General features: G+C 32.3%; 4 protein-coding genes across 6 annotated transcripts in view; 1 reads left to right on the forward strand and 3 right to left on the reverse strand.

Moving 5' to 3' along the window:
• Positions 1 to 14,667: 14,667 nt before the first annotated feature.
• On the reverse strand, positions 14,668 to 15,732 carry LOC137827006 (blue copper protein). Its single transcript, XM_068633192.2, has 2 exons — positions 15,497 to 15,732; positions 14,668 to 15,288 (listed from the first exon to the last, which is right to left on the reverse strand). Exons 1-2 carry the CDS (start codon positions 15,660 to 15,662, stop codon positions 14,828 to 14,830), a joined length of 627 nt encoding a protein of 208 aa, XP_068489293.1. The 5' UTR covers positions 15,663 to 15,732; the 3' UTR covers positions 14,668 to 14,827.
• A 14,357-nt stretch (positions 15,733 to 30,089) lies between these two features.
• LOC137826716 (uncharacterized) lies at positions 30,090 to 33,319 on the reverse strand. 2 transcript variants are annotated; one of them, XM_068632803.1, is made up of 6 exons: positions 32,977 to 33,319; positions 32,615 to 32,881; positions 31,522 to 31,673; positions 31,278 to 31,383; positions 31,064 to 31,198; positions 30,090 to 30,463 (listed from the first exon to the last, which is right to left on the reverse strand). In XM_068632803.1, exons 1-6 carry the CDS (start codon positions 33,166 to 33,168, stop codon positions 30,356 to 30,358), a joined length of 960 nt encoding a protein of 319 aa, XP_068488904.1. In that variant the 5' UTR covers positions 33,169 to 33,319; the 3' UTR covers positions 30,090 to 30,355. The 2 variants fall into 2 exon arrangements, with proteins under 2 accessions (XP_068488904.1, XP_068488905.1); XM_068632804.1 differs by having other exon boundaries at positions 32,973 to 33,309.
• Positions 33,320 to 48,433: 15,114 nt separating this feature from the next.
• On the reverse strand, positions 48,434 to 49,929 carry LOC137825601 (uncharacterized). 2 transcript variants are annotated; one of them, XM_068631309.2, is made up of 5 exons: positions 49,662 to 49,929; positions 49,527 to 49,589; positions 49,321 to 49,406; positions 49,015 to 49,214; positions 48,434 to 48,648 (listed from the first exon to the last, which is right to left on the reverse strand). In XM_068631309.2, the coding sequence occupies exons 1-5, from the start codon at positions 49,841 to 49,843 to the stop codon at positions 48,547 to 48,549; spliced, it is 633 nt and encodes a 210-aa protein (XP_068487410.1). In that variant the 5' UTR covers positions 49,844 to 49,929; the 3' UTR covers positions 48,434 to 48,546. The 2 variants fall into 2 exon arrangements, with proteins under 2 accessions (XP_068487410.1, XP_068487411.1); XM_068631310.2 differs by having other exon boundaries at positions 48,435 to 48,648; positions 49,321 to 49,403.
• Positions 49,930 to 71,915: 21,986 nt separating this feature from the next.
• LOC137826868 (RING-H2 finger protein ATL54) overlaps positions 71,916 to 72,089 on the forward strand; it is a 1,818-nt gene continuing 1,644 nt past the window's right edge. The window contains exon 1 of the mRNA XM_068633019.2: positions 71,916 to 72,089. This exon is cut by the window's right edge and continues 1,644 nt beyond it. Within this exon, the coding sequence (XP_068489120.1) occupies positions 72,035 to 72,089 (55 nt within the window). The 5' untranslated portion in view covers positions 71,916 to 72,034.

Here is a 72,089-nt window from a genome sequence, read left to right on the forward strand (position 1 = left end):
TAACAAATTTAATATGATAAACTTATAAATTAAATATTTTTATTTTTATTTAAAAATTATTCATTAAATTATGTAATTATATTTCTTAAATGTTTTTATTTTGTATAATTTCCACCTTTTTATTAGTTTATATATATATATATATATATATATATTATATTTTACATATAAATTTGTATAGTTTGCAAATAAGTATAACTAAAAATACTTGAAGGAGTGTACTCTCAATTTGACCGAATAAGAGATCACTTTTAAGCTTTGCATAACATTCCTAGGCTATGTTGAGATTTTACCGTAATGATCGTATCATTCTCAACAGAGAATTTCATAGTCATATGTGACGTAGAAACAATGGCTCTAAGTTGATTGAGTGTTTGATGTCTAATGAGCATATTGTATTGTATGGTGTGTCAATCTCAACTAGAATATACCAAAGTATTAACATTCAATATGTTGTGCTTGTACCAAATGTCATCAACAAGTTAACGTAATCCCTTGTATGCACTAGTTCACTAGCGAACCCCAATAAAAGGTTCGAGTAGGATTTGATAAGCAAAGTGGGAATATCAAGCTTTTCGAACATTGATTAGTATAGTACGTCAATAGAACTTCCCTCGGTGAGGAGTTTTTTGACTCACTAGTTTAATATAGTAGCATTGATAACTACTGGGTCATCAATATAAAAGTTCACATTTGTAAAAATGATGAATTAGAGGATTAGGTGGCAACATGGTCATTGAGTTGATACTTCAGAGATGCCTCTTCTTTGTTGTTCTCGCTGGTTAACCTCGGCTGGACTGGATGGTGAGCTTCGCTTCTGATTTGTCTTCTCTAGCAAGTCTGACACTTGACTTCGTTGGACAGAGGGGACTCTACCTGTTGACAACCACTGAGTCATCTTGGCCAGGATCATTAATATAAAAGTTCACATTTGTAAAAATGATGAATTAGAGGGATCAGGTGGCAACATGCTCATTGAGTTGATACTTCAGAGATGCCTCTTCTTTGTTATTCTCGCTGGTTGACCTCGGCTGGACTAGATGGTGAGCTTCGCTTCTGATTTGTCTTCTCTAGCAAGTCTGACACTTGACTCCGTTGGACAGAGGGGGCTCTACCTGTTGATTACACTCCGACGATCAAGTCAATGAGAGCACTAGAGATATCAAATCAGTTTCAGTCTTAGTATTCAGAAACAACGTACCTTCACTAGGGGTCTCAAGCCCCTTTTATAGATATCCCGCCAACAACTTTTTCTATCAATAATGTAATCTCAACATAAGAGCATTTAATCATAACAAAATAATATGATAACAGATTTAAACAATAACAATTATATCTTTCATCTTCAGAATAATATCACAACAGATAAAATATCTCTTTATCTTTTATCTTAATTACCTTTCCTGGGCCGAACTCCCAACCCACCTCTAAAGCCCAAACGTCAAGCGGACCTCCCCCAAATACTTGGACCGAGGTCCCGAGTATTCCTGTCCAGTACATTTATCAAGTTGAAGCTACCTCTTTTGTCAACAAACCCCCATACAATAATGATGATGGTTTCTCAATCTTCATTGGGATTTTTCTAGGGTTTCTTTATTTATTCTTGTTCAGGATGAGGTGTTGGTGTTTGCTTTGAATGATTTTCTCTGTCCCAACCTTGGTGATCGCCTCAAAAGCCTCGACCCCTACAATGCCATCCTCTGCATCCTCAACCATGCCTAGCCTAACCATTTTTGGACAAAATTTCCTAAAGCTTCGGATCGTACAAGCTCTTCAATGTGGTCACAAACTTTGTAGCATTCTTTTTGTGGTGTGCATTGGTTTTGGTGATAATTACACCTTTTGGTTGAATTGAAAAATAGAGGAGAAGTTGTGGGTGTTGAACCAAGTGGTGTTCAAGCTTTGAAGAATCCAAACCCTTTGAAGGATGTTGAAGCCTTGGCTGTGCTTGGTGTTGCTGTGCTGGTTTAGCATAGTTCTGGGGTAGTTTGAGTGTTGTAATCCACTCTTTGATTAAATCTAAAGCATTGGCATTCTCAATCTTTGTGAAAGTAAAATATTTTCAAACTAAGTTAAAACAACCGATTGTTTTGTCGAAACAACCGATTGTTTATACTTAGGTGTTTTGAGAAAAAGATTGAAAACTGTTTTTAAAATGGTTGAAATGTTAAGAACCAAAACAACCGATTGATTCGAGGAAACAACCGATTGTTTGTTTTGGGACCATAATAGAAAAACTGTTTTATCTTTGACTGAGCTTTAAATGATTTAACTGCTTACGCTCCAGTCATTAAATGCTTTGACCAATCTTTTAATGCAATTTAAGAGTTTGTTAAGATTTGATAACAAACTACATCTTTGAATAAATTCAGAATAACATATTTGAGAATTAATCTTTGACAAGTTTTTGCTAAGAGTTTTTGAGTTTTTCAAAGAGCTGAGATTGCTAAGAGTTTGTGATTTATCAAAGTTTGTGGAATAGGATTCTGCTTGTATTGATTTCAAATTATCTTCTGTAACAAGTGTAATCCTTGTACTCTGTGAAACAAGTTTCGTTTTTGTGTTTGCTAAGATTGGCTGTGTGTTCTTGAGGGGATCAAGATCAACAATCTTGGTGTTGGTGTGTTGGCCAAGGAAAGTGTGTTTCTTAAGGTGTTGAAGGTCATTCTCTTGGTTGTTGTGTAAGTGATCAAGGTGTGATTGCTTAGTGGATTTCCTCAGGGTTTCTGAGAAGACTGGATGTAGCTCTAGATTTGGAGTGAACCAGTATAAATATCTGTGTACAATCTCTCTATCTCTAACTCTTTAAAATTCAGTTTTGTTATTTGATAACTGGTATAAACAACCGATTGTTTCGGTAAAACAACCGATTGTTTTTCCAGTATTGTGCCTTTGCTTTATGTTTTGAAAAACTGATTTCATAATCAAGGTTTTCTTGAAGTATTTTCATGCTTAAAAAGTTTACGAAAATCCCTCTTAAACAATTCACCCCCCTCTCGTTTAAGGCCATATATTCTAACAGTGGGTTGGGTAGTCAAACTAGTTCAAGATTAAATGCTTCTTGGATTATGACATCTCGACTAGCATTGAGAGGAGTGTAATTTTCCTATTTGTTGACATACCTCTTTTTAAAACTTTGGGCTTTAGGAGTTGGGGTTGTGGATTGAGCATTCTCTCTTTTTTTGGCTTTCAAGTTTTTTTCAATGTTGTATACCTAGCTATGCGGGCTTATAGTGCATCCATATTGACGGGTGGATTGATATACAAAGAGAAAAGTCCCTGGATGAAGTCCCACTAAGAGAAAATGCACGACCATAATCGATAATATTAGTGGATACCTTGGAGATTTGGGTCATATACTGTTGTAAAAGCTTGACATATCCTTCAGTGACATGTTGGAGCGAGGTTGAGCATGCGATCATCAACTTAAAATTAGCAAACCGAGTTGAGAACCTCACACCTAAAGTATCACCTGGGCTGATGGAATTCCAAGGTAAAGAGTAATACCATTCCAAGGTTGTCCCTTGAGAGTAGTGGGGAACAACCAATAATGTACTCCTAAGTATTTGGAAAAAATGTAGATTTAGGTGAGATAAGCCTTAACATGTGCATCTAGGTTTGAGAAATCATCGTACTTTTTAACACATGATTACTTCAATTTGTTTAGGAGTTAGACTTTCATGACATCGAACATGAAGGGGTGAAAGTCAGTTAAGTTGGATCACATTTATGCATTCAACGGGGAAGTTGACACAACTTTAAATAACATATGTTGATTGCACACTCATGATTCCCTATGTGTGGCAAACTCTTGGATTTGATCTACCGGTGGTGCTAAGTTAATAGTTTTGCTGGGAGCTTAGGATTGACTTTTGGTTTGAATCCGTTGTGTGTGTATTTCGTAGTAGCTTCTATGGTCAACCACCTTATGTTGGTCAACCTGTATCCTCAGTTGGTTTATTAGAGATATCAGGATGAAACTCAACAACCTGCTCTATATATTTTGGTTGCAAATTTTGTTTGGACCGGTGTGTGGTTCGATTTTGATGTAGTATGACAATTTTCTCTTGGAGAGCTTGCATTTCATCAGAGTGGGCTTACATCTCGTCACAATGTTAATTTCATAGAAGTTTCAGTCCTTTTTGAACTTGTCCTACATGATAACGATGACGCTCTAAATGTTTGCTTCATTCCTATGAAAAATAGTCTCCATATGAGCTTGTTAAGATCCTAGACGATTTGGATTATCTGTCTAGACGGTCTAAGCCTCTAAACGGTCTGTTGAACCATTTGTTAGTCTAATGACCAGAATATCATACATGGATTTTATGCTTTTATATTTTGATGATAACAAAACTTAACAAAAAGCTAAATCTATTTCATATAACACGCATTTCAATTGTTGAGACCTTATATACGATCTAACGAAACACTAGATGATCTATGACCCACTAGACGATCTAATGACTAAAAGATCACATGAGAAGTTTATGTTTTAATGATATAAAAAAAACAGCCTGAATGGTTTATTTGGATATAATTGTTAGAATTAGAGGCCTTAAACAAGAGGGGAGTGAATTGTTTTTGAAATATTTTCGCAAGTATTGAAGGTAGAGTGAAAGTCTATGAAGAATCAATTAATTAGAAAATTGTTCAGGCAAGAAGAAAACTGTTTTTAATTTTATTCCAGAAAATCAACCAGTTGTTTTTGTGAAACAATTGGTTGTTTATACCAATAGTATTGAAAATCAAATCTAAAACAGTTTAAAGAGTGTAAGTATAGAGAGATTCCCACAAGATGTTTATACTGATTCACTCTTAACCAAGAGCTACATCTAGACCTCAAATAACTACTGAGAATTCACTATGTAATCAAACCTAGATTACCCAATACACACCAAGAGTGATGATCTTGAATCCATCAAAAACACACACTACTCTTTGGCAAAACACACAGTTTGCACAACACCAAGTCACACAAAAATACAATGTTCAATAAAAGAAAGGAACATAATACACATGGGTAATCCAAAGATTAAAGTTCAAAATACAACACCCAATCCTATTCCACACTTGAGATCATCCAAAAACTCTTTAAAATCTTGAAAAGTGTTTTTGACTGATATTTCTTTCTTAGTTAATGACTAGGAGCGTAAAACAATCTTTTTATACTCTAATCAAATGGTCAAAGCATTTAATTCAAGAACCAAAAGCAGTTTGAATCATTTAAAACAAATTGACACAACTACACAATTTTGTTAAGGTTTTCAGAAAAACAATCGGTTGAATTCTCGAAACAACCAGTTGAATTGGTTTGACTGTAAAGTCAAACAAAGTTAAACTTTTCAAAATCCACTAAGTGTAAAACAATCGGTTGAATCGACATTTCAACAGGTAGAATTTTCACATTCTTTAGAAAACACATATTTTTTCAAAAGGATTAAGATTCAATTAACCTTGGATCATCATAAAGAGTAGATTAACAAATTCAAATAGTTCTAGACACACACACAACCAGCAACAAGGTCTTCAAGCATTCCTCCTGGATTTTGAGACATCAAAGCACCTTGTTCTACAATAATAATGATTTGTACAACTATAGTATAAAGTAGACCCTTTGAGCATCTACAATTTTGTTCATGCTAAACGATTTGATGAATGTGTTGAATGAGTAACACGTTTTCATTATTACTGTTAGGATATATGGCCTTAAACAAGAGGGGGAGGGGGGGGGGGGTAAATTGTTTATAAGAGATTTTCGAAAACTTTTGAAGGTTTAATGAAACTCTGTGAAGAAATCCAGAAGAGGAATCAAGTTAGCCAAGAACACAAACTGTTTTAAAGTAAATTACAAAAACAATCGGTTGTTTATACCAGTTAAAACTTAAACAGCTTAAAAACAGAATTTAAAGAAGTTCAGAGAAAGAGAAATGCACACAAGCAGTTTATATTGGTTCACTCTTACAACAAGAGCTACATCCAGTTCCCAGAAACCATTGGGTAATCCATTAAGCAATCAAACCAGATTATAAAAGACCACACACCAAAGTAGTGACCTTGAACCCCTCAAGAAACACATTACCTTTGGCAAACCACACCAAGAGTATTGATCTTGAACACCTCAAGAACACACAACACTCCTTGGCAATACAACAACAGAAATACAGAAGATTGAGAAAAGGATTACACCTGATCAAAGTTCAACTGAAAAGAATACAATTGCAATCCTATTCCACTCTCACTTAAAAATCCAAAGCTTGATGTGAATCTTGAAAACTTGAGATCAAATATGTCAAACTTAATTTCTCAAAACTATTTCTTACCATTCAGAAACATATAACATGCTATTTATATTTTCCAAAGATTGGTCAAAACATTTAATGAAGGAGCGTATTTAGTTAGAAATCATTTAAGACTGATTCACTATTCAAAACTGAATTCTGTTAGGATTTTCAAAGAAACAATCGATTGAAACCACAAAACAGCCGATTGAAACCACGAAACAACCAATTGATTTGGTTTGGTTGTAAAACAAAATCTCCTAAACTCATATATCTACTAAAAATGAATTCAATAAAAAAGGTTTTATGTCCAAACAAAGAAAAAGATTTGAATTTGCGTAATGACTCTATTTAACCCTGTTTTTCGTATATCTTTAAAATACATTCTTAAACATATTTGTTCAAATAAATCTTGCGAATGTAGTTTTTAGTATATTGAAAATATCTCCCAATCTTCTTTAAACAGAAACAATTTGAATAAATTGAAAATCTCAGTTGCCATATTTTAGTATCATGCGTTATCTAGAATGAAACATTTCTAATTATGTTTTGATTTTCTTTTACTAACCCATATTGCAAATACTTTCGTGTTTTCTTAACCATATTTGAAGCAAAAGCAATTTGCAAAATTGAAAATCCAAGCTTTATGTTTTTAGCTTCTAGCACCAAAAAGAGGAAGATATTGTAATATCCAAACTTATCTAATTCAAGTGCCCAAGGACATATATAAGGAGATTGAAGGTGAAAAACAAAGGTAAGGGAAGACAAGAAATAAAAAAGACATATTGGTGATCTTGTTGAAAATACTGAGAGTTGTAATGAGAGTCTAATCTAGGCATTAAAACATTTAGTCTTTTGGGTTGAGTTTTAAATCATTGTAATTCTTCACTTTGTGAAATTATACCCGTGTGAGCTTTCTTTGTGTTCTCTTTGACAGTGTTTCTTTGTGTTCTAGAGAGTTGTTAATCTCAGGGGGAAGTTAAAAGGGTGTAACCTGTATAAGTGATAATACTTGTTGTAACTTGAAGATGTGAGCATACTTGCTATAAATAGTTGGTTAGTGGTAACTCTTAAATAGTTTCTTAAGGGGAATAGATGTAACCCAAGTTTGGAGGAAATAGGATAAATTCTAGTGCTTATCTCTTGCTGCTATTTTTTTAAATTTTTTTATTAATATACCATATGTTAGACATTCCAACAAGAACGTTTATACTAGACGATCTACTAGATTATCTACTTATCTCATATGCTACGAAAAGAGTATAAGGCTCCATTTAACCCCCTTTCTAGAGCCAACTTCACCTACAGAGCTTTAAGAAAATCAATGGAAGATAAGTCATCTCACCATATACTGTTGCTGACACGATAGGTTGACTTTAGGTGAGTACAATAAGAGTTGTGGTCTGGGAATAATTTTACCTAGATCCCATGGTGGGTGCCAAATGTTCTTACCAAGACTAAGCTAGAACTTTTCAAGGTGGATTGGGAGAGGCTTTTAGAAAACTGACCTTTGGTCGAGTTAATTCTTCTTTAGAATGGTTATCAAGCTTTGTTGGTAAAATACTAAGTGGAGATCCACTTGCATAAAATTTCGAGCTTTGTTGATCAAACTCAACCTCCTTTACCTTGCTTTTGGCCTCCTTAACACCTTCTAGATTTTTCTTGAGTAGCCCCACCTCGGCTTCAAGAGCCAAGATTTTGCTTGACCTCAAGTGCTTTCCATCTGACTCGATGATAAGTGCCATAACTAAGTAATATTTCATAAAAAAAGATAAGCACTTATGGACTCTAATTGATAAAATAGTTATAATTTAACCTCTAATTTCATAATTTTAACCTTTTTACATATTTTTGGATTATAAGATGAATATGAATATGAATATGAATGATTTATTCCCAAATTTGTGTTAATTTTAGGAATCTAGGTGAAAATGGAGGTAAAAAGGCTAAAGGAGAATTGACAAGTGAAAGATAAGATGAAAAGACAAATTTGGAACATTGAAAAATCGCCCAAACTCGTTCAAGCAAGATCACTCTAGAGGATCTCGTCTAAGACTCACTTAAGCAGGTACACTTCAGTGAAGTTGATCTTTTTATCGTAAACTCTTGCTTAAGAAAGTAATATCTCGCTTAAGCGAGATGTCACTTATACCAAACCCAATTAGATTAAATAGAAGGCATGAGGCATAATATTAGAAATCATTGGGAGAATAGAGGGAGATAGAAAATCCTAGAGGAGGCAACCATGCTTGTAATGTCCAACATGAGTGGCTAATTCCTCCATTTGGAATTGGGAGCAATTTTTCAAACTCTTATCTATTGAGGTGATATTTATCTATAAATATTAAGTTCTTCATTGATGATTGATATTATCATTTTATTCTCAAAGCTTGAACAATTCATGATTTTGATCCTTAGATTTGACTGGAAACTACTTCTAAGCATCTAATCTAAATGATAATGCTTAATATATTTGAATGCTAGGAATAGATTTGAAATTTTAATTTCTTTATAACATTTATTCTTAATGATAAGAAGTTTTTATAAATATGCGAGAAATCGATATTTAGGAGACTCTCTTAATAATTTTGTATGCGAGGAATCAATATGAATGAATTTTATATATGCATCAATATCAATCAAGATGAAATACTATATGTCTTATGAAAATACAAAACGAGTGAGAAGGATGAACCCCAATCCCAATTTTCTCAATTGACTCATACTAATCATTTACTTTGCTTCATTTAATTTCTTGCAAATTCATGATACAAACGACCTTTCCAACACACTTTTACACATTTTTTTACATTTACTGAATATTATACTTAGGATTTTAGAACTAATCCTTCTGAAATCGATATCCGTCCTTAGGGAAAAATTATTACTTCTGACTCGGTACACTTGCCGTAAAATAGTCACACTCGACCTTCTTTATCAAAACCTTGACTTTTGTGCTCCAACTCTCGAATTTTGGCATTCATCTTGTCATCACACCTTTCCAGTATTGGATGATTTTCATGCTTATGACCAACATTATTTTTGAAAAACCAAGGCATCCTGCTGGTCCAGCCGATTTTAAAAGTTCGTCATCATATCGGACAAGGAAGCCTCCACTACCTTCGACCCTAACTTGATTGGCTTTCATGTTTATATTCCATAAGGAATTGAAGTTTGGAGGTGTTGTAGATATATGATATACTCAAGTCAAGGGGCCTTCCTTTTCTCGAATTGTCAACCAAGGCAAGGCAAGTCACCTATACTCGAGAAATAGTAGAGGTCAAGGTATATTAGGAGGAGTAACCTTAGTTTTTCCAGCTTGATTGCATATAGGACTTTTTTTTCCTTATGATGAGGTTAGTGGAGTTAGTTTTAGGGCAGAAACTAATGAAGTCTTGACTCCTCTTCCATATGACTATTCTTCCTTTTTGATGGATTTTGAAAGTTAACAAAAATGCTTTTTTCTAGTGAAGGAGCTCTAGCCTTGGCACACAATTTCTAGCAATCAAAATCATTGTCCATGATATTTGCACAAGAAAAAATGGAAATTAGAAACTAGTATAACGTGTCCTTCAACAAAATGCAAGAAAGCGAGCCTTACCAAAAAATACGGGTGGCAATGAGGGTTGGCCCGCCCAGTATAGACCTGTCCGGGTTGGCCCGCTCCACACAAGGAGTGTGGGCTCATTTACTGGTCCGCTCTGTGTAAGAGCTAGCATGCGGGCCAACCCGCATAAGAAAAATAGTTTTTTTTTAAATTAAAATTTAATTATAAAAAAAATCTCTACAGCTGAAAATTTAAAATTTCATCCTTTTTTTTAATTCATTCGATTGAGATAAAAAAAAATATAAATACATTCAAGTATTAGGGTTATTAGAAGGCTTGATTAAAAATAATTAAAGCTTTTTTTTTTTTTGCATATATTTTCCTCCTATATGTATATAAATGTATGAGAGTATCTTATCAAACTTTTGCTACAAAATATTTTATTGAAATCTCTTCATTATATTATTTATTATGAAAAAATTTTAAATGTAAAACTTTACTTAAAACTAAATCCACTCTTATTTTTAATATTAATTTCTGTAAATGATTAAAATAAAACATACTTTTTTTTGGTACATTAAATTTAATTTTTTAAATAAAATAAAGGTTACATTGCAATAATAATATGAGTGAGATATGATTTTTTTTGTAAAAAATAAAATAACTATTTTTTATTTTTTTATGCGAGCCAGCGGGCCAACCAGCTCGTCCCATTGTTGGCCCGCGCAAGTAGTGGGTTATGCAGGTGGGCCTCGCTAGATTAGTGAGCCCACCCCTTGTTTTTAAGTAGTGGGTCGTGGGCCGGCCCGCATGGCCTGTCCCACATTGCCACCCTTACCCAAAACTAAGAAAATAGAGTCCTCGAAAAATGGCATATTAAGGAGACCATTACTGTTAATAGGATGATAAATGTCAAATTTCAGTAATATTTCATATTAAAATATAGACACTTATGGGTATTAATTGCTAAAATAAGTATAAAATAACCCATAATTTATTAATTTATACCTTTTTACATATTTTGTGATTTTAATTTAAATAAGAATGATTTATTCCTGAATTTGTGTTAATTTTAGGATTCTAGGGAATAATGGAGATAACGGGGCAAAAGAAGAATATACAAAGCTAAAGGGGAAAGTTGGAATGCACTAACAGTGGATCTCGCTCAAGCAAGCTCATTTTCGCTTAAGCGAGATTGCTCCAGTAACGTTGGGTCTTTTTACGTTTTACTCGCCCAAGCGAGAAGTCACTTAAGCCCAAGCAAATTAGGTTAAATAGGAGGCTTAATGCACAACCCTAAGTGTGAAAGATTGAGAGGAAAACATCATTAAGTGAATTGTAATCCATTTGGGAGAATAAAAGGTGTTAGAAAATCCTGGAGGAGGTACCCGTCAAGGAGAAAAATTCAGAATCTTCATTTCTTGCTCTCCCTACTTGTAACAACTATCATGTATGGCTAATTCTACCCTTTAGGATTAAGAGTAATATGTTCAAACTCTTATGTATTAAGGTGATATATAAACATAATATTATGTTCTTGATTGATGATTGATATTATTGTTTTATTTGGTTTTCCATGATCTCGAAGCCTATTTTTCCAATTGAAGCAACAAACTCTTTGATTTGTTTTCTTATTAATCATTGTCATCATAAAAAAATCTCAACAAAATTTTATTATTCTATTTTATATTTAGTGAATCTTTTACTTGATTATTCAATTGTTCCTTGTGAATTCGATATCTGTCCTTAGGGACAAATTAATACTTCTAACAACGCGGTGCATTTGCCGTAGAAAAAGTCATCATAGGACGAAGGAAAAGTCATCCCGAATTTAAATTTATCTAGCCTTTGCCAATATAAAGGAAATTAAGTGTACAATTTGAATGAAAGAAAAAGGTTTTTGAGGGTTTTGAAGCGACCACTTAAACTTAAAAAAAAAAAATTTGGAAATTTTTGAATGAAGAAGTATATATGGTGAAAAAAGAACTATGTTGAACTCCGTTCAACAAAACCCAAATGACTCAAGATCATACTTTAGTTGATAAAAATACTTAAACTTGTTTGTAGTCAAACTTATATGAAGGTAAAGGTTGAGTACTTAAAAGGCTTTTAGAAGTTTACTAAGAGTTATGTTCATGGTAGTAAACCTTTTTGTTCTTGAAAGGGGATAACAAAAATATGTCGAATTTTGTCAAACTTAATTGAAGGAATTGGTTAGAAATGTTAATAAGATTTCTTTTGATGTTTTTAGAAAAGGCACATAAACCACCAAACCATCCTCCTCCCATAATTGATATTCTTTCTCACACCCTTCATCATTACTAGGGACTCTCTCAATACCTTTAACACTCCCCTCTCTCCTTTGAACACATATCTCTTCTTCTCGAGTTCACCAATGGATATTAAATTTTGTTTCAAGTTAGGTACATACCTAATTTCTTCATGCAGATGAAACTTAATTGTTTTAATGCTAGTTATCTTACAAGACTTGTTATCACTCAGGAAAACTAAGTCTCCTCCAAGTTTTAAAACTCCTAGAACTATATACACTTAGGTTTCATATGAAAGGAACATCTAGAGTCCAATATCCATTCAAATTCATCAATACTACTCTACACCATGTGAGTTTATGATGATTCATATTCGTCTTCTACTAGAGTTGCTCCACCAGATGTAAATGGTTCATCAAGCCTTTTACTAGATTTAGACGGTCTATCAAGGTTTTTAGCCTTCTTTTGTCTTTGAGGACAATACTTACTTGTGTGTCCTTCCTTCTTATAGTGATAACACTTGTTGACATTCACTACTCTTCCTTAATGGGTCTTTGACTTTGATCACCATCTAACTATTCCAGTATCCCTAGTAGATTATCTCCCATTGCTAGAAGGTCATCTCCAGTATTGGAAGCCTTGACATCAAACTTCTCGTTCAACTCTTTTGAGCTTAGAGCAACCTCAACCTCATCAAGAGAGAGAGTCTTTCTTCGTACAATAAAGCTTCCTTGAAATGCATGTGTCTTAAGTAAGAACACAACAACAACAATGCTTGATCCTCATTATCAATCTAAACGTCAATATTCTCAAAATCAATAATGAACTTGTTGAATTTATTCAGTTATTTGCCAACTTCCTTTTCACTACTCATCTTGTACCAATATAATGCTTGCTTCAAATGTAGATAGTTCACTAGAGACTTAGCCATGTACAAGCTTTTAAAAATTGTCCATAGCCTCTTTGTGGTATTCTCCTTCAATACCTACCTTAACAACTTGTCCCCAAGACTCAAAATAATCACACCTTATTAAGAAATGGACTCTAAGCCTAACTCAACCTTATAAAATTGTTTATAAGGTGAGGTTTGCACCCGCTTATATATTATGAAATTTCCTTATCTCTAGTTGATGTGAGATCTCCAATAGCCACATCATACCGAGATCTACTAACTCGTGCGTGGGACTATATATTTATGGGTGGTCCAATAACAACCCAATAATGGGTGACCTGATAAGTCCACAAACTATTGCTAGGATAGACTCTAAATGGCGTTGATACCATATTAGAAAGTAAACTTTAAGTCTGACTCAACCTTATAAAATCAGCTTATAAGGTGAGGTTTGCACCCATTTATATAGTATGAAATGCCCTTATTTCTAGTCGATGTGGGATCTCCAACATGTCATAAGTCTTCTCCATCAATGTTTTCCTATCCTTCTCAGCCATGATTGCATGAAGCTTGAATCCACCTTCCAAAGATTTAAGGAGACTCTCTTAAACTAGAAAAGGCATGCATATTCAACTGTCACAACCTAAAATTATTAAAGGTACTGAATTTCTCAACCTCATACTTTGTGAAAGTCATGATGATTGAGTTTTCACTATCCATGTTCATTGCACAAGTTTGTAAAGGAACAACTCTCAAACTTGCTAGACGTTTACCAACATAAACAAGTAAAAAATGATAAAGAAGAACTCGCAAGAACAACAAGACGGTTAAACATGAAAAAATAACGAAGAAAACACACAAATAAATTAACATGACTCAATTGAAGTATTAACAATAATCTACATCCACAATCATAAATTCATTGATAACAAACATTACAATTACATTTCAAGGTTTTTTTTTACATTGAAATCTCAACTCTAAGTTAGTTACAACAATTCATATATATATAAGTTCTATTTATATAGAAAATAACTTTCGTAAATTACGTTAAAACGGTTGAAAAAATACACGTGAACAATGATTCATCATCTGAGTTCGAAACGTCAAACCAATCAAACTATAATAACAAACAAAAAGGAAGTTAGAATAGATATAGAGTACATGGTCTCGTATCCTCTAATACTCTAAATGCAGACACAAGAAGAAGAAAAATGATTTGATTAAGACAAACAATCTTGTACCACATGTTCTTGACCTATTTTTGATAGTCTACTATATCATAGGTTATCTAGTATGCTCATATTAGAATTTTTTAAAAAAAAATTGGAAACTATATTCACCTAAATTAAAAAAAAAAATACTCATGGGATATCATGAAGAGAACTAAATACAATGGAGTGTAAAATTTAGAAATTATAATTTGCGGGACATATTAAGATATATAATCATTTAAAAAAATCTTTATTTTCGGAAGTTGAAGTACTTGTGAAGAAGGAACCACATCTTCTATGCAAATTATTAATCTTTTATGCATACGAATACACAGCAATAATGTTTGAACAAGAACTGTCATCCGAACCCCCCACCACTAGATTGACCTTGTAAAAATTTACAATGCAAATTATTTAGCAGTAGATACCCACTCACTCCTCACCATATTAATTAAACAATATATTGAACATACAGAAACATAAATTAGGATAAATGTCACTCAAAGTCACAGCCTGGTAGCAAAATCTGAATGGGTCAGTTGAATCAAAGAAGAAAACAAAGTGAGCAAAATGGAAAGCAAAGAAACCCCGGAAGCACTGCCTCTGTCCTGACTCAAAACAACTCAAATTCCCAGCAAACGCAACACCAAGTATGAGATCCAACAAACAATAAACATAGCACCACCAATTGGTGAGCCAGGAGTTGCTGAAGATGTATGAGAAGATGTGGCGGTGGTGGTGGAGGAGGTTGAAGTAGAAGGGGTGGTCGAGGTTGGAGTTGTAGAGGTGGTGGTGGAAGTAGTGGGTGTGTCTTTGGTGTTATCAGTGTCAGAGGGTGAGTCCTTAGTAGGTGAAGGTGCTGCAGCAGAATCAGAAACCTTTTTCGCCTTAACCTTAATAGTAAGCTTCATGCCACCCTGGCAATGACCAGGAGCAGCACATATGAAGTGATGAGTGCCGGCAGTCTTGAGGGTAATGGTGGTGGCGCCGCTACTGTCTGTGCTCAGAGAATTTCCAGTAGTGCAGCTCTTGTAATCGCTTTCAGTAACTTCATCCACAGTGTGACCAGGCCCGTAATTGAAAACTGTCACACATAAGGGATATACATTATTCTGCTTCTTTCCAATCATTTCTAACTCTTTATCATAAACTGTCACAGGTTGTATTGCTAGGTTTTAAGAAATGTATTCAATCTCGACTCAATAACCTTGTGTTAAATAACCTAATGTGTAAAAGAAATGAGATGGTGGTTTTGTAATTAGTATTGTGCATGAAACAAAAGGATATCTTACCAAGACTATCTCCAACTCTAAATTTCAATCCACTAGCCCATGTGCTGTAATCACCACCAATTGTCCAACCAGAGGTGTCTCCCACTGTGTGGGTAGCTGCAAGTGTTGGCATGGCCATGTTGAGTGCTAGAGAAACAATAAAAACTAATGAAACAGAAGAAGCCATCTAATGAGAGTGTGTGGAAAGAAGGTAATCAACTACAGAGGCTTCTCCGATGGTATGGTGTTGTAGAATGGTTTTGCTAGCTTTATATATAATTGTTTGTTAGGGTTGTTGGAGTTAAGGCAAGTTGGTCTAGGTTTGCATGAGGATGACTTGAGTTGCACTTCATACCCAATGACCAGAAAAGTGGGTCTGCTGTTCTTTCTCATGAAAAATGTGAGAGTTGTTGAACCATATTATTATGCAGAAATTCGATCACCTGACGCCAAAAGTTCACTTATAATTGTAATCGACAGATAATGATGGATTAACGATTATGAGGGATGGATTGAGAATGAAGAATAATCAACGGGAGATTGTACTGTAGGAAATAAAAAAAAGGAGTTAAAAGATCGATAGAAAATGATTAGATAAAAAATATTGTTAGAACCTAAAAATATGAACATCGTTGAATCATTACACAATATTCTAAGGATAATTCACTCATCTTATTGCTTAATGGAGGTGTAAAGTAAGGTTGTGTTAGCCCCTTCAAGATTTGTTGTCAACATCTCTGCATAGATCATAGACATCATGAACAAGAACATAGCTCGAAAATGGGTTTTTTGCTTAATGCCTACTCATTGTGGAGCAAAAACAGATAATCAAACTTCTAGAACATAATTTACCAGTTCTCTACGCCAAAAGGAATATTTTTCTTATTAATTTTTAGAAAGGAATAACCTCATTCCAACAAAGAATAAGACACTCATATATGAGTTGCTGTGTCTCATATCTCAACACATTTTCCCTTGTCTCTTACACTCCAAGTTTAAAGAGTTTGTATTTTGTAAAATCGAATTCCGCTACCAACCTACGTAACCATTTTTTAGGGTGAAAAGTGTATGTGACAGCATTCACAATGTATAATTATTAATTTTGATTTTAATTTTAATATCTAATATTATCAAAGTAAATGCTTATATTAAATTTGACAATTGACATACTAATTAATACTTAAAACGTTTTTTATTAAATATTTTTATATTTAAAATATAATTATTTTTTCAAAGACACTAGTGCGGAAAAGGTTAATAACGACGGTTTTATGACCACTGTTTTTCAGTGTGTAGTTTATTCTCTTTAAGTAAAGAATATTCAATCGTTATGTGCAACTATTCATCCTCAGTGTTACATTCAGTCTAAAACGATGGCTATGGTAAAAGATGTCGTTTTATTCCCTTCAATTAATAACCTTTAAAAAACTACATTTATTCATGTTTTGAATGAGAAAAAACATGGTGTCCTAATTTAGCATACATGATGCCCTAATCTCAGCAATAGTGGTGGTGAAAAGCAGCGGCAGTGAACAACAGCTAGCAACAGCGAAGAACAAATGGAGGCACATAAAACAACCAATGAAGACAGCAGTGGTGGAAGGCAATGAAAACCTTCACAAACAATGGAGGACAGAAATGAATAAGAGAAACAAAAAAAGAATCAAATAAGAAATGGTGAGTGAATGAAAGAAACTTACACAATGACAAAGAGCTCAAAGATGAAGAAGAATCAGGGAGAGAACAAAGCAAATAAGGAAGACAAAGCGTGAGAAGATAAAGAAAATACGAAAGCGTAAGTGGCACACTCTGAATTAGAGTAATAAATGAGTGTAAAACGACGACTTTGAGGTAAATGTGTCGTTGTAGACCCGAGCGTTTGGTCTACAAAGATAGCTATTAGTAATAGTCGTTATCTTAGAGCAAATTTCTCTAAGATAGCGGCTACCACTAATAGTTGTCTTTGTAGACCAAATGTTTTAGTCTAAAACAACGCTTTAACTCATAGTCGTCGTTTTAGACTTGTTTTAATTTAGAAAATGTCATCGTGTTTTGATGGACAATGTTTAACAATAAAAGCGTTGTGAATGTATTATCGTAAATGAACATTTTTGCATTCGTGACAATTACCATGCTTAAATAGGTAATAATACCTCATCAGAGATCATTAGACTAAGCGGAAAAGAGTGGCGTCGTTTCCTGTGATGGTGAGTTGGTGGTGATAAACCCCAAGACTTCTTTCTGCAACTCAAAAACAATCCAAAGAAGGCAAGAAACAAAACACAATAGCATAAACAATGAAGAATGAAAAGGGCGTGAAACCTAGCAGAGAAGAAAGGGGAAGAGAAGTTGGAACAGAGAGAGAGTGAACGAAGGCACAGATGCAGGAAAAAGAATTTTATTAAATCTAAATATTGTCAAGTAAAAGAAGTTATTTATATTACATGTGTAAAAAGAAAAAGGAAACTTAGACTAACTGTAGCCTAGCATGGGCCTTATACAACCAGCAGCCCAAAGAGATAAAAAAAAAGCTAAAATTCATCACATCATTTGTTTGACTATAAATTTTATTAATCAATCATGTTTAACTTAAAATAAGGTTTCTAAACAATTTCATATAAGACATGCAATTTAAATAGGGATAAATTTTAAATAAATAAAGAATGGAAATTTTATAAATAAATTATAGACGTACGTTAATCTTTATTTAATTAGAAACTTCATTCTTTCTACAATAGATGTATAGCCAGGATATTATTGTGGTGACAAAATACAATACAATTATGAGGAGGTAGAAATGTGATGATCAACTTGAATTGATGACATTCTTGATCCTAGTTAGTATTTATTTTTCTATTAAGAATTCAATCTCTTTCTTCTTCTATAGGGGGTGTTAATTGAGGGGAGATATTGTCGGAGAGTTTAATACCATAAGTCTCGTGGGGAAATTTTGGAAACTTATAGAGAAGAATTTACTTATAGTTGCGTTATATCCACATAAAAGAGTTAATAATAAAATCTATATATAGGATATTGTTTAAGTATGTGAATTATGCAAGTGTTAGGTTGTTGATGTGGGAATATACATAGTGGAAAGTGATTATATATATATATGCATTCCCATGTAAATTTGTGAGTAATTGATAGTAAGAAGATGGTATAGAGATATAATTGATAAATTGAGGGTGATTTGAATGTAGATTGTGTGTAGAAAATGACGTGTTGTTTATTTGTGGAGGAAAATATGTTCTATGAATTAATATCACTTAAGTGGTGGACTACTCCTTAATTGATGTCTAACAGGTGAGTCTTCATTGTATGCACCACTCAATATCGATTAAGTGTCAAACATAGTATATAGTTCAAATGATGTTTTTGAGATTGAGACAAGTCTTTCTCCTTAGAGTGAGTGACGCTTAAGTGACAAGAGATCATGAGATTTTGGAATATGTGAGACCATGTCATTACATGCCAACATTGAAGCGACAATATGGTTGCTCCAACATTAATAGAGGGTAAAAATGGTGTTTCTAGATTTTGTTGGGTGACAAAAAAGTAACAATGTTCAAGTGTTGAAGTGATGCTCTAGTGATGATTGCTTAAGCATTAAATGAGTGTTTCAGCAAGAAAAAACATAATCGATTCTTCCATCTCAATTTTAATCACTACAGCAGTCTAAGGTTTCTCAAGCAGTGAAGTCTTCCTCAATTTAGAGAAGCAAAGTCGTTCAAAGGAGAGGAAACTCATTCAAGTGAGAAGAAAGTTCGCTTAAGTGATACATGCGACATATGTGATGATATGTACCGGGTGTGGATGGGTGTGTTCTGGATTTTTTCATTGTGGTGATGATATATTGGATGGTATTATGACTTCAATGATAGTAGAATTAAGCACATAACTCATCTGGAAAAAGAAATGTCTTGTGCTTCAATAATGATCTAATAATAAAGTGAGGTAATAAGAAGTAGGACTTTTTTATGCATATATTTTATTTTATTTATTAAATAAAGCATAAATTACATAACAAAATATAAAATAAAACTTATTAATGTAAAAAATGGTCTCAAAGTGAAAATATTTTATTTTCGGAGGAACTAGCAAAGTGATCTTAAAATATCTTTAGTTGAACCTCTTATTTTGAAATCTTGCATTATTTTTTATGGTAAATCTTACTTTGAGATTATAAAGTATCTTTTTATAGGTTTCTTATAAGACTAAGACTTCAAAATTTAAATTTTATTTAAAATATTAATTAGTTAATTAAATTTTAATTATAAAAAAAAATATTTGTTAATAATTAATTAATAATCGATGTTTTAATTAATAAATCGAATGATCATGAAAATATAGACATTAATTTATAACATTGTTTAATATTTGACAACAAACATACAAAATTAACTTCCATCATTATTATTATTGGAATGTTCTGAAGTATGCTTCACACTTATAACTCTCAATTTTCTTGTATTTATTTAGTCTTGTATTTTTTTTTAATCTTTTTATCATTTTTAGACTAGATTTGTACTTTTTTATGAAATAAAAGAGTTTCTACAAAAATCTTCTTGTAAATTATATTTTGTTTGATTTGTGAAATGAAATATTTTAACCTTTTGAAAAGCTTATTTAGACTTGAAATTGACCTAAGAGTCATGGAAGAAGATGCTGAAGAAAGGAACTTGGAAACCAAGAGCTAAATTGATAAAAAAAAAAAAAAAAACTGTAGAAACGGGTTCTAGAAGGTAAACTCTTCGCTAGAAACATACAGTAAATGGTCAACATTGCGTGAAAAGATAAAGCTGCAGAAGTTAGTTAGGATATAATTATGAATTGAGGATTATTAACTGTCAAAGGTGAAACTCATTCCAAAGGTGAAACTCTAAAAATAGAATTGATTATAGAGAGAGATAGAGACTCAAATAATGAAGTAGAATAGTTTAATCTTTTGTTGTTAGTTTTCTGTTTTTGATGTTTATAGTTTTAATAAAAGTTCTTTGTTTTCTTCTACGTTTTCTCCATCTTTTCTTCTTTTCTTTATATTCTACATTTTGTTATCAATGTTTGAAGTTGAATTTGGTTTAAAAATTGGATAACAGTGAAACGGAAATCATGTCAGACGATGCTTGTGTTGGTGTTTCAAAATCTTTTCGAAAACTCTATTTTCAATTAAAAGTAGTTTTTCTAAGAACATACAAACCAATTGGTTGTGTTTACTTCAATAACAAGGATTCAAGATTTGAGTCTCTTGCAAATTGAAGATAAAGATTACTAATCATGATTGTTGTTCCCTATTTTTCACTCAAATTTTGAATTTTGCATTTCTCGTTCTCAATTCATTTTAATTTTTGTTCGTTTACATTTCTGCCCTTTACAATTTTAGTTTACAAATTTTTTTCGTTTGAATTACATTTTAATTCAATGACATTTACATTTTTCACAATGCTTGTTTTATGTTTCTACAATTTACATTTACTACAATTTACTTTTCTACAATAATGTCTTGCAGTTTACTTTTTTGCAATAAACAACACAAAGTGAACAAAATATTTTTGAAAAAGATCCTATATTTTTCTTACAAAAATTTTATAAAAATAAAGGACCTTATTTTTGTTTTCTTTTGTTTTAATTTTCTTTTAATAAAGAAAATTATCTTATATTTGTTTGATGTCTATTGTAGATTGACATTTGATCCAGAAGGAAAATAACAAATAAATAGAGACTGTTGTCATTGAACATCATTCAGCATCTGAGGACAGATCATTTTCAAGAGGGAGGGTTTGATGGAGGACCATCCGGAAGGACATATATTGGGCATTTAACTAGGGTCATTGTTAGAAGATTAAAAGAAGAAGAGGAAGGAGTTCAGAAAACTCTATTTTTATGGAGAATTAACTTTTAACTCTTTCTTCCAAATTTCCTAGTCTTATAAATTTGTAAAAAGTACTATAGGTTTTATTTTGGGCTTGTATTTTGGCCATTATCTTTGGCCATGTTTTAGGCCAATTTTGCCAATTAGAGTAGGGTGAAAAAGAAAAAGTCTAGCTAGAGTTACAATTGGGTCTCCTTGGACCCAATGCAACTCTAGGCCATCTGAAGAGTTTTTTTAAGGTTAAAGCTTGCACCTTGACTGCCCATAGCACTATAAATACAAGTGTTAGTCCCCTAGTAAATCAGATTTGAATTGATAAAGAAATGTTGCCCAAGTTGCTAGCTTCGTTGTCTTCAAATTCTCACTCTCAAGTTTGCATTTCTATTAGTGTTTTGCTTAAATCTTCTTAGGAGTTGGCCTAATCTCTCTTAAGCTTCATTATCATTATCCATACACCAATACTTCACAGTTTCTTTTATAGTATTAACTACATTAAAATAAGCATACAAACTTAGGAATAGATTGTTCTAGTGTCAAAATCTTCATTATAATGACGAGACTTCACTTTTTGATAACATGTTCTTTCATGCTTGAACATCATTTTATGATAACATGAGTGTCTTTTTAGTGTGTGTCATTCCTATAAGCTTAAGAAAATATCTTTTGTTTCACACTAACAAATATTTGTTGGGTATGAAGTCAAGACTAATTGGTTGGGCTGACTAAACACCTAGACACCATGTTTAGTGAGTGGGCTTAATCATGGTACACAGTTGAAGCGCATGTGAACATTGTTCCGTGGCTTCAAGTGGGAGATTGTTGGGTATGAAGTCATGACTAATTGGGTTGGGCTGACTAAGCACCATGTTTAGTGAGTGGGTTTAATCATTGTGTCCCTTTTATAATCTCTATTTAAAGAGACCATTGTACTTGTAATTGGTGTGCAACAGGACAGAATGAAAACCTAATAGTTGCCCGTGTGGATGTAGGTTGTAGTTGGCGACCGAACCATGTTAAATCTTGTGTCGTTTATTTTTCTGCAGTTGATTCGTGATTATGTGTGTTGCTTCCGCGTGCGTTTTTCACATCAAGTGGCATCAGAGGTTGGTTCGTTTATACACTAGAGATCCGATCAGCAAAAATTAATCGACGAGACATGAAAATTGCGGTTGTAGTAGCATCCCAAAGTTAGGGTTTCGCAAAGGCGGCAATCGTCCTAAAGCTAGGGTTTCGCAGGGGCTGCAGTAGCGTCCCAAAGTTAGGGTTTTGCAAAGGCGGCAGCAACGTCCCAAAGTTAAGGTTTCACGGTGGCTTGCTCGGAGTAGGGTCGTGTCCAGGCAATGCGGCGGAGTGCGCCAGTAAGGCGGCAGATCGTGTTTCACGGCGAACAGGTGCAGGTGCTTGCGGTGAGCAAGACGACACAGAGGTGCAGTGCGATGGCAGTGACAAAGGACGTAGGGTGGCGCGTGCATTTTTTTGCTGGTGCAGGAGTGACGGTGCGGTGCTAGGAGCGGAGTGTGACTGTTTTTCGCTGCGGCACAGAGTTATGACAATTCAGTTACTGAGCACATCAATATTCGATCTTAGCCAGACTTATGTTAGTGGGCATTAAGTTCAATGATGAAGTTCAAGTTTTACTACTGCTATTATCTTTGCCTGACAGTTGGTCCCAAACGGTTACAACAGTTACCAGTTCAGTGGGATCCGATGGATTCACTTTTGAGAAGATTCGTGATCTCATTCTTGACGAGGATGTCCGAAGAAAGAGTTCTGGAGAATTATCTAGTGAATCGCTATATGTCATTAAAGGTAAGAAAAATATCAGAGATAGTGGGAACAAGAACAAAAGAAGGAGTCAGTCAAAGACTCGGGATTGCTCAAGTGTAACATGTTGGAACTGTAGGGAGGTGGGGCATTTCAGGAATCAATGCCCAAATGATAAATAAGTCAACATTGTAGAAGACTTCGCAGACGAGGACCTTTTAGACTGTTGCGCGGATAGTAGTGTGGATTCCTAGGTCATGGATTCTAAATTATTGCAGAATCTAGTTATTGGAGACTTTGGAAAGATAAGACTAGCAGACAATAGAACTCTTGATGTTACGGGCATGGGTAACATAGTGTTGAAGACACCAGTTGGATTCTGTACTTTGAAGGATGTCAGAGTTGTTCCAAGCTTGAGGAAAAGTTTGATTTTTGTTAGGCAGTTGGACGAACAGGGACATGAAGTGAAGTTCGGAAATCAGCAATGGAAGGTCATCAAGGGAAATCTTGTCATGGCCTGCGGAAGAAAGAGAGGTTCATTGTATATGGTCAGATTACCGTCTGAGGGAGTGACCATCCCAATTCAGAAGATAAACAAAGTCCGGTTCACAGAATCTTGTGGGCAGAAGAGGGTTGTCTTTACAAGAGAGAAACCCAGAGCCATAGGTGAGATTCAGGATGAACGAGCATGGAAAGGTTCAGGTAGACCAGTCAGAGGTACTTATGGCAGTGGGAGCACGGGTCGTGCTTCAGCTGAGATTCCTAGACGACAGTGGGTTAGGAGAACCAGTATTCCAGCGGTTGAAACTTCTCCAGAAAATTTCTTGTTGAATATGGAGAGTGTTTGTTCTCGGGTTGTTCCAGGATCCGACAGTTCTTGCAAGTGGGAGCCGGTAGGAACAGAGAACGGGTCAGTGACTAACGTGTTGAAACTTAGAGGAGTTTTAATGAAGTCTTCAAAATGATTAAGAAGGCTGGTGGCAACTAGTGGTGGAACATTGAGTTTCGTCGACATATTACATAAGTACATGTACACAGTTGAAGCGCAGATGAACATTGTTCTGTGACTTCAAGTGGGAGATTGTTGGGTATGAAGTCAAGACCAATTGGGTTGGGCTGACTAGACACCTAGACACCATGTTTAGTGAGTGAGCTTATTCATGGTACACAGTTCAAGCGCAGGTGAATATTGTTTCGTGGCTTCAAGTGGGAGATTGTTGGGTATGAAGCCAAGACCAATTGGGTTGGGCTAACTAGGCATCATGTTTAGTGAGTGAGCTTAATCATTGTGTCCCTTTTATAATTTCTATTCAAAGAGACCATTGTACTTGTAATTGATGTGCAACATGATAGAATGAAAACTTAATAGTTGTCCGTGTTGATGTAGATTGCAGTTGGCGACCGAACCACATTAAATCTTGTGTCGTTTATTTTTCTGCAGTTGATTTGTGATTATGTGTGTTTCTTCCGCGTGCGTTTTTTCCATCAATATTATTATATAACAAAAGCTCAGTATTATTTGCTATTATCAAAACCATGGTAAATTTAGGCAAAATGCTGAGATTTAGACTTGTCTAATAATAAGTGAATCATTTATGCCTTAACACGATATTGACATTGCCATGCAATTGGACATTTTTTTTTTCATTTTGAATGCATATAATCAATTGAACCCAAAATACCTGGAAGCCGACAAGCATCTCTAATTTGTATTAGGTGACTAATGTCATTATTGTTTAGACTTCTCAAGTTCTCATTCTCAAATATCTCATTCACATCATTTACAAAATCTTTATAACCATTGAATTGCAATACATTCGTCAATTTGAACATACTCATCAGAACTTTCAACAAGTAATTCATGTGCAATATATGGATTACTATAGAGCTGATTTTGGAATGGCGATAAATCTCTTTTACAAAGAATATTATATCTGAATAAAAAATATAGATCAAGATTATTGTGACCATTTACAATTTGAAGGAGCAATTGCATCTATTCAGAACCTTTATCAAAGTTGACTCTCTTTGTATAATTTTTTTAGAAGTAGTCATTAACAAGTTAGTGTGGTTGTCTTCATGATTGTGATTGGAGTCTTATTCTTTTTCTGGGTCGACTATTGGTCTCTACTTATTGTTGAACCTCACCTAAGTATCTCATCATTTCTTCTTTAGTGTTGTCTTCGAGTGTTTAATCCCAAAGTACATCAAAATTAGAATCTTAATCGAGTTGATAAGTACATAGAGATAAAATTAAATTAATTGGAGAATATGTAGAAATATACATGTCTTTTGAAGTTAAACATTAGACCCAACAACTAATTTTACAACAACTGTTTTATATTAACAACTTTTATTCATAACAACATAATGAAAAATTACAACCAACTTGAAACATAATGACTAGAAACTAAACTTGCACATGATAAAAATACAGATTAAACTTGTGCATATGAGACTTTGTGTTTCTTTTGTTCATCTTTAAACATCTTTGATTTGTCCTTCATTAGAATTTCATATGATGTTATGTTTTCTATCTCTTATATCTGTAGAATTTTTTGCTCATAATAATTTTTCTCCTAAATGTAGCTTCCATGCCTGATAATTCTATTATTGGCGCAGTGCAACTTCTTTTCCCTTCCTCTTCCACTTGGTAACCTTTTTGTCATGATAAGTATTTTCCACTAGTGGAAGTCTTTATTCTTTTTGAAGTGTTTTGATTATGTTGAACTAACCATTTAGGTAAATTTTTCAACAATCGGCACATATGCTCGAAAATAAAATTAGAACCATATGCATTAATTGATCATGACATCATTCTTTTGTACAACCACTTTTTTCACATAAACAACTTCCTTATACATTATTTTTTTACCATTCACTTAATTTAATGTCTTCTCTTATTATTACTACAAAATTTATTACATTTTATGTTACTCTAATCTAAAAATGATATCTTCATTGATTGTCATCAACAAGACGATCTATTAAACTAGGAATTAATGAGATGTGTATCATCATTAAAAAGTAAATTCTTTTTTCCTCTGTGTAGAATTTTCTTCTTGTGCGATATTTTTCAACCAAATTTGGGTAGAAAATTGTGGAATCGTTCGATAACACTTTATCATCCATGTTATATTTCTTGTTAAAATAGATCTGTTACAATAGTTCAAAAAGACAAAAAAAAAAAAATCAAACAAAAAGGATGGCATTGAAAAGTAGCATCCTAAATTTGACTTCTAAATTGTATTTGACAAAGTGGTGTGGTATTTCTAGAAATAGTTGGAGGATGATATTTTGTGTAGAAGGTGAAGAACTCACGTAATATTATAAATAATACTTATTCAATAAGATGTCCTGCACATGGTCGTGGGTTTGATGATGCACACAGGCTGCGTTTTTTTTCTTTGAAAGTGTTATCAGTTTTAAAGCCAATTTCATCTTAAAATGTGATTTCAATTTTGCCAATGGAGAACAAAGGACCATGGAATTGGTTTCCCTTGAGATTTGCATCACTAATAAGAAAATAAAATGATCCATAAAGTTGTTCGTTTGAAGATCTAAAACTAAGATATTATTACTTCACAAATACATTGTGAAATTTTCTTTTATCACCAATAATAAATCAATTAAATTGAAAAGGAATACTGAAAAATGTTCCAACCCTTATGCAATAAGATTTCCATTAAAAAAAAATTACTCCAGTGTATAAATAAGGGTAAATTTTCAATCTAGTACCATTTACACTTTTATTTCTCCATCTACCACTCTTTTGTTTTTATTTCCCTATCTAGTACCATTTTGTTTTTATTTTCCTATCTAACACCTTTTTATTTATTATTTCCCTATCTAGCACCATTTTAAAAATAAATAAATCAATAATAAATTTAAAAAATTGATAATTTTAATTTTGAATGCATTAAAAAATAAATATTTTTAATGTTTAATGTTTAAAATAGTTAGAAATATAATTAATGAATAAAGAAATGAGTTTTTACAAAATAAAAAAAAGTAATAAATTTAAAATGTTTAGTTTAAAAATTATTTTTTTTAAGAATGAAGAAAATAAAAAAAATTAAACTCTACAACAGCATAAAAGTTGAATTTATAAACATAAATTAGTATTTATTTTTATTATTATTGATGATGTAATCATGTTAATTTCAAGTAAAAAATACATGACATAATTATAAAAAAATCAAGTTGAATAAGGACTGATATGGACATAAGAGAACAACATGATCGAACAAAAAAATGTTCATATTGTCAAACACCATGACACACATAAAGAACATGTCCTAACATTATTAGATTGTGCACTTCTCGTTATTAATTATGTTTCATTTCGCACAAACTATTTAATGTACCATTGAAGAAAATATTAATGAATCTCATCTTTCATTTATTTTTCTTTTTATGATCAATATATACTTATTTAGTATCGCCTTATATCTCTTATATTTATCTTATTTGGATTTTTTTATATCTTTTATCTTTATCTTATCTTGTTTTGCCTTTATTTTATATCTTTTATGTTTTTAGTTATTATTTTTTTTCTTTCATTCTTTATTTACTTCTGTTTGTTGTTGTTTTTATTTTCTAGACTCACTAGTGCAAAATGTATAAACAAGTGCAGTTTATTTAGTGCAGCTTTGCACTAAAACGCTTTCGTAAAAAACGCGGTGACATTTTTGTAATTAAGTTCATTTACAAGTGCGACTATTTGTACATCCGTCCTCGTAAATCAAAACGCTTGATTTACGAATGCGGCTTTACAAATAGCCACCCTTGTAAATCAAAACGCTTGATTTACGAATGCGGCTTTACAAATAGCCACCCTTGTAAATCAAAACGCTTGATTTATGAATGCAGCTTTACAAATAGCCGCTTTCTTAAAAAAAATTTAACCCTAATTCAGAAACGCACCACTTACATTATGATACTCTCATTTATCTCGCGCTTCGTTTCTCTTATGTGTGTCCTCCATTAACTGTGCTTCCTCTTTTCTTCCTCTCTTATTTGCATTGTCTTCCTCTCTTCTTCTTCACCATTGGTTTTTGTATGTTTTGAGTTTCTCTTATGTTTTGTTTTATGTCATTGCTAAGGTCATGCTTGGGAAGGTTTTTGTTTGCGCTTTCTGTTGTGCCTTCCTCGTCGCTGTTGCCGCCTTGCTCCATCATATATTTGCGTTTCATTAGAGAATTTTTATTTGTTTTTTCTGGACTTCCATTGGGATGGAATACGAAGATGTATAATATGGAAGTACTAAGAGATCAAAAGAAATGCTAAAATAATGACCATGTTCTTCGGAAAAGATCAAAGTTGAGAACATTGATTAGAAACCCAATCAACAGCGAAAAAGAAAAGAAACCCTAAACGCCTCTCGTAAATTCGATTTATAAATGCGGCGAATTTACGAATGTGGCTATATATATATATATATATATATATATATATATAACCTCATTCTTATCTCTTCCATTTACAAATTCGGCGAATTCGTTTTGCTTTTTTGCACCAGTGACTTATTTATTTTTGCATTTTTTTCTTCTCATTTTTAAGCATTAAATGTAACATTTGCATTAGATTTTTTTTAGGATTTTACATTTCAGGTAAACACTTCAATATTATTTGTTTGTCCACTATTAATTAATATTAATTGAATGTTTTTTTATAATTATATCCTGTATTTTTTACTTGAAATTAACATGATTACATCATCAATAATAATGAAAATAAATACTAATTTATGTTTATAGATTCAACTTTTATGTTGTTGTAAGATTTAATTTTTTTATTTTCTTCATTCTTAAAAGAAAATTAAATTAAACATTTTAAATTTATTACTTTTATTTTTATTTTGTAAAAACTCATTTCTTTATTCATTAATTATATTTCTAACTATTTTAAACATTAAAAATATTTATTTTTTAATGAATTCAAAATTAAAATTATCAAAAAATATTAATTATTATTTATTTATTTATTTTTGTAATGGTGCTAGATAGGAAAATAAAAAATAAAAAGATGCTAGATAGGGAAATAAAAACAAAATGGTGCTAAATAAGGAAATAAAAACAAGAGTGATAGATAGGAAAATAAAAGTGTAAATAGTAATAGATTGAAATTTACCCATATAAATAAAGGCTCAACCAACAACAAAATGAGTCAAAACTCTCTAACCACAGTTCACAAAGAAGTCCTATATTACCACATCTAGATCCCATTAACATTTTACTGCATATCATTCACCACCAAAAACAGAGAAACCTGCCAGCCATAGTACTAAAATAACACTGCATCTATATCTACACTCGTACAGTTGTTTTGCAAGGGCAGGGAAGGATTTAGCAAACCAGTCAACAATCAGAAGCTCTGTCAAGGCTATAGATGCTACCGTGATTATATTTCCAGAAACAAGGAAAAAACCTGGCACATGTTTTAACCACTGCGGTGACCAATTGCTAAAGATTGTGCCCATATAATAAAAGAGAACACGAACTTTACTGCAAGGCCCATCATGGATATAATGCCTGTTAAGAGCTATCTTGTTTTTGAGACAAGTTGAGAATAATCTCAATTGAACACTTAACATATAGACTTTAAGGAATATGGTGTGATAGTACTTTTGTGTAATGTGAACTGATATATTGATAGGTCTAAATCAACTAAATATGGCAATGATAAATATCAAGAAGAATTGTTGTTAATATGTTTTTGTTTACTGATAAAAATAAGTTTGGTGCTGCAATGGGAATAGTGTTTGCTATTTACTTTAAAGGAAAAGAAAACAGTGTTGGTGGCATGAAAAGGATTAACCAATGGGTTATTATTATTTATAGTCCATTTTTGTGGGAAATATGTGAAATTAAAAATGAGAAAATACACAAACAATTGTAGCAACGAAACCATTATGTTTACTTCATGATTGGATATAAATAAACCAAAAGAAAGAATACACGTCTTTGTAATAATGTACAAAAATATTCAAGCCATCACTGTTTATTTTTGTTATATATTCCATTTTTCATTACTTTTTCCCAGTATTGTTCTCATAAAATGCCAATAAAATTGAATAGCAAAGACATTTCACAATTAGACTACTATTAAGAAAGTTACATGTCATGAGTTCAACCAAAAAACTGCTCCCATTCCCCATTAAGAATATGGCATGGATTAACCAAAACCCTATCATAACTGTCAGGCCTGTCTCTTCATGAGACATATTAGTCACGCGGCGGCAATTCTTAGATTTTATTCCCCAAAGGTGACAAGGGTGTTCTTGCTGAGTCTACTCCATCTTCAAAATCAATCTTTCTTCCTATTGGGCTACCTGTCTTGCGACTCTTGTGTGACTGCAAAAACCAAAATAATTAATTGATAAAGAAGCTTCCATTTGTTATATATCAAGTATTTCTCGTGTCTGTAAAACAAAAAGTGCTTCTCTCATATTATACAAAGATGAAATATGTTTTTGGAACTGCATGTTTTTGTCTTTATAATATGGATGAATTTAGTTTTTCTTCGTATTTAAATTTAATAATTAGTGACCATTATTTATAGTCATCAACAGATAATGATCTATCAACAATTATGATTAATATACTTGTCAAGAGTAAGAAGAGATTAAAATTCCTCAATTTGGAGAAAACTACATATTAAAAACATACTTTCTACAAGTTTTTCGCTTGTGATTACTTTAAAAATCCCATAATTGATAAATACAATTTTTTTACATTAACCGAGCTAACAACCATGAAACATAAACTAATTCCATCATAAGATTATTTTCATTCTCTTTCGCTTCTGGTAGATTTTTAAAAATTGAATATTTTGCTTATCTTTTTAGGAAGAGACTATACAAACAGGGCTACTAGAAGCACAGAAAGACTGTTTTCCACAGACGAGAGAAATGTATAATTCGAGAGGGTGGATATTATATATATATATATCACCTTCGCAGATGCGCTGCCGGTATGGCAATGGCTATGTTTCCTATCAGAACCGCTATGGCTCCTCTCCATGCATCGCTTCGCCAATCTTTTATTCTCTTTATGCAACAAGCTATTTTCCTCAAACAATAATTTGGCCTATGGTATAACAAGTCAAGTTAGTTACATGTTTATTAACAATCCAAAAAATGGAAAGGTCAACAAAAGAAATCCTAACCTCATCTTCAGCTCTGTGAAGGTTAACCCTTAGGTTTTCTTTATCATTTTCTAGAGTTTTGACTTCAGCAACAAGACCCAAAACTCTCTGTGTTGATGGCTTCAAACTACCAAATCCACAATGAAAAATTAGACTTCTAAATATGAATTGATAACAAGAACACATACTGATCCTAATGCTTTATTAAGCCACAGATGTATTAATTGACGACTGGCATATGAAATAACAGCTAAAGAAGGCTCACCAGTTCCACGTTGTCAGCAACTTCTTACACTGATCATTTTCACTATTTGAATTCAAGAATACAAATGTAGAAGACTCATCTGCAGTAGTAACTGTTTCCAAGAGGGAGTCAAGCAATTGTTCTTCGACAATTGTTCCGGAAGAAGAATCAACCTAAAATTACAAGTAAAAATATCAGTCATTAACATTCATGACCAAAGGACTAAAATTTGTGAAAGATTGAATGCTATTACCATTTCACAGTTAAGAAAATAGAGCAAAACAAAGAAACCATAACAATGAAGTGAGCGTGCCTGTGTGCCAGTAACTAATCCAAGTTCAATAATATGGTTTTCAACTTAGCAATTAGCAAGTCCATTGTACCTCAGGTATATAGTAGATATGCCAAGAGAGTGTTCCAGATTATTTGAACAGGGTATATTGTGGCTACAAGCTATGAAAAATCATTTCAATTTCCATGATATCAAATTCCAGGCCTCTTAGCTTAATATAGAAGCACCACCAAATTTAAACTTCAATCTAGTTCAGCACATGTGCTTAGATGGTAAATAAAATGACACTTGTAAAACAATGAGTAAAATAAGTTCCAATATTCATCCTAATAGATTTCACATGATCAAGTTTCAATCAATTCTCCATCAGAAATCATTCAATAATTCTCTCAAACAGTTCACATTGGCTTTTGCATAAGAAACAGTTCACAGAATAAACTAGGGATGATTTCAACTAAAAATTGATAATAATACATAAGAAACTATAATTCCAACAAATCACCAACAACATACAAAAATTATTAGGTAGTTCAAGACCACCAAGTATTATGGCCTTACTAGGTTGGGTTTACAATAACCCACATACTCTTTAATCAACTAAGCTAGATTCCTTTGGTTAATTAGGAACCGTATGATTACTATACAATAATTTCTACACACACTCGGACAAGAATACATCAACGCGAAAACATTACAGTTTATACAGAAACCCTTCTACATTACCAATTTGGAAAAGCCTCAGTTATTTTATAAATCATATAAATCAGAGATTATGAATAATCGTAGATTAGGAAACAATAAAGATAAAAAGAAAAACTATACCGATTCGTTTTGCTGTTTATATTTGATCAAAAGACGCTCCAACTGACACAAATCTCGCTCCAATTCGCAAGCACGCGCGTGAGCAACCTGCGCGCGTTCGTCAGCCTCGTTCCCAAACTCCATCAACGCTTCCCTGTCGTGGTCGTAGAGCGCGCATTCCCGTTCTAATTTCACGCACTGCTCCACCAGTCTCTCACACTCAGCCGCCAACTTCTGATTCTCCTCAACGAACCTCTTCATCGCTTGCGCGTTCATGGTCGCCTCATTCTGCTCAAGAACAAAACTCCATAAATAATTAAAAAGTAATTAATTAATTAATTAACTATAATTATCGTTGGAGCAAAACAAAAAGGATTACAAACTCTAGCGAGTTCGATGAGATCGTCTTTCTCCTTGAGTTTGGCGAGGAGGAAGAGGCGCTGCTGGCGGAGTTCGTGCCGCGACTCTTCGGAGGCTTGAAGCTTTGTGAGAAGGGTTTGATTCGATACGGGAAGGCCCAGAATGTGGTCGATGGATTCCTTGATGTAACAGTCGATTTGTGGAGGAAGATCCATTGTTGTTGCTCAAAGTCAAAGGTAGGGTTGCGATTAAGGAAGAAAACGATGGCCCCAAAACCCCAATATTCGAAAATGGTGTGTAGTGAATTCGAAAGGGTTTAATTGAAATTTTGATATCCGTTGTGGGAGATTCAAATTGAATTTTAATAGCCGTTGGGAGACTCAAATTGAATTTTGATAGCCGTTGAGAGGTAATGTAAGATCAAATGCTTCATCTCTTTTACCTTTACCCTGTAACCATGGTCAATTGATTTTACTCATTTACTCCGATATGGTATAAAATAAATTTGTAAATATGTTTTAAATTTATCATAAATAAATATTTTGAATATACAATAAACTACATTTTAGATCTGTGATAAATATATTGTCAAACAAATCTTTACTTGTATGATTTTCATGTTTCGCAACATAACTTAGTTCCAATATCGATATTGTCTTTGATGGAAACATCTACGAGACAGCGGAACAAAGAATTTTAAAACCCTTTTCAATTTTATAAAAAAAACTTAAGAAGTAGAATTACTTTTTATGTGTCAGATATCTCTTTTATGTTTTCCTTTCTTTTAAAAGTTGTAGTGACCAGAGGTTCTTCTATTATCTTTTTCAAAAGCTTAACATAAAATTCATGTATTTGTTGTTGTTTATGATATCGAAAAATTGTGTGCCATCATTGTTTTAGTTTGTCGATATCTCTTTTATCACTTATACCATACAACATATAAGGGTCTGAGTCATGTTGAGTGAATACCCTTCGAATGGAATGACGTAATCAACATAGTTTTCATAGACTCAAAAGTCGTTTAAGATGAAATAATTAACATAATTACATTATGAAATGTTACTTAAACTCTATGACTAACCGGATAATTTGTCTTAATCTTGACCATGTGTCAGATGGCCGCCACCACGTTCGTCTAACTTAGGCATCAGAGTACATTTGGCAGTTATCCCACCCACACCGGCCGAAGATCAAAGTTCTTGTGATAACACTAGCGCAAGGAGATCAAGAGAATATAAAATAACTCAACATTACAAAACTCAAATGAGAATGAACCTTTTGCTAATCAAAGGAAAGCCGAAGAATAGGATAAAATAAGAATTTATATATATATATATATATATATATATATTAATTTGTATTTATATTTTTTTTTATATTTATATTTATATTTATATATATATATATATTTATATTTATATTTATATTTATATTTATATTTATATTTATATTTATATTTATATTTATATTTATATTTATATTTATATTTATATTTATATTTATATTTATATTTATATTTATATTTATATTTATATTTATATTTATATTTATATTTATATTTATATTTATATTTATATTTATATTTATATTTATATTTATATTTATATTTATATTTATATTTATATTTATATTTATATTTATATTTACATTTATATTTATATTTATATTTATATTTATATTTATATTTATATTTATATTTATATTTATATTTATATTTATATTTATATTTATATTTATATTTATATTTATATTTATATTTATATTTATATATTTATATTTATATTTATATTTATATTTATATTTATATATTTATATTTATATTTATATTTATATTTATATTTATATTTATATTTATATTTATATTTATATATTTTTATTTATATTTATATTTATATTTATATTTATATATTTATATTTATATTTATATTTATGTTTATATTTATGTTTATATTTATATATTTATATTTATATTTATATTTATGTTTATATTTATGTTTATATTTATATTTATATTTATGTTTATATTTATATTTATATTTATATTATATTTATGTTTATATTTATATTTATATTTATGTTTATATTTATATTTATATTTATATTATATTTATGTTTATATTTATATTTATATTTATATTTATATTTATATTTATATTTATATATTTATATTTATATTTATATTTATGTTTATATTTATGTTTATATTTATATATTTATATTTATATTTATATTTATATTTATATTTATGTTTATATTTATATTTATGTTTATATTTATATTTATATTTATATTTATATTTATGTTTATATTTATATTTATATTTATATTATATTTATGTTTATATTTATATTTATATTTATGTTTATGTTTATATTTATATTTATATTTATATTTATATTTATGTTTATATTTATATTTATATTTATATTTATATTTATATTTATATTTATATTTATATTTATATTTATATTTATATTTATATTTATATTTATATTTATATTTATATTTATATTTATATTTATATTTATATTTATATTTATATTTATATTTATATTTATATTTATATTTATATTTATATTTATATTTATATTTATATTTATATTTATATTTATATTTATATTTATATTTATATTTATATTTATATTTATATTTATATTTATATTTATATTTATATTTATATTTATATTTATATTTATATTTATATTTATATTTATATTTATATTTATATTTATATTTATATTTATATTTATATTTATATTTATATTTATATTTATATTTATATTTATATTTATATTTATATTTATATTTATATTTATATTTATATTTATATTTATATTTATATTTATATTTATATTTATATTTATATTTATATTTATATTTATATTTATATTTATATTTATATTTATATTTATATTTATATTTATATTTATATTTATATTTATATTTATATTTATATTTATATTTATATTTATATTTATATTTATATTTATATTTATATTTATATTTATATTTATATTTATATTTATATTTATATTTATATTTATATTTATATTTATATTTATATTTATATTTATATTTATATTTATATTTATATTTATATTTATATTTATATTTATATTTATATTTATATTTATATTTATATTTATATTTATATTTATATTTATATTTATATTTATATTTATATTTATATTTATATTTATATTTATATTTATATTTATATTTATATTTATATTTATATTTATATTTATATTTATATTTATATTTATATTTATATTTATATTTATATTTATATTTATATTTATATTTATATTTATATTTATATTTATATTTATATTTATATTTATATTTATATTTATATTTATATTTATATTTATATTTATATTATATTTATATTTATATTTATATTTATATTTATATTTATATTTATATTTATATTTATATTTATATTTATATTTATATTTATATTTATATTTATATTTATATTTATATTTATATTTATATTTATATTTATATTTATATTTATATTTATATTTATATTTATATTTATATTTATATTTATATTTATATTTATATTTATATTTATATTTATATTTATATTTATATTTATATTTATATTTATATTTATATTTATATTTATATTTATATTTATATTTATATTTATATTTATATTTATATTTATATTTATATTTATATTTATATTTATATTTACATTTACATTTATATTTATATTTATATTTATATTTATATTTATATTTATATTTATATTTATATTTATATTTATATTTATATTTATATTTACATTTATATTTATATTTATATTTATATTTATATTTATATTTATATTTACATTTACATTTATTTCTATTTTTATTTATATTTATATTTATATTTATATTTATATTTATATTTATATTTATATTTATATTTATATTTATATTTATATTTATATTTATATTTATATTTATATTTATATTTATATTTATATTTATATTTATATTTATATTTATATTTATATTTATATTTATATTTATATTTATATTTATATTTATATTTATATTTATATTTATATTTATATTTATATTTATATTTATATTTATATTTATATTTATATTTATATTTATATTTATATTTATATTTATATTTATATTTATATTTCTATTTATATTTATATTTCTATTTATATTTCTATTTATATTTATATTTATATTTATATTTCTATTTATATTTATATTTATATTTCTATTTATATTTATATTTATATTTATATTTATATTTATATTTATATTTATATTTATATTTATATTTATATATTTATATTTATATTTATATTTATATTTATATTTATATTTATATTTATATTTATATTTATATTTATATTTATATTTATATTTATATTTATATTTATATTTATATTTATATTATATTTATGTTTATATTTATATTTATATTTATGTTTATATTTATATTTATATTTATATTTATATTATATTTATGTTTATATTTATATTTATATTTATGTTTATATTTATATTTATATTTATATTATATTTATGTTTATATTTATATTTATATTTATATTTATATTTATATTTATATTTATATTTATATTTATATTTATATTTATATTTATATTTATATTTATATTTATATTTATATTTATATTTATATTTATATTTATATTTATATTTATATATTTATATTTATATTTATATTTATATTTATATTTATATTTATATTTATATTTATATTTATATTCATGTGACCTAAAATTTGAAAAACGACTCTTCGTTATTATAACTAATCACTAAAAGCCAAGAATATTTTCTCTAAACGTGCAAGGTGAATAGTGAGGATAAAAGGAATATTAAATAAATAAAAAAGTAGATGACAATAAAAACATATTCACAAATTAATGATTAAGAATAAAAAAAAAATCTTTAAAATATATTTTAATTTTTTTTTAATTTGTCTGGTGTATAAAATATTGAAAATAAAAAATTAGATGGAATGGTTAAAAAAGGAAAAAAAGGAAAAGGAATGTGGAGAAGATAATCATTTCTAATTAGATGTAAGAACCTTGGTAGCTAATAATAGATATCAATTTAGAAATTAGTTTATAAATTTTTATTAATAATAGAAAATTACTTTAGATATCAACAATATTTTTTTTTAAATAGTATTTAAATTAGTCAATATAATAACTAATTATTTAGGTATCTAAAATTAGTTTTTATTTAATTATTTTATTGTAGTGACGTGACGTGTCTTCAACAATCATTTGATGTGTTTTATGAAAGCTAGTTTTGACAGTTATTTTTGTATAAATAAGAACTTGTATGAATTGTTGTAATCAACTTAGAGTTAAGAGTTCTTCACTATGAGAAAAAATTGAGTTGTAATCTTTATTATTAGTGAATTCCTAACTGTAGATGTAGATTGAAGTTAGTTAATACTTCAATTGAATCATGTTAAATTCCATTTTGTGTTTCTTTGCTACTTTTTCTATTTAACTATTTATTTGTTCTTACAGGTTCTTCATTATCGTCTATTACTCATTTGTGTTGGTTGAAAAGTTTAGTGTATTTGTAAGCTTACAAACTAGTGCAGTAAACATGGAATGAGGAAACTCAATCATCATGACTTCCACAAAGTATAAGGTTGAGAAATTCACTGACTTGAATGATTTCCAATTGTGGCGGTTGAAGATGCGTTCTCTCTTGGTTAAAATGGCCTCCTTAAAGGTTTGGAAGGTGAATCCAAGCTTGATGTAACCATGTTTGAGAAGGACGAAAAAACATTATTAGATAATGCTCATAGCCTGATTGTTGTGAGTCTTGGGGACAAGGAGAAGACCACAATGGGACTACGAATAAAATTTGAAAGCTTGTGCATGACTAAGTCACTAGTGAATGGTCTATACTTGAAGCAAGTGTTGTACTCGTACAAGATGAGTAGTGAAAACACAATTAGCAAACAATTGGATAAATTCAACAAGTTGATTATTGATCTTGAAAATATTGACGCTCAAATTGATGATGAAAATCAAATGTTGTTGTTACTATATTCTCTACCTAACACACATGATCATTTCATAGAAATCTTGTTGTATGTAAGAGATATTCTCTCTCTTGAGAAGGTTCAACCTGTTCTGAGCCTGAAGGAGTTGAATGAGCTTGAAGGAGCTCAAATGGTCTGAAGGAGTGTCTTCATCTGGTGATGCAGTTGTGGTGGAAGAGGATTATGAATCATTAAAGGTCCTCATGATGTTGAGTAATATTGATGATTATTATATCTCGAACTCTAGATGTTTCTTTCATATCATACCTAAGTGTTTATGGTTCTAGGAGTTTATAAAACCCGAAGGAGGTTCAATTCTCCTTGGTGATAACAAGTCTTATAAGATAATTGGTGTTGGAACAATTAAGTTTCATTTACATGATGTAACCGAGATACTGCTTGAAGAAGTTAGGTATGTACCTAGCTTGAAATGAAATATTGTATCCCTTAGTGAACTTGAGAAGAAGGGATATGTGTTCAAAGGAGGTTGAGGAAAATGTTAAAGGTGTTGAAGGGGTCCCTAGTAGTGATTAAAGGTGTGAGAAGGAATGACTTGTATGCCTTAGAGGATGTTGTAGTATTTGGACCAGTGTCTACTACTGAGAAGATTGTCTTGTCAAAAACAAAGATATGGCCTATAAGGTTAGGTCATTTAAGTGAAAAAGGCTTAGTGGAGTTGGAAAAATAAGGCTTATTTAGGAGTGACAAATTGATTAGTTGAAATTTTATGAACACTATATCCAAAGAAAAACCTATAAAATTTGTTCTAACATAGGGTAGTAGAGGACAAAAGGAACCCTTGACTATGTTTATGCTTACCTATGGAGACCATCTACAGCCCCATGACACTCTTGTGCTAGATACTTCCTATCAATAGTAGACAATTACTCAAAGAAGTTATAGGTTTACCCTTAGAAAACCAAAGACGAAGCATTTGAGAATTTCTATATCTAAAAGTGTCTAGTGGATAACCAAACCATCAAGACGATAAAAAGGTTCATAGCTGTTAATTGTCTTGACTTTTGTTCAAAGATTTTAACACCTTTATAGAGAGCATGATTTAATGAGGCACCAGACAATTTTAGGAACTCCTCAACAAAATGACCTAGTAGAGACATTTAAAAGGACTATTCTAGAACAAGTGAGGTGTATGTTATTGATTGTTGGAGTACTAAAGGTTTTTTGGGAAAATGCTACTACCGTTGTTGCTCATTTGATTGATAAATGTCCCTTAATTGCACTTGATATAAGACTCTAGATAAAATATGGACAGGAAACTCCCCCAATGTTGATAATTCCAGAATCTTTTGTTGTGTTGCCTTTGCTCACATTAAGCAAGGTAATTTGGATGCTCGTGTTATAAAATGCATTTTTTTTAGGTTTACAAAAGGTGTGAATGGATAATGTTTATGGTCTCTTGAGTCAGGGTTCAAGAAAGGTATTATCAATAAGGACATTACTCCAATGAAACTGAAATGACTTATAAGCTAGAAGTTTGATAATATAAGCCTGAATGTATATGTGATCGTGATAAGATTAACATTGAGGTGGAGTCAATATGCGAGATGTGTCTGACATTGATAAACAATCTGGTATGTCTGGTGATAATAAACATTTAGTTTATGCGTCTAAAGATGATAGACATTTTGCTACGTCTGATGAAGACCAACATGTTGATGATTATAGACTTGTCAGAGATAGAACAAGGAAAACGATAAAAACTCTAGAGCTGTATGGTTATTCAGAGTTTATTGCATACTCTTAGTAGCTTCTAGTGAGGTGTTACAAGATAAACCTTCTAGTGTGTCCTCTACACTAGCAAATAAGGAGAAGACTCAACGACTAAATTCCATGAATAAGGAGAAGTCACCTCATCTAATAATACTTGGACTCTTTTTTGTATACCTGAAAATTATCTTACTAAGGCATTGATATAAAAGAAAGTTCTACAGCAGCCCAAACAAAATAATTTTAACCTAATCACAAGAAATACATAGCCCATATTATGCCGTGTTTTTTGAGTTTTTACTAGATCTTTCTAGAAAGGGTATGAGGTGTACCTATGAGCTATATTTTTTTGTTATTCTCTTTTGTCATTTTCTTTACACAAACAATGTGTATATATTTTGAGTATTGTTTGTAGAATAATATAACAAAGTTTTCCATTATCTTTTGTTTTGTGTTTTTTTTTTTGTTTTTTGCCTTGTTTTCTCATATGGTATTAGAGCTCCAAAAGGAGCTCTACAAATACCTTCTCCATGTTTGAGGTTCACTTTCACACTGATCTAGAAATACAGATTCTAGTCTTCATCCCTCCAACCCTTATTACATCCATCCGAGTGAAGGACCCAGTTCTGTAACCATTACCCGTGTTCTCACTGGCTTAAATTATCATTTATGGTCCTGAGCCATTCGTATGGCTTTAATCTACAAAAACAAAATGGGTTTTTTGACTGGGCTGATATTGAACCTACAATCACTCATCCTTTGTATGCAACATGGGAATGTTGCAATACCTTAATTATGTCTTGGCTGCTCAATTCTCTGTCTCAACCTATTGCCCAAAGTGTGATTTTCTTTGAAAGTGTTATAGCCATCTGAAATGACCTTAAAGAATGTCTTTCTCAAACTCAAAGTGGCCTTCTTCATATTGTAGAGCTCTAAGAAACCATATATAGCTTGAAACAAGGTGACCGTTATGTCTCACAGTACTACACCTCCCTCAAATATTTATGGGGAGAGCTTGATAATTATTGTTCTTTCTTTCCATGTACATGTTTCAGCCAAGATCTATCATCAACAAGACTTCATCATTCGCTTTCTCAAAGGATTGGAGTACTGATTCTCCGTCGTTCGTTCCCAAATCCTACTCATGGATCCCTTGTCACAAGCTTCTTGTGTTTTCTCCATGATTGTGTAGCAAGAGCGTCAACATTCTCTTCCTCTTGTTGACGCAGAACCCAACACATTCATCAATTTCAACTTCATCCCTTCCGTTAAGGGACGTGACGGTGCCTGCAGACCTCTGAAATCTTATCCCGCAACAGTAAGAGATGCGTTTACTGCCACCACACCGGCCATGTTATCGAAGTGTGTTATGCGAAACACGGTTATCCACCAGGTCATCCTCGATACCTAGGTCATCCACGATTCAACCTCCATGAAGGTGTCGTCAACAATCTCGCCAACATTGAGGGTTTTGGCTCTAACACCAATGTTGAGGGTTCTGGTTCTAACACCAGCATTGAGGGTTCTGGTTCTAATGGATTTGATATTCAGTTCACACATGCCCAATATCAAGCTCTCATTAGACTCATCCAGCAACCGCAACAACATCCTGATATTGATGGATCTGGTTTAGTCTAGCCTTCACGGGCCAATGTCACCCAAACAGCTCCTGTTGACCTAATGGGTATCAATGTTTCTTCTATTTTTGCACCACATCTCTCACACACCCACATCATATTTTGTTCTACAACTACACTATCTTATCACACACTCATAAAATAATTCTTGAGTCATTGATTCTAGTGCAACTGATCATAATACCTTTTTATTTTTATTTTTCTTTATTACTCTTAAATTAAACCTATCCAAATCAATTTACCCATTGGTACTCATGTGTTTGCACATTTTTCTGGCTCTATTCAAATCAGTCCAAACTTTGTTATTCATGATTTCCTTTATATTCCCAACTTTAAATTTAATCTTCTCTCTATTTCTAAACTCATTTCTTATCTTAATTATTTTTTTATTTCTCTTAATGAAAATTGATATATACAGGAAACATGATCATTGAAGATGATTGGTTTGGGTAAATTAAAACAAGGGTTTTATCACTTAGACATCAATCATCATGTGAGTTTGACACCTCTTAACATCCATACACCACCCAAAGTCTCCATCAATAATTTCACCACCCCTCCTATCACTAACACCAACCTTTGACATTTTAGGCTAGGACACCTATTAGGAAATCTTCTCAATGTTTTTCACATGACCTTTCCTTTTATTTCTAAGCATCATGTTGGTAAATTGAGAAAACAAAAACATCTTTCATATTCTCCAAGTATCAATAGATCTTGCAATTTATTTGATTTAGTCCATATGGATTTTAGGGACCCTTTTCTAAAATTTCTATTCATGGTCATAAATATTTTTTATCCATTATTGATAATTTTAGTCGTTTTACATGGGTTATCTTATTAAAATTAAAAAGTGATGTCCAAATGCATGTCCAAAATTTTGTTTCTTTAATTGAAATTCAATTTCACACCACTATTAAATGTCTCCGTTCTAATAATGGGCCTGAGTTTTTTCAAAAGAATGAATTTTCATCCAAAGGTATTTTACATCAAACAAGTTGTGTATATACCTAATGTTTTATATTCCAAAGGTATATACCCTCAACAAAATGGATGTGTAAGAAGAAAACATCAACACATCCCTAATGTTTTGTAGCACACTCATGCTTCAATCTAATCTCCCAAAACTTTTTTGGTCCTATGCTATTAAACATGTGTTTTTGATAATTTGGGTTCCTTCTCTTGTCATTCAAAATAAAAATCCTTTTGAATTATTGTATAATGAACTTCTTGGTTTTTTCACGATTAAAATTTTTGGTTGTCTTTGTTATGCAACTTCTTTATTTTATTAAGGATCACCTTATGCATTGCTTCGGCCTGCCCGTTAGTCTGGGGTGCTCGACCAAGCTTGTTACTGATTTTATGTCGAGATCCTGGTAAAAGGATTGCAGACCTCGATCAATGAATTGTAGACCTCGATCAATGAATTGTCGACCATTGTCAGTAATTATGGTGTCGGGACCCCGAACTGATATACAATGCTCCTCCATACGAAATTTTGGACGTTCTTGGCCGAGATGGAGGCAAGGGGCTCGACTTCTATCCATTTGGTGATGTAGTCGACTCTAACCAAGAGAAATTTTTTTTGCCCCTTTCCTTGGCTGAAGGGACCAATGATCTCCATTCCTCAATAGAGAACGACAATGGAGATCCATGTTGTACTCCTGACACTTAGTGCATTTCTTCACGTATTCTGCATAGCCGCTCTAGATGGCTGGCGAAAAGTACCCGGCCTTGAGGACCTTGACGACCATCGTTCGTGCACCCGAGTGGTTCCCAAATGCCTCCTCATGGATTTCTCTGAGGATGTACTCTACCTACTCCTTGGTGACACATTTCAGTAGCGGCCTAGAGTACCCACTTATGTAGAGGTCCTAGTCGATCATGGTGTACCTTACACACTGCTGCCTCATTGTCTTTTCCTCCTCCGGCTTGCATATACCGGGTTGTAAGTACTGAATGATCATATTCATCCAAGTCTCGACCTCGATTATGACTAGGCATTCCACCTCTCCCACGTTGGAGTGTTTCAGATAAATCTGTACCACAGATTTGTGGTGGCTCTTCTTCTTAGTTCTAGCAAGCCGAGACAAGGCGTCGACCCTTGTGTTATCCTCCCTGCAAATGTGTTCCACCATTACCTTTTTGAACCGGGTGATAAGGTTGGAGACCGTGTTATAATACCTTTGCAGCATTGGTTCTTTCACTTCGAACTCCCTCTTTATCTGACTGACCACCAATTGGGAGTCTCTTTTACATGTTACCTCGTGAGCTCCCATGTTATAGGCCAAGTTTAGACCGACTAGGATGGCCTCGTACTCGGCCTGGTTGTTGGTGGCCTTGGACCTGAACTTAAGCGCTTGATCTAGAATGAAACCGCCCAGACCTTCGAGGATGATTCCGGCTCCACACTCCGCTTTGTTTGACGACCCATCTGCATACACCGTCCAACCGGCACAGGGTCCTGTTGGGGAGTTAGCTCGATCGAGAATTCAACTTAGCACTGAGACTTTATTGCTCCTCTCGGCTCATACAGGATGTCGAATTCCGATAGCTCTACTGACCACCCTATCATGCGCCCTGCAAGATCTGGTTTAGATAAAATTTTACAAATTGGGTAGTCAGTCCTTATCGTGATGGTATGGTTTTGAAAGTATGGTCTCATTCACCTGGCCAATTGGACGAGGGCGAACGTGACCTAATCTATAATTTGGTACCTCGTCTCGGCTGCATGGAGCGTCCGACTGACGAAGTAAACTGGGCGCTCCTCCTTCTCAACCTCCTAGACCAGAACCACGCTGACCGCCTCCTCCGAGACCGATAGGTAAACTATTATCGGTTTTTTAGGTTTCGACTTTTGAATCACCGCTGGTGAGGATAAAAACGTTTTTAGCTGTTGGAAGATTTCTTCGCACTTCTTATCCCAGCTGAACTTCGTTGCTTTACTAAGCAGTTGCACTAACGACCACGTTCTCTCGGCCAAACGAAGGACGAACCTCGAGAGGGCGGTAAGATGCCTGATGAGTTGTTGCACCTCCTTCACGTTCTGAGGGCTTCTCATCTTAGTTATCGTTTGGCATTTGTTTGGATTCGCCTCAATTCTCCGGTGGGTTAGCATAAAACCCAAGAACTTACCACCCTTAACATCGAACGCACACTTCTCGAGGTTGACCTGCATGTTTGTCCTCCTCAGAGCTTCAAAGACTTCCTCTAGGTCCTTGATGTGTTAGTCACATAAGTCCGACTTTAGTACTATGTCGTCCACGTAGACCTCTAGGTTTCGGCCAATCATCCCCTTTAAGACCTTGTCAATGAGCCTCTGGTAGGTCGGTCCAGCATTCTTCAGGCCGAACGACTTTATCTCGTAGTAATAGTTCGCATCGTTCGTCATGAAAGCGGTCTTCTCCTTGTCCCTCGAATGCATGCTTATCTGTTTATAGCCAGAATATGTGCCAAAGAAACTGAGAATTTTGTGGTCGGATGCACCATCAACCTGCCGATCGATGCTAGGAAGCGGATATGAATCCTTCAGGCACGCCTTGTTGAGGTTCGTGTAGTCCACACACATCCTTCATTTGTCATTACCCTTGGTGACTACATTGGACAACCAAGTGGTGTATCGGGCCTCTCGTATAAACCCGACCAATAAGAGTTTCTCAGCCTATTCCTTCACTGCCAACCTCTTATTCTCCCTAAGCTTGCGCTTCTTCTATGCTACCAAACGCACCTCTTTGTAGAGTGAGAGCTTATGGGTAATGATATCCAGGCTTACCCCTGACATATTCGATTCTATGAAGGCAAAGAGATCAACATTCTTCTTCAACGCCTAGTGTATCTCCTCGGCCTCGGCTGCAGCTATCGCTTTTCCCATGCAGGTGGTGTGATCTTTGTCAAGAAGAGGAACTCGATACAAATCCTCCTTGGCCTCAAGCCTCGGCTTGGTAGTTCGGGGATCGAGGTCGACGAGAGTAACCGTATGCTCCCTACGCTCTGGTTGAGCCTCTCTTCTAGGGGACTACCACCCTCGAGAGGATTTCTGCCTAGGGGATCGGTCGTAACCGACATCCTGGTTCGTTGGGTCAACCTTGAGGCTCACCGCATAGCACTCATGTGCCACCTTCTGATCTACATGTATCGGTAGAATGTCTCCCGAGGCTGAAGGGAACTTCATAGTCATATGGGGGTGGAAACGATATCCCTCAATCTAATTATTGACGGCCGACCGAGTAGGATATTGTAGGAGGTGTTGGCCTCTATCACCAAATGCCGAATTTTGATAGTTTTGCTTGCCCTAGCTTCACTAAACGTGGTGTAAAGGTCTATGTAGCCTCGGGTGCCCACTCTATAACCCGATAAGCCGACCACTTGATCATCATACAACTTCATCTCCTCCTCGACTATTCTCATATGTTTCAACATCTTCCAGTAGAGGATGTTTACCGAACTCTCCTGATCCACCAACGTCTTCATGATGGTGAATTTCTCAACATCAACTGATATCGCCATAGGGTCGCTCTGTGAAGGGTCGACACCCTTGACGTCCTCATCGGTGAAGGTGATGGGCGACATTCTTAGTCGAAAAAATATGGTGTTCACCTACTACACTGCCCTCAGGTGTTTCTTCCTGGTGTTGTTTGAGCTACCTCTCCCAGCAAATCCTCCAGCAATGGTGTTAATGACCTCTCGACCACCCCTTTCTCCATCCTCTTTCCACAGATAATCCTCCCTTCCCGATCGACACTCTGGTCGGCGTTCATCCTCTCTCGCTCTCTGAGGGGTGTAGTCCCTCTGTCTTGTCGTTTCTTCCCTCCTTATGGATCGTTTCAAACCTCGCCCCCCTTTCATAAACCGACAGAGTTGCCCAACTTGGATAAGCTCCTCGATCTTTTCCTTTAGCGTCTAATACTCCTCAGTGGTATGTCCACTTATTTCTATGATACCGACACCTACGAGTTCGGTCGGTGTTCTCAGGACTTGCAGCCCTTCTCGATGGTGGGATTAGATCGGCACTCAATGCCTCATCCAAAAATTTTCCCCTGTTGGCAGTTAGAGGGGTGTACCTCGTGAACCGAGGCTCCCGATTATCTTTGTGCCTATCTCCCCGACCGACACCGGGTCGGTTTAGACAATCCTTCTCTTTATCTCTCCCCTTATCGCATCCTACCTCAACACTGGCTTGATTCCTAAAATCTCCTCTTCACTCTTTCGCTGCACCTCCTCATTCCTTCTCTTCATCTTGGTCATCTCTCTCTGTAGAGACATCAAGAGCGTCATCTGCTTAGCATCAAACATCTTCTCGTTCACCATGCTTCTAGTCGACACCATCTACCTCTCCTTCACTTTGATTCTCTCGGCCTCATTGTTCTAGAACGGTGGGTGTCAATTGTTCTATAACGGGTTTGGAACCAAGAGAACAATTCAAACACTCATTCGTTCGGTTGGTCGGCTTGCACTTCACTTCTTCCTCTCAGCTGAACTCTCGCCTTCTCGCTCTTCCACTCCTCCTCCTCGCTCACTCCGAACTCGGATGGTACCTACAAAAGGTACTCTGACACTCAAGTCAGATTTCAGCACTCGACACTCAGTATTTAGGATTAGATGATTGCGTACCTCATCCTTTGGGATCTGTGCTAATTTATATAATTATTGTGGGCCTATTTTCTTTAATGGGCCTAATAAAAGGTGATTAACAAACGCTAGGTCATTAATCAGTCTCGTTGTTGATATGTCGAACAGTCCAAACCGGAGTCTGAACCAAGTTTCAAGTCTGAGTCTCGATCTTGCGGACCATATCGATACACAATTAATTTATATATTTATTTTATGAGATTAGGTAAAAGTCAATGCAACAATAAAATGAATTGATTATTGACAAATTCCCAATACGACTCATACATATATCATGATACACATCAGTTTATATAATTTAATTATTTTTTCTATATTCTTTCGTATCGATGGTGATGTCTCTTTTTTTTTATACCTAATTAATAGATATGCATATTTAAACAAGGAAATAAATTGTTAAAAATGTATGCGTGAGAGGAGAAATAACTTGAGAGAAAATTTGTGCAAGCAAAATGTTGCTGTAATAAAAAGAAAAGATGTTGAAATGTAGTGTTGAATTTTCAGTACATGAATTGTCGCCATGGTCAGCAACCGTGTTTTTATCTATTTCTGTTCTTTTGGTTCTGAAGTAGTCGTGCCGCTACTTTCGTGATGAGTGGTTGATTCAGTAATGAAGGACTCGAACTCCTTTTCCACGTTCTCAACCTACACGTTAATCCAAATTCTCAATTATCAAATTAAGTATCTAAACTTGATTGGCACCAAAAGTGATAAAAAATTCTACAAAGGGATTAGTAAGTTATTGCGTGTTGGAGATTATAAACAAGTAATTTGCTGTTTATTGAAGTCTAATTTAATGTCTAATGGAAGTTATTATAATGCTATGAGAGTTAGTCAACTCACGAAATTTAACTTGTAATAGGCAGATCTACCTATGTTCAAACTGAAATATTTATTAATTACTTTTTACTAATCATTCTATTTATGTTATTTAAAGAGAAATTAATAAATAATTTAGATTTTGAAACGATTAAAGCTTTGTTTGTATTACTTTAAAATAGAGATTAAAACCTTTTCTAATGCATCTTCTGCACGTTGAGCACGCTTCTCTACATCTTCAGCTACTTTTTCAACAAATTCTACAGCGTCATGAATTTTTCCCTCTGGAAGATGCTTCAAAGCCTCTTCTGCCACCTTATCTACCTTTTCAGCCACGTCTTCTATAATATCTACTACTTGTTCTGCTTCATGTATTGTTGTTTCAACTTTCTCTACACACGAGGAGCAGAAAACCTCATCAAATGAAAATTATTTCAGGTATAATTTATGCCAATAATTAGGCTTTTTTGCTAATGTTCAACATGGATGATCTCTTACCTTTCAATTGTAACAAAGGTCCCCATTTTCCCCTCAAAAGAGATGCAAGTATTGTGAATACTGTGCCAAGGATCCAAAATTTCCTGCTACAGAATATCCTTAAACCTTTTTTCTGTTGCCAACTCAAATTAAACTAAAAGGGAACAGAAACAAGTGAATATTAATGCTACATTTGATGGGTGGTTGGTAAGGAAATGAGTTACTACCAATAACCAGGAGAAGGATGATCAGGGATTTCTGGTGTTGTGCTAGAACAGACAACCATATTCCTGCATGAAGGTGTCAACCTTACGAACGAACTTCAGAAAAAAATTGTAATAAAGAACTAAGATTTTACGTACATCTTTCCTCTGGCATCGTTTTGAAATCTCAAACCTAGGTTCTTCTGTGGAACTGAAAAGCGTTTGTGTTTGATTGTGGAGTTGAATCGAAGGTGATGATCAACATTTGAAGCTGGAATTCTACCGAATGTCCCTACAGCTAAGCAAGTAATCTTCTGAGTACAGATTGTATTTGCCATCATAATATGAATCTAATGTAAACGCAGAGGAGTTGAACAAGAGATTGAATTATATATGTAGAGGAGGTTCAACTGGACAATAGTTTATATGACTTTTAATTTTCAAATGAATTTGTGGTTTCAAAATACGCCATATTTTTGCGAATAACCTTTTATAAAAATGAAGAGTTGAAGGGCATAAAAAATAAAAATAATAATTGATAGACATAAATATTATTGTGTTTTCTTTATTGTTTTTGCCTAACAAGTCTGTGACTAAGTAAGATTCGTTTTGCAATATCTATGCAGAAAAGAAAATGTATTTCTTTTAATAACCTCTAATTTGTTTAGTCAAAACACAGGTAAGTCTTAAGTTTTACTTGGAAAATAAGTTTATCTAAAATTCATTTCTTGCCGTGCACATGCATACTTTTAAAACTCATATAAAATTATTGTCCACGATGGATCTAAAGGTTGGTTTATTGTTGTGTTTGCCTAGAGTGATCTACTGTTCATTACGATGATAGGTCTGAGAGGAATAATCGATTATTTGTATATTTTTTAATTATAATCAAATATGTACATGTATAATTGATTATGTGTGACATTTTTTTGCATGACAGTTTTGGTGCATGATTTGAAAGTGGTTTGTTATTATGTTGTAAATAGGAAACTTCAAGGTTTGTGTCATTGGATGGAGGGTGTTGACTTTAATGCTTGTACAAGGTGGTGATTGTTATTCTTCTTCTTCATAGTAACTATTTTTCTCTTCTTCTTCATAATATAAACGTATTTAATGCTTTATATTTTTAATTAAAATTAATGTTAAAAAGTATTGTAAAAATATGATTGATGTGATTTTGGATACAAATAATAAAAAATAAAAATAAATTTATAAATTAATAATAAAAATAAAAATAAATTTATAAAATAATAATTAAATCATTAAAATAAGTATAATAGTAAAAATAATGAAATTATAAAATAATAATAAAACAAAATAATAAAACTAACAATAATAAAATTAAAATAAAATTATAATAAAATTATAATAATATTAATTTAATTTTAAATTTATTTATGAATTTGTTTTATACATTAGATCTATTGATGTGTTTGATAATTTGTAGTTTTTTTTTCAGTTGAATTTAGGTATGATAATACTGTTTTAACTAAATGTAATCTAACTCTCTTTTTTAATTGAGTATAAACAATTTTGACAATTTTCCATATTCTAACAATGTTACATAATTTGAGTAATTTTTCTGTTTTTAATAGTATTGAAAATAATGTTTAAATAATATAAAATTACAATGGTAATCATCATTGAAATATTTTTTTTTTCATCCCATTTATTTTAATTCAAACAACATTACTCTCACTTTACTTTTCCTTCAAATCAATTTTTTTCTCTATAAATTTACACTCCAATCCAAATAAATCATATAAATTTTTCAAAGGAAATACATTTCAGAGATTTTTTGATAATACAAAACCTAAGTCAAAATCTATTTAAGGAATGGACACAATCTCTAATAAAAATATACAAGAAAAATAAAATTTGTAACTTTATGAGTTGATGCAAGACAACAATGCGGGTCATACATCAGACAGATGGATGATATAGATACTGGATACTAAAATAGATAGATGTGGTACTTGAGAAAATAATGTGGTACTTTAGAAAGTAATTGAAAATGAGGTAACAGAAGCTGTGACAAGAATGGTTTGTCTGAATACGTCCATCGCTAATGTGACTGTATGCAGTGTTTGGAAGATCTATAAGGTGTCTAGGGGATCAACAAAAAGTATTAGACCTACACTGCGAATGATGCAGAGATATCTACAGATCGATGGTTGGAAAACGCATTGTATACCCAGCAAAGTTATGAACTTATATTGGAAAAGTTGTTAACGAATTATATGGATACAAAGTTTTTAAAAAGAAGTTAATATTAATCTTATCTTTTTAAATTTTTAGTTTTTTTATATATATTTAACTTTTATTTTATTTTATTATTTATTGACTTTTTATTTTATATTTATCTTTTTATTTATATCTAAAATGAGTATACTTTTTTTGTATGTATTGAGACTCTATATTTTGATTTAAATAAGAAAAAAAAATATAAAAAAATATTAATTTTCATATTTTTTATTTTTTTCAGTTTTTTTTATAATATAGTATCTGAATAATTCAGAATTTATTATAAAGAATATTTATTAATTTTATATTAAATTTATCAGATCATCTATTATTGAATCAGTCACAAATATACAGTTATTGATATATATTTAATTTGTTGAATTTTGTTTATATGTTATTCTTCTCATTTCCTCGTAATTTGAGATTTAGACCGACGACTTTCTTACAGTTTCAGTGTCTTATCTTTTCACTTGGATAATAATATCAAAATGTTCTGAAACATGTTCAACATCTTCTGCTTTCATGTGCACCCGTCTGTACACAAAGTACATATGACAACGCATGGTTTGGATTCAACAACCAAATACAATCCATAGCATATGTGATTAGATAACAATCGCACTCATGGACGTTGAAGACAAGGTAATTGAGCTCACTCCAATTTGGATTAATTTTCATAGTTTTAACTAAGTTTCAATTCTTTTCCAAATTTAAATATTTTTAATTGTTTTTTTTTTCAATTATTTAAGTATTCAAAATTTTATACTTTTTAATTGAATCTTTGTTATTTAATTATTCTATTAATTAGACGTGACTATTGATATGTCATCTTGTTTACTTTCTCTTAGTAAATGTGATGTTTTATATTTAATATAAAATAATATTGTAATTAATGTAAAATAATAAGTTATTTAAATCTTTTATTTTAAAATTGTGTTGGATAATAAGAGATTGTTGGTGTCATCTACATCAATGGTGGTGATGATGTCAGTCCCTTAATTGTTAGGAGATGAAATGGAAGTCATCACCAACATGATAATTTTATTATCCAACACAATTTTAATAAAAATAATAAAAGTCATTTGTTGTCTTATATTAAAGATAATATTATTTAATATTATAACTCGAAAAATTTATATTATTAAAATATATAAAAAAAAAGTAAGATGCCAAGATAAGATAACAATCATACACTTAGTTAACAACAAAATTAAATTACCAAAACTTAGTTGAAAGATATAATTTTTTTTAGTATTAAATATAAAAAAGAACTGGTAGATCCAAAGAAACTGATAAGGCACTTCTATACAAAAATTCGCAATGAAGGTTTTTTTTTTTTAAATGTCATAGGACTAGCAAATCACAAAATTGTGGAGATGTTGTTTAATTTACTTAAATTGCATAAACTTCTTCTTGTTTTTCTTGTTGAACCTATGACGTTGTACACTGATGCTTTAGATGTTCTTTTCAAATCTATTAATATGTATTTGGTTGATACGTCTCGTTTCGTTAATAAAGCTGCTAAGCTTTTATTTTTGTCGGTTCCAAATATTGTACAAAATTTCTTGGTTAATGATCAATTTATTTCTAAAATTTTCCTTTTGCATGATAAATGCCTTAACTTTGCAGGTGTTTATGGTGCTAACACATACTTGGTTAGACTAAATTTGTGGAGGGATCTTAGTTTCTTCATGGGGCCTTGGTGTATTTTAGGAGATTTTAATGTTGTTCTCTCGGATGACGATTGCAAAGGGAGGTTGCTCCTAATCAAGTTTCTTGTAATGAATTCCTTGATTGGATTAATAATAATGATCTTACTTGTATGCCTTTCTCTAGACCTCGTTATATTTGGTGTAATGGGAGGAGAGGGTTACACATAATTGATAGAAAACTGGATAGGGCTTTATGTAATGGAGTGTGTTTGGATGAATGAGATTTGTGTACTTATCAAGTTCTTATTAAAAAATTATTTTGACCATTCCCCTATTCTTGCTAGTCTTGCTAGTAATTGTTTAAGGAAGGTTAGTAATTTTTGTTTCTTTTCTATGTGGCTTCGAGATAGTTCATGTATAAAGCTTATTCATGATTCTTAGACTAATACAGTTGTTGGTTGCCCTATGTTTATTTTGCAACATAAGTTAAAAAGGTTGAAAGTTGAGCTACAACGCTAGAATCATTAACGTCTTCTTTCTTGTAGTCGTGATTGTTTACCTTTTAATTTTTAGGGGTGTCTATCTTTGTTGGTGCTCAAAGTGTCGATTTTTTCCACCTTTGCCTAATAAAGTCAAATTGAAGCTAGCATATTGGAAAGGTAAATATCTTAGCATGATGGGTCAGATTTAGTTGGTTAATACGGTGATTATTGGATTTCTAGCTTATAGAATTAATATGTATAAATGACCTATTTCACTTCTTAAGCAAGTTGAGCAATGGCATAGAAATTTTATTTGGACTGGTAATATTATGAAAAAAAGGCATAGGTACAGTTAATGGGGCTAAGATTTGTTCTCCTCTTGATAATGGAGGTTTGAAGATTATTAACCTTCATCATGAAAATAACGCATATCTTCTTAAGCTTGCTTGGAACTGTGCTTATAGCAACAAGTCTTGGTCTTTTCTCCTTAAAGTCAGAGTTCTTAAATCAAATACAAGTTTAGAATGATTTATAAATCCTCATCTATTTGACCTGGAATTAAACAGTTTTATGAACTATTCTTGATCATACTTCTAGGACTGTTGGTACTGATACTTTTATTAATTTCTGGAATGATAAATGGTGTTGTACTACTTCTTTAGCAAATATTGCAGGGTTATCTGATGATGCCACTATAAGAAAATCATTAAATACAAACCACTTTTAGAGACCAAAAATAATTAGTTGTTATAGTGACTAAATTATAGACCATTTTTGCTACCAAATTTAGAATCTAAATAATTGGTAGTTAAAACCTTGGTAGCTAATAAAATAACAATTTAGAAACTATTTATCAATAATAGAAACTAATTTAGAAACCAATAATTTTTTTTATTCTTTAAAATGGTCTCTAATTTAGTTATTTAACAACTAATTATTTTTTGTTTCTAAAATTGGTTTCTATTTAATGATTTCTTAGTAGTGTGCTAGCATTCCGGATACAGTCTTCTAGTTTTGGATTGCTTGTGATTGGAATGTTCCTTTGTCTTTACAGCAGATGTCTCATTATTTTAATCATATCATGGTTAGGGAACAGGATATTCCTAATTGGATTCTAGACGAGTATAGTTGTTTCACTCTTAAACCGACTAGGACTTTTTTCTTGAAACTAGGAGTTCCCTATGGTTGGGGTAAATTTATTTGGTGTTCATTTATTCCGCCTTCCAAAACTCTAGTACTCTGGAAAAAATTTCATGGGTGGCTTCCTACATATCAACATATTTAGCATAAAGGTTTGCATATATGTTCTATGTGTATGCTTTGTAAAAAGCACGAGAAATCTTTTTTAATGTTCTAATGTTTTGCATATTTGGAGTTGGGTTTGACATATTTTTCTTACTTCTCATTTCTCTAATAAGGATGATCTTCTTTCTTTTATTAAGAGTGATGATAGTCCTTTGGTTAAATTGATTAAGCTTGTTGTGAATACTTTTTCTATTTGGATGATATGGTGTGTGAGGAATTATGCTAGATTTCATAATAATATTGATGTTTCTTGGGCTATTTCGGTAATTAAAGACTTAACTTGTCTAGTGGGAAAATTGTCTAAAGCTTCAATGAAGAATGTTATGTTTAATTTCAACATGATTAAGTTTTTTTGGTATTAATACTTGTACTGGTAAAGTTCTTCGTCCTCTTCCTATTAGACGAGAGTTCCTTTCACCAGGCTGGGTTAAAATTAACACGGATAGGACTGCTAGGGGATATCCTAAACATGCTACTTGTGGAGGTATTTTCTATGGGGGTATGGGGGGGTTTATTGGTGGTTTCTCTGCGTTTTTTGATGTTCAGACTACTATGGTTGCTGAGTTTTATGGAGTTATACATGCTATGGAGGAAGCTCGAAAGATGGGGCTTACTAATGTATGGCTTGAATGTGATTCTGCTTTGGTTTGTGATGCATTTACTGCTAGGACTAATGTTTCGGTAAAATACTTATCTTAATTACTGTGGGAAAATCAGGTTTAGGGTTACTCATATTTTTTGTGAAATGAATGTGTGTGCTGATAAGTTGGCTAATTTAGGGTTTATGCATAGAGAATCATTTCATTGGTATAATAGGCTTCCATCTAGTTTGTTTTTAGAATTCTTTATGAATAGGTATTGTTTACCTATGTATCGTTTTTGTTAACATATGAGTTTTGATCTAATCTTCCCATTTTTTTTGTATTTTTTTTCTTTTTTCTCTCTTTTAATAGTATTTTTTTCATGTGATGACAAATGATTGTTGTTACTTGAGGTGAGATTTCAACTAGAAAAATGATACCTAACATAAGAACTTAAATAAATAAAAAAATAGACATTCTGAAGGAGGAATGCATAACAACAATAAGTGGCAAAATTCAAAGCATGATGCAATTATCATCACGTAATTACGTGCGAGTGCTATAGAGGGAATTTTGACAAAGCAAGTTTCCTAAAAGATATGTTATATGCTTTATAATTTTATTGGTATTTCAAAATCTTAATATAGCTTAAAAACTTCAAAATTTATTTTATACGGTTGTTTTTTCATTAGCATCTTATTCGGTTATAGTTAGTATGTATATCAAAAGGTATAAAAGATTCACATTACCTAGTTCATTGTCTTTAAAAGGGTTTATATATGAATATACTCTTTATGTATTAAAAAATGGGTAGTAGATCTCGTGTGCAAGGTGTAGGTTTTTTTTTTATCATTTGTTTGATTTAACGTTTTTCTTTTTTATTCTTTTTTTCTTTTATAAACACACATTCACTTCTTTTTGTATCTTGAGTTCTTTATCTTGTACTCTTGTTTGTCAAATATCTCCATTCATCTTTGTTTTCTTTTTTATTTTATGTTATCCTTTCTTGGCTTACTTCCTTACTTGTTTATCGCAATCAATATTATCATGGAACAACAAAAATCTTTAAAAAAAATTAAAATCAGTTGTCATCATAGTTTATTATAAAAAATTATAATTTAAAAAAAATGATATTTAAAATTAAATTTGGAGTAAAAATTAATTACGTGTAATGAAGATATTAACTTTATATAACATCCATTCTAAATGATAATTTGTAATTAAATATTTAAAATAAATGTGATATTTAAAATTGTTTATTTCTCCCCTTAAATCAAATAAAGATGTATGTAAAAGTTAATTTTTATACTTCCTTTTTAGAACTAGGATAATATTTGTGAAATTATTTACTTGCATCCGACAATCATTGATCTTAGTCTTACGTATTTTTATTCACAATGAAAAAATTAGGGTTACATAGTTATTTGAGTAAAAAATATTTTATTGTGAAAATGCTTGAGTCTGACAAGATTTAATTGTGGTCCTATATGTATTTTTGAGGGTGGTCAAGGATTGGATTTTTCAAAATCCAGTCTAAATCCAATCCAGATCTAATAAAATAGATTGGATAAAAATCCATACCCATTTTAACTAGATCAAATTTATTTGGATTTGTTCAATTCTATTTAAATTAGATTAAATCTACTTTTAGATTAAATCTACTTTTAGATTAAATCCGATGTGGGATTGACCTCATGTGGGATCAACTCAACCCAGCCTCGGTCGACTTAACTCAAGCTAGCCCAGGCCGACTCAACTCGACCTAACCCGAATCGACTAGACTTAGGTCGACCTGGCTCGACTTGGACCCATAATAACTCGATTAGACCTAGTACCAAGCTGACTCAGCTTGACCTGGACTTGGACCGACTCGGTACAACCTATACTTGGGAGGACTCAGCTCCACCTGGGTCTGAGTCAACTCAGTTGGACCTGGGCCCAAGCCGACTCGACTCGATTGGGCCCAGACTGACTAGGCTCAACCTAGATCAGGACTTGAGTCAACTCGGTTGTACTTAGGCCCGAGCCGACAAGGCTCAACCTAAACTCAGCCCAAATCGGCTCGACTGTAGTGCAGGCCGACTCAATAAGACCTAGCCTCAGGCTGACTTGACCTCCACTTGGACCTAGGCCAACTCGGCTCTACCTGGACCTGAGTCAACTCGATTGGACCTGGGCCGATTCAACTCCATCTTCGTTTGGGCCAACTCGACTAGGGCCTGAATCAACTCAGTTGGACCTGATCCTAAATCGACTAGGCTTGACTTGAGCTCAGGCTGTCTCGGCTCCACCTGAGCTCGGGTCGACTCGATTCAACCTTAGCTCGCGCCAACTCGATTTGACCTAACTCATGCCAACTCAGCTCGACCATAGCTCGAGTCGACTCGGCTTGACCTTAGCGCAGGCTGGACCTAGGAAAGGTCCAACTAGACTCAACTTAGCCTGCGACCGAGCTAACTTAGCTCGACCTAGAACTAAGCCAACTCAGCTCGACCATGGCCAGGATTGGCTCTGCTCTAAAAGACCCGACCCAGCATGACTCGACATGGGGCCGAGCTGACACGGTACAACCTAGATGATGTGAATGTAACTACAAGAACACATGATTCTTGACATTCTTAGGAACAACTTGAGCCGGATTTGAAAGGCACTTTACTTTAGAATTGGATCAATGTTCTAAATTCAAGAACTCACCAAAACTAAGCACCAACCAAGACTCATATGGAAGTCCATGTATTGTCAAATTGAATCAAAACAAAAGGAAAGAAGAACAAGAATTAAAACTGGACAGAATTTAAATGATAGCTACTGAACCAAAACAGAATTAAGAACACAATGCTGGAAACACAAAATTAAACGGTAGAAAAAGAAGTAAACTCTAGGAATCAAAACTACCGAATGGAAAATTGAAGAAAAGGGAAGAAGAACACTTATAGAATAAGATGCTTGCTGGATTTTGAGAATTGGAAGAAGCCATTCACGCCACTTGGAACCTTGAACCAAGATAAGTGATGGAGTGCCACCACTTGAAGCTCACCATAGCTCACAAGATAAGGCAAAGAAGAGGAAGACTCAAAACTCACAAATTCTCTCCAAAATTGAGTATAGTCTCTCTACTATAAAATTCCAATCTCAATTGTGAAGGACCTAAGCCCTCCTTTATAGGAGTAAGGGCTGGTCATTTACATAGCTTATTCCCTAAGCTACCCAAAAAACTCCTAAGATCACACCCCCCTTACTAAGCTCACTCCCCAAGCTTCTAGAATTTGCTAAACTAAAGCCTAAAGATGCTTTTACAAAAGAGGTGTCTCATGTTTCCCTCTAAGCACCTTTCTAAACATTATTCTATATTATTTACAATTTAAAAGAAACTATAAAGAGAGATATTTAATATGAAGCCTATTATTTGAGAGTTTGTAGACTTCTTTATCTTTAGGCTTGATCTTCTATTTGACTTCTTTTAATTTGTGAGAAGACTAGAAGGAAGAACTTCAAATGTGTAGGTGAAAACCCTCTTCCTTCATTAATAAAATCCTCTCCTAGTGGATATCCATCATACTCCCCGAGTTGGAGAGAATTCGTCCACGAATTCAGTACTCCTGCATAAAACAAAGTCAGTTTGCTATTATATAAGAGAAGACAAGAAGAAATGGGCAAACATGACTTATCACTTTGAAATGGTGGGAGTTCAAAAAAAGATGGTCTATACACAGACCATGTTGGAAAAGATGGTTTAGGAATGATATTATTTGGTAAAATAGGAGATATGAAAAAATCATCCTTAACATTCTTTATCCAATATGGTGTGGAAGTAGGAACCTTAGGTAATGAAAATGACAAAGAAGAAGAAGACCTTGTAGGCGTAGCACGAGTCAACAAAAGTGATTTAGTGGAGAAGGTATTAAGACTCGGTTTATCATGTACTTCAATTTCCTTTTCATTTTCTTTTTGAGTTTCTTTGGGATTGGTCCTATATGCTAGACGATGTGGTAAAGAAACCCTGGGCATTAAGTCTATTTGGTGTTCAATCCCTTTTAGAGGTGGTAAGCCTATAGGAGAATCTTGAATCACATCTTCATAGTCCTTTACCAAATTGTCCAAACATGTGGGACTATCCTTAGCCGACTCACAGTCAATAGTCCTAGGAATAGCTAAAAAAATAGGCTTTTGAGTAACTATTACCCTTTTAACTTGTTGTGTGGACATGAGAAGGCTTCTCTTGGAACTTTTTATATCATTTTCTTTCTCTCTTTTTTCTCTCATTTTAACTTGGTCCTCATGTACTTCCTTTGGAGAGAGCGACTTAAGAGTGACTTTGTGCCCATGGAAGTTAAAAGACATTTTGTTGGTAAAGCCATCATGAAAAACTTTTCTATCAAATTGCCATGGCCTACCTAAAAGAATATGTGTGGCTTCCATTGGGACAACATCACACAAGACCTCATCTTTATATTTACCAATAGAAAATGTAATGAGGACTTGCTTGTTAACAACTATCTCACCCACCTCACTCAACCATTGTAACTTGTAGGGCTTGGCATGAGAGATGGTAGGCAATCCAAGTTTGTCTACCACTCTTGTGCTTGCCACATTCGCACAACTCCCCCCATCCACAATCAAAGAGCATACTCTATCATTAATAAGACACCTTGAATGAAAAATATTTTCTCTTTGAGTTTCATCAAAAGGTTTTAAAACTTGACCAAGCATGCGTCTTATTACTAATAGGTCACCCTCATGTGGGTTTTCACTCTCACTCTCACTTGGGGATCTAGAAGGTGAGGAATGTCTAGAAGATTCAGACTCATGCTCACTACTATCTACCCCATCATGCATATACATAGCTCGTTTAGAAGGGCAATTAGAAGCAATATGTCCATAGCTTAAGCATTTAAAACACTTCTTACTAGACGATTTAGGTTGTGATTTAGGCCTAGAATTGGAAGTGGAAGGCTTAGACTCTCTAGGTTTGAAAGTAGAGTCCTTAGAAGGGATATTTGAAAAAGAGTTATTTTTATTTTTCCAAGAAGAGTGGTAGTAGTTATCCTTAGAAGAATTTTTGAAAGCATTTTTCCTTGCAAGTTGATTTTCAATTTTGCTAGCAAGGTGCACCACATTTTCCAAAGAAGAATATTCTTGTAACTCTACCACGTCTTGAATGTCTCTTCGAAGGCCACTCACAAACCTAGCTATCTTAGCTTCCTCACTCTCATCCATATTAAGTCGAATTAAAAGCGTGTCTAGTTGTTTAAAGTAATCATCCACACTTAGCGCGCCTTGATGAAACCGTTGGAGTTTCAACATAAGGTCTTTCCTAAAGTGTGGGGGTACGAATCTAGCGCGTAAACATGCTTTCAAATCGTTCCAAGAGACCACGGGCGGCCTCTTGTGTAGGTCAATGTCCATGAGGTATTGATGCCACCATTGCATGGCATAGTCCAAAAATTCTAAAGAAGCTAACTTAACCCTATGCTCATCCCTAACCCCATTTACATCAAAAATTTGGTCCACCTTAGCCTCCCATCCTAAGTATACATTGGGATCACTTTCACCACTAAAACTAGGAAGTTTTACATTAGGAGAACAAGGGCCAGCCACATGTTGGCGCCTCTCTTCATGGTGATGATTTCTTGGCCTTGGATTATCTTCATAATAACCATGGGAGTGCCTTGAAGAATGCCGACTAGGAGGAGGAGTTCTTCTCTCACGGTTGTGATGCATTTCTTCTCGGTTTAACTCCAAACTTTGGAGCCGTGCTTCCATCTTCCTTATCACCTCAAGATAGTGAGCATTGGATTTCTTGGCATTCTTTAAGTCTTCATAAAGGGCTGCCTTTTGTGGTGAGCACGGTTTGGAGGACTCTCCACTAGAGAAATGAGCCATGAGCAGAAAATACACAAAAACAGAAAACAAAACAGTGAAAGAAACTTGTTAAACAATTAAAAACAGTGAGATATAGGTTGCTGGAAAAATGCCCAAGAAAGCACTCAAACCACTCCAAGAAAATATTCTGTCCTCAACCAAGCCTTGCTTGTGAAATGGAGTAGCTTCAAGTGAAATATGTTACAGCAAACCAACTTACTTAAGAACAAGTCTCCACACAACTTTGAAGAAGAACAAAAAGACAAGCAAGAAAAAGGTGTAAACAATAAAAGCTAAACCAAAAACAGAGAGTAATGTATGACAAACTAGAAAGAATATGAATGAAAGACAATCAAGAAAAATAAGGAACTCAATGAATAAAGAAGGCAGACAAAAAGAGTCCTAAAGAAAAGTGCTAGAGTAGATTAAAGAAAAAAGAAAACAGCTACTGGAAATTTTTTTATTTTTTTTTTAAAGCAAACTGTGCTATGTTTACAGATTTAACTGTACTGATTGAAAGCGAACTGGAATGTGAAAAATTAACCACAGAAACTTCAATGTCTTAACTAAAAAATGGCACTGGAATGAGGTAAAAACAGTAAGCCAATTGAGAGAAATAAATTTTTCAAAATTGCTGCCCAATTACCGTATTCTTTTCGGCAGTATTGTACACTTTTCGTATTTTATTTATCATTTTTTGTGTACTTGGAATTTTTGAGTGATTCTTTTTTCTATGCTTTTGTAACACTTTGAAGTATGTAAATCCAAATTTTCACAAATTTCCTATGAGCCAATTAATTGCAGTAAATTGAAAACAGTAGCACGTTTGTAAGAAAACAGAGGAGCCTATTTAGGAATGAAAAACAGTATGATGAACTAGCAAAGACATAATGGAAATTGTGTAAAGGAACTTGTATAGAATGAAAATACAAGCATGAACTCAAATCTAAAAATGAAAATGCACAAAGAATCAAGCAATAAACTCAAAAAAAAAAAACAGAAAGTAAACCAAAGCAAGAAACAATTAAAGCAATAAAAGTACTACTAGAAGTAATGACAATTATGGAATAACATGACTAAGACAAAACTTGACATGATTACAAAATTAAAAGACATATAACAAGATATAACCACAAGTGAAAGGAAGCTTAAGGTCAGCTCTAGGAAGGAGAATGCCATTCCACAAGAGCAGCCATACTCATATGAACAATGAGTGCTAGAATCCTTTTCACAAACACATGGTGTAACAAAAGAAAAACAGCAAGAAAACTCAAAATAAATCCTAAAAACAGAATGGTAAACACTTGAATTTAAGAGCTCTTGAAATGTAAAGTGCAATACAACTCAAAATTTAAGCAAGAAACAAGCCTAGACTCTAGATACCACATGATGTGAATGTAACTACAAGAACACATGATTCTTGACATTCTTAGGAACAACTTGAGCCGGATTTGAAAGGCACTTTACTTTAGAATTGGATCAATGTTCTAAATTCAAGAACTCACCAAAACTAAGCACCAACCAAGACTCATATGGAAGTCCATGTATTGTCAAATTGAATCAAAACAAAAGGAAAGAAGAACAAGAATTAAAACTGGACAGAATTTAAATGATAGCTACTGAACCAAAACAGAATTAAGAACACAATGCTGGAAACACAAAATTAAACGGTAGAAAAAGAAGTAAACTCTAGGAATCAAAACTACCGAATGGAAAATTGAAGAAAAGGGAAGAAGAACACTTATAGAATAAGATGCTTGCTGGATTTTGAGAATTGGAAGAAGCCATTCACGCCACTTGGAACCTTGAACCAAGATAAGTGATGGAGTGCCACCACTTGAAGCTCACCATAGCTCACAAGATAAGGCAAAGAAGAGGAAGACTCAAAACTCACAAATTCTCTCCAAAATTGAGTATAGTCTCTCTACTATAAAATTCCAATCTCAATTGTGAAGGACCTAAGCCCTCCTTTTATAGGAGTAAGGGCTGGTCATTTACATAGCTTATTCCCTAAGCTACCCAAAAAACTCCTAAGATCACACCCCCCTTACTAAGCTCACTCCCCAAGCTTCTAGAATTTGCTAAACTAAAGCCTAAAGATGCTTTTACAAAAGAGGTGTCTCATGTTTCCCTCTAAGCACCTTTCTAAACATTATTCTATATTATTTACAATTTAAAAGAAACTATAAAGAGAGATATTTAATATGAAGCCTATTATTTGAGAGTTTGTAGACTTCTTTATCTTTAGGCTTGATCTTCTATTTGACTTCTTTTAATTTGTGAGAAGACTAGAAGGAAGAACTTCAAATGTGTAGGTGAAAACCCTCTTCCTTCATTAATAAAATCCTCTCCTAGTGGATATCCATCACTAGACCCAGGTCGACTCACGTCCACTTGGACCTTGGCCGAGTCGGCTTGACCTGGGTTTAAGTTGTTTCTATTAGACCTGGTTCTGGTCCCATTCTACTCGATTTGGGCTCGAGCTGAATAGGCTCCACCTGGACCAAGGCTTGATTCGACTCGGCTAGACCTAGCCCGGGGTCGACTACGTTTGACTTGAGCTTGGGCTCTATATAACCTAGGCCTGGGATAAGCCAACTCCATATGTACCTTAGCCAGGGTTGACCCGGCTTGACCTTAGTTAGGGTCGACTCAGCTTGACCATAGTGCAAGCTGATACGACTCTACCTAGACCTGGGCCAACGAGGCTGGACATGTGCTCGGGCCGAGTAGGCTTAACTTGAGCCTGAGTCATCTAGGCTTAACCTGGCCAACAAGGTTGGACAAGCGCTCGGGCTGAGTAGGCTTAACTTCAGCTTGAGTCATCTAGGCTCAACTTGGGCCCAAGTCAACACGATTCCCCCTGGGTTGGGCCGACTTAACTCGATCTAAGCCCAGGTTGACTTAGCTCGATCTGTGCCCAGGTTGACTCAGCTTAATTTGGACACAGGTCGACTTAGCTTAGTCTAGGCCCGGGCTGACTCAGCTTGATCGAGACATGGGTCGACTCAACTCGATCATGGTTTGGGTTGACTCTAATCTATATGACCCAGCCCGACATGAGTAGACCTGGCCCTGACTGACTTGGTTCATCTTGGCCTTAGACGATTAAGCTCAACTTGGGCCCAGGTTGATGTTGGTGTAGGCCGACTTGGCTCGACCTAGGCCTAGGCCAATTAAGCAAGACTTTGATTTGGGCCGACTCGATACAACCTAGGTTCGTATCGACTCGACTTTACCTTAACCTGGGTTGACTAGTCTGAAACTGGCTCGGACTGACTCAATTTGACTTGGGTCCAAATTGACTCAATTTGACCTTGGTCTGTGCCGACTCGAATTGACCTTGGCCCGAGCCGATTCGGTTCAACTTAGGTCCGAGCTAACTGGGCTAAATCTAGCTTTGGGAAAACTCGGCTCGGCTTGGTCCTGGTCGACTTGACTCAGCTTAGGCCTGGAATGACTTTGCTTGACCTGGATCTGGGCTAACTCTGCTCGACCTTGGCTCAGGCTGACTCGGCTCGACCTAAGCCCCAGACCAACAGGACTTGACTTGGGTTCAGGCCGAGTTTGTTTGACTCGAGCTGAGTCGGCTTGATATTGGCCTAGGTCATCTCAGCTCAACGTAGTCCCATGTCATCTTGGCTTCACCTAGGGTTGGACTGATTTCACTTAACCTATGCCTAGGTCGAATGGACTAGATCTGGGCTTAGGACAACTCAGCTCGACCGGGGGCCGATGCGACTGAAGTTGGGTTAGGACTAACTCGATTGAACCTAGGTTTGGACTGAGTTGACTCAACCTGGTCTGAGGTCGACTCGACTTCACCTAGGCCTGAGTCGACTCACTCGTTTGGACCTAGGCCCAAATCGACTCACTTGACTGGACCTAGGCCCGAGGCAACTTGACTCGAGTTGGGTTTAAGAAGACTTGACTTGACCTTAGCCCGGACCAATACAATTTGACATGGGTGGGACTTAAAATTCAACATGAAATTTAAGAAATGTATCAAATTTATATCAAATCCAAAGCCAATTAAATTGATTGGACTTAAAATCTAAAAATATGAATTTGAATTTGAGATATATCCATTTAATTGAACTTAAAAGTAATATGAATTTGAATAATTATGAATTGTATTTGGCATTTTGGATTTGTTGTCCACCCTTAGTATTTTTATTCACAATGAAAAATTAGAATTATGCAGTTCCTTTGTAAAAAAATTTGTTTGGTTTCTTTATTGTTTCTTTGTGTTTCACTCCATTCAGACCAAGGCTTCTTTATTGTTTCTTCTTTGACAACCTGCATAGGTATAAAAGGTCCACTGACCACTACATCCCAGATCCCCATGTCAATAGACTCCATAAAGATTTTCATCCTGATTTTCCAAAAAGCATAGTTAACACCACCAAACATAGGAGGTCTATTAATAGACGCACCTTCAGCAAAAGGCATTTTAAACTCAGACATCATGCATACACTTGAGCAAAATACAAGCCCTAGCTCTTGATACCAATTGTTGGGTCTATTAGTGTCTAAGTTCAAGAGGGGAGGGGTGAATTGAACATATAAAATTTTTGCAAATACAAACAGTTTTAAGTATATCAGAGGAAAAAGAACAGATTGTTTTTAAAAGAAACAGATTGATTCTTCAGAACAGTCTAACACAATTTGAACTTGTTCATATTAAAATTGCAATCAACAGAGAGGTATAACAGAATCAGATTGGTTAAATTTTACCAGTTTGAATAGTACAGATTATGCCAAGAAATCAATCAAGTTCATTCAACACAAGGTTTCAAAAGAGAATGAATCTTTGTCAGGATTTAATGAATAGGACTATTTGTTCTTAAACCAATTAAAACCTCATATACAAACACTTTGTTAGTGATTAGAGAACTTTAACAAATCAGGAAGAACAATTTTTATTAAACCCATAATTAACATATTTGATTTCTAAAGAACAGATTTAGTTCTTGACAGAATTAAGCAAAACCAGAAACGAGTGCAGGGATGAGAGAAAAAAGACAAGCAGGTTTTTATACTGGTTCACTCATACAGAGCTACATCCAGTTTCACCTTACTCCAAGGTGGAATCCACTAAAAACAGTATCAATCACTTACAAACACAACAGTTCTTGAACACTACAAGAACAATACAACCAATGCTGAAAAACCCTATTTCAGCACATCTTGCACTCCAAGAAACCCTATCAAGGAGTGACTAACACTTACACTTTTACAAACCAGAATAAAGGAAAGATAACACCTGAAAAGAAGATGCAAGAACTCAAAACCAGTAGTTCAATTTGCTGCAGAACTGCACCAGCACCTTCACCAAGATCAAAGTTTTCCTAGAACAAGCTCACTTGAAAATTCCTTTGGAAAACCTTTCAAAAACTCTTTTCAATCCTTCTTCTCACATAGAAAATGTTTAATCTCTGTAAAAAACGTAATTACTCAGGATCCTTTCATGTGAGAGAAGCTTTTCTTTATATAGAAAACAATTTCTAACTTCTTTTCAAAAAACAGTTGAAAAGCTGTTATGAAAACAACAGATTCAGTTTTAAACTAAATAGATATATTTTTAGGAAAACTGCTAACTCAGCTAACTGAAATAACTGACTGAGTTGTACCTTTGGTGTCCTAACCAACTTTCGAAAAACCTTTTAGCACACCAAAAATAAACCTATTCTTTTACAGAGAAACAGATTTATTTTTGTGCAGTATCCTGATTTTTGGAAGAACTCTAAAAAGCTTTTGGAAAAACTTTTAACCACTTCAAGTGCTTGATCTATGCTTGGTTAGGCATCTAGGATAGGTCATGAAGCAAAAGACAACCTTGAATACACACAACCCTAAAGTACAAGATCATCTAAGACACATTGCAACCTACAAAGCAAAACTAGCTAACATCTACATCAAACACACTAAGGCTAGGTAGAGATGAGCTTCATCCATCTTTAACAATATTTAGCATTTTCGACGGTTTTTAAATTCCTCATACTTTCATAAGTTTTTAAATCCTTGTTATTTTTTGCGGTTTCAAAACCCATGTTATTCCTGGTGGTTTTCAAATCTTGGTCACTATTGACAATTTCTAAACCTCCATTATTTTCGACAGTTTTTAAATTCTCGTTATTGTTGACGATTTTCAAACCTCCATTACTTCTAACAATTTGTAAATCCCCGTTACTTTTAGTGATTTCTAAACCCTATTACTTCTAATGGTTATTTTTTTTAATGTACATAAGTCTGTTACTTCTAACTATCTCATTAAATTTCATTTGTTATTTCTTTTAATGACGATATAAAATGAAAAAAGGAAAAGATTTTAAAATTTTGATATTTATAATTGAATGTAATATTCGTAAAAAAGGAAAAAAGAATAAAATCTATAACTTCAAGGTAAAATAATATAAACAACAATGTTTAAAGGTTAAAACTACTAAAACATTACATTATCATTTGTTCTAACTTATAAAAATAGACATAATGAAAAACTAAATAATATTATTATTCAATTATGATTATTGATATTAATATTTATTACTTTTTTCTTTTGAGAACATTTTCTTGATCATATACCTAATATGTAAAAAATATTTATAATTAGTAACATTCAAATTATAATATAAAATATATATTAATTTAAACAAAATTTAAATATTAAAATGTGTGACTCAATAAAAAAATGAAACAATAGCAACCAATGCTATACAATTTGTATAGTGTGGAATCATTCATGCATCAACACATTCATACTGCCACAATTGCCCTAAACACCACAACCAAACATACCTATATGCATAAAATAGTGTTACTCGCTTCTCCAAACAGAGACCGCATTTGTCTAAGAAGCTAACATCATACAATCGAATTAAACTTATTTAAGCTGAACTAAAATGTAGAGAAGAAAACATTGTAGTACAAGTTGTAAAATTCGATGTTACGTCTTGGTAAATATTTTATTATAATTTAAAAATTTAAATTACTTTTTTATATATTATTTAAAATCATTTTTTAACCATTAATTCTTTTTCTATTATATAGGATTGATCATTGTACTTGAACAAGGTCTAGATAGTACCTGTTACTAGTTGAACAATTGATGTTTGTCCCTTGGTCATTTCTCTTTCTCTTCCCTTCTCGTACTCATTCCTTAGATCTCGATCGGGACTGGACCTGCAAAAGGTTATCTGATGATAAAGTAAGTGCTCTGTATGAAAGTGGGTAATATATTGATAATTTTTTTTATATCATTTGATATCTAACCTCATCACCATGTAGTATTCAGACGATAAAATATACCGGTCATTCTTATTCATATACTTCTTGGACTAATGTTGCATTAACGATTTCATCTAATACTGACATGTATACAACAATTGGCCATTGAGGATTCAGTTTTCGTATGGCTATTTTGATTTATTCTTTTTCAATGAGTTATTTTCAAAACGAGTATAGAAAAAATTTGATAATCATTTGAACATATATAGAATGGAAATGTTAAGTTTGTGAACTTTCTTTTGAAGATCATCCAACGTGCATCACCGTCTAACGCGTTGTGAAATTTTCATCATTTGTCAAATGTGTTAACTCTCTATAACGCTGTCTATTGAGCTTGGTCCATTGAGTTCTTTTGTAGATATCATCTAACATACTTCGTGAGACCTTCATATAATTCTTTCATTGTTTGAACATCATCTGGTGACTTCCTTTGAAACATTGTCTGACGCTTTCTGTGATGACAAGCTTCTAGTCTTTTTCAGCACGTTGTTCGTTTGACACTTTGAACTAATATTATGTTCATTCTTGTCATCATTTTGCAAGGATATATAGTATTTGACAATGTCAAATACTTTTTGTGTAACATCATTTTTCTTCCTTCCAAGACAACATTTGTTGCACTTTTAATATTGTTGTTAGAAATCATGGCACATCTTTATAGTTTTCTTGTTATTATAAAAATATACTTAGAGTCTTTTATCATGAGATCGTCTAAGACTGATTGGATCATCCAGAATCTAAACAAAAGAGTGTCCTTTTATGGAAACATTAAAGAATAAGTGTCCCAATTTGATGAGAGTGAAATGTGAAATCATGTGATAACATTATGTTTAATCGCTATTTTGTCAAGTTATTTTGCTAGTTAATATAATAATATTAAAAAAATTAACCATATTAACCATTTTAAAATAGTATTAAGACCAAAATACTAGACTAAAACAGTTGACAAATAAGAACAAGATATTTAACCTTTATTTTTAAAATAAAATAGAGAAAAACTTATAAACCACATATTAATATAAATTATCGGTAACAAGTCTTCTCTTCAACCAAAACTATTTAAATTTAAAAAAAAAAAAAAAAACTCGAACATTCCACTAGCTATCACTCCCTCAAGCTACCAATTTATTGAATTTATTTTGTTTTTGAGCTTTGAATACGATCACTGAATTAATTCACCAAACTGTAAGATGGGATATGGCTATCATGATAAGGACTTTATACCAACAATTTTCCAAGTACTCATAAAATATTCATACTTTTATAAAAGGTAATGATGTTTTTATTGAATCTTTAAGTGATCTGACTATATTTAAATTTAATCATTGTAAAGCTAATTAAGGTCATATGGTGTAAGCTTTTCCTATTTACCACTTTTCTAACACTGATAACGATCCATCTTTCTTTAGTTTAAACCTTGACAGGTGAAGTACTTCCAACCAATATTCCTTTTATTAGAAATTTAAACAAATATTTTTGCTACATAGTTTTTAAATTTCGAAAGAACCAACATGTCTGGATACAATATGACCAGTGATAAGTAATTACACTCTAACAAAATTATGAAATAATGAAAACCAATTTTAGAAGAAAAAAAAATAATTAGTTGCTATAGTGACTAAATTAGAGACATTTTAGAAACTAAATAAATTTTTGGTTTCTAAATTAGTTTCTATTATGTTTTTAAATTGATATTTAATTAACAATTAAGGTTTTTACTATCAAATTTAGAATCTAAATAATTGGTAATTAAATTGGTAGCTAATTAGATACCAATTTAGAAACTATTTCACAATAATAGAAACTAATTTAGAAATTAATTTTTTTTTAGTTTCTAAAATGTTCTCTAATTTAGTTACTATTGCAACTCATTATTTTGGTTTCTAAAAATTGATTTCTATCTAATGATTTTTTTTAGTGTTATCACATATTTATTAAAAAAGTTAATTTAAATTATATGAAAATCAAAGAGTGGCCAGTAATATTTTTTGCTAAGAAATTTGTTTATGCAACATATTCTATTGAAGTACTCTTCTATTTGCTTAGATATAAATTCACGTTTTTGGGATTTTGCTTAGAGAAGTATTAACTAGATAGTTGGAATTGAGATAGCTAGTTAATTTTCTTCAAATTAACGATAAACATACTTTAGCTATATTTAACTTTATAAATTATTTTAGAAGAATTCAGATTCTATTCTGGCAAGTGTGGAGAAAGAGCATTGTTCCTTATTGTTCCTTACAATTAAGAAGCAAAGAAATTGCGACAGAGGTTGGATATTGCATGTAATGAATTAAATATATTTTCTTCCCGGTTTTACTGCATCTTGGTTTTTCCAGTTTAAAAAGCAAAATTGAAAAAAAAAATCTTAAATTAAGTTTTAGTATAATTTTATTTTTTTAAAATTATAATCAAAATTATGTACAATTTTAAGCTAGTTAAAGTCTATGCTGTACAATTTTATGTACAATTATAATCACAAGAAATGTGTAAAATACACAAGTTAAGGGAGATAGTTTAAAAACGATTTAATTTGAATATGATGTCATTTCTTGTGATTGGTTTTTGGTGAAAAAATTTCTTTGAAATTTACCAAGTTAAGAGAGATGCTTTTACACATTCACTCTTCAAGATATACTTAATTTTTTTACTAGACAAAAGAAATTACAAATTTAGTAAATTTTATTTCTTATTTGATGAGAATTTCTATTAATTCTGGATTTTTTTGAAACTAACTTTAACTAAGAAAAAAAAAGTGGTAACAAAATGTTAAAAGGTGTTTTCTTTACTAAGGAGCTTGAGCAAGTATATGATAGGGCCAAATTATGATACCTGAACTGTTTGAAAAATCTTTATTGGTGAGACTTGAACTACTCTAATTTTTGTTACTTGTTTAATACACCAACCAAACAAGATAAGGAGGTTCTTTCAACCTTATTACAGATTACCAAACCCAACAAACACATAAATAGTTTCCTAAACCTTGGAAAGAGACAGCAAAACAAAGAAAAATATTCCTTCTCTTTTAATCCAAACAAAATCTACCTCACGCTTAACCCCATTTTTCATTTCCTCTCTGTCCCTTTGTGTCCCTAAATTTCTTCATAAAACACACTCCAATGGCCAACAAACTCAGAAAACTCTTCCCAGATGAAACAACAACCACAAACCAAA

This window comes from Phaseolus vulgaris, chromosome 8 (assembly GCF_051622355.1).
Source record: "Phaseolus vulgaris cultivar YP4 chromosome 8, ASM5162235v1, whole genome shotgun sequence".
In the NCBI taxonomy this organism is placed as follows: Eukaryota; Viridiplantae; Streptophyta; class Magnoliopsida; order Fabales; family Fabaceae; genus Phaseolus; species Phaseolus vulgaris.

Excerpts from the sequence above, each read along its gene's own strand:
- LOC137826716 (XM_068632803.1), bottom strand. The coding sequence starts at position 33,168 with ATGGATCTTCCTCCACAAATCGACTGTTACATCAAGGAATCCATCGAC. Across the intron at positions 32,882-32,976 it reads ATCTCATCGAACTCGCTAGA|AATGAGGCGACCATGAACGC; the intron begins GTTTGTAATCCT and ends GTTCTTGAGCAG. Across the intron at positions 31,199-31,277 it reads TTCACAGAGCTGAAGATGAG|GCCAAATTATTGTTTGAGGA; the intron begins GTTAGGATTTCT and ends GTTATACCATAG.
- LOC137827006 (XM_068633192.2), bottom strand. The coding sequence starts at position 15,662 with ATGGCTTCTTCTGTTTCATTAGTTTTTATTGTTTCTCTAGCACTCAAC. Across the intron at positions 15,289-15,496 it reads TAGAGTTGGAGATAGTCTTG|TTTTCAATTACGGGCCTGGT; the intron begins GTAAGATATCCT and ends TATGTGTGACAG.
- LOC137825601 (XM_068631309.2), bottom strand. The coding sequence starts at position 49,843 with ATGATGGCAAATACAATCTGTACTCAGAAGATTACTTGCTTAGCTGTA. Across the intron at positions 49,407-49,526 it reads CATCCTTCTCCTGGTTATTG|CAGGAAATTTTGGATCCTTG; the intron begins GTAGTAACTCAT and ends GATATTCTGTAG. Across the intron at positions 48,649-49,014 it reads CAGAAGATGCATTAGAAAAG|GTTGAGAACGTGGAAAAGGA; the intron begins GTTTTAATCTCT and ends ATTAACGTGTAG.